This window comes from Atractosteus spatula, chromosome 1 (genome assembly GCF_055471065.1).
Source record: "Atractosteus spatula isolate fAtrSpa1 chromosome 1, fAtrSpa1.hap1, whole genome shotgun sequence".
NCBI lineage: Eukaryota > Metazoa > Chordata > Actinopteri > Semionotiformes > Lepisosteidae > Atractosteus > Atractosteus spatula.
The window spans coordinates 23771807-23843895 of record NC_142706.1 but is presented as its reverse complement, the minus strand read 5'-3'; positions in this window follow the sequence as shown (position 1 = coordinate 23843895).

Below are 72089 nucleotides of genomic sequence, written 5' to 3'. Positions count from 1 at the left end.
TAGTGAACATACATGCCTTAACCTGACTGATTTATCTTGCTTTTTGAAAGGGGGAATTAATTGTATTATGAGAGCAAAAAGAGAGGTCTAAGAAGTAGGGATGTAGGTAGGGGAGAAAGGTATAACTAGCAAGAGTAAATTCAAAACATGCCAGGAAGCCAAAGACTGCAAGTAGAGATAATACTTTAGGAGTAAATTCAATGAGGGGGAGCTTCATGGAACTTGGCAACAAGAATCCACTCCGAAGTTGAGTGGGTGACTCCCCAAGAGTCTTGTATTCTGGTCAACAGGCTGAGTGTCCAGGCTTTTGAACTCCAGAGCTTGTAGCCAACTACCCTTCTCCTGTGAAGGAGCCTGCACCTTTCAAGAAGCCTGCACCTTTAAACCAAGTTTTCTTTCTGCCCTGTACTGTAGGTCCAGTTCCAAGTCTTCACTCCTCTCCACACTCCAGTCTGCATGGTGGCCTTTGCCCTAGCCTCTACTACGCTGGCCTCCTCTTCTCCATTGATTATCCAACTCACTTCAGGGGCAGTATTCATTGTCCAAGAACCCAGGGCTCTCTCCATGCAGACATCTATCCTCAGACTAGCAACCCTGTTCCTGTCCCATAAAGGGTGCTATTCACTGGCCTTTCTCCAGTTCGGCAGGTTACGACGATTATGCAGCGACGACATCGACTTCGAGAACCAAGCCCTCGAAATGTACTCATTTTTCATCAACAGAGGATACCCCAGCAGTGTGATTGACAGGGCCCTTGCCCGAGCCAAAACACCCCCCGGACCATCAACCCGATCAGGAACTCCCACCGTAACAACCGCATTCCTCTGGTGCTTCCTTACCACCCTAACACACTTCCTATCCCCAGGACCATTAACCACAACTTTTCCATCCTACAGGATGATCCCTCCATTGGGGCCCTCTTTTCTGATCGCCCTATCATCTCATATCGCCGACCACCTAATCTGCGTAACCTCCTTGTTCACAGCTCCCTTGACCGCCCTCAACAACCATCCACACCAGGCACTTTCCCTTGCAACAGAGCTCGCTGTATCACCTGCAAATACACAGCCACCACCACACTCATTCAAGGCCCCTCAGGACAATTCCGGATCACCCAGACAGCATCTTGTACCTCCAGCAACCTTATTTACTGTATCTCTTGCAGTAAATGCCCAGCCATCTACATTGGAGAAACAGGAAGGAGACTCGGAGACCGTTTCAGAGAACACGTCAGGGCTGTTAAGATTAAAGATCTCTCCAAGCCCATTGTTTCTCATTTCACCTCTGACGGCCACGATCACTCTAATCTCTCCGTCTGTGTTCTCAAAGACGGTTTTCCAAACTCATACATCAGAAAGACCACCGAAACTAAAATTATTCTGCAGCTAGGATCACACCTTCTCCCTTCCCTTAACGACAGACTACTGTTCTTTTAAATTTTCTCCATTCATTGGAAGTTTCATTTCACACCTCTCTGCACCCATTCTGACTTCACACCTCTTGATTGGCCTCTCTTTCTGTCCCCTGCTCCCGCCTCTCACTCCTCCTCCCTCCCAACCTTTGTTCTCCCGCTACTTTACCTTTGCCTACTGCCCTGTCTCTCTCACACCTGAAGAAGGCTCCACGGCCGAAACGTTGTGTTCTCTTTCTTCTTTTTTTCAGCATGGAATAAACCTATTACTTGTTCCTTTGCAGCCTACGCATGCTGACGCAGCTACCCACCTATTCTATGGTTTATATCGCTGACCAATCACCATCAACGTAACTTTATTCAGCTGTGATGTAAAAATGTTAATGTGAGAAAATTAATGTGAGAAAAGGGACAATACTTGAAGGTCACATATGGGAAAGATGATACTAAATTCCTAAACCTTTCAACATTTTTATTTTTTCTATGCAGATCAATATTAGTTGAGAATGTGGAGGTAGTGTAATGCCCTAGAATATTGCATCCTGTGAGATAATGAAGAAAGGGTCATCTACGGGAATGTAATTTCCAAATAATGAGTAATCTGTACTCCTGATTGGTCTGTGTCTGGAGCCTGAATGAGAGAGAGAATCAGCTATTAGAATACCCAGGAATATGAGCAACACTACTAGTTAGTAGTCAAACTACTAACAAAGAATACAGTACAACAGTGTGTCAGGAGATTCTAGAGTTATTTTACAATATTTGTCACACACTGAAAAACATTCTGTACCAGACAACCCAGAAATTATCTGGAGTAAGGCCTTTTCTCATTGAATCCTGGGACGGAGATAATGACTGAATCTCCAAGTTGTTACTTATGAGTCTACCCTGCCTGGGATCCTCCCAACCAATCACATGAGGTGATGATGAAGGATGCTGCTTCGAGAAGCATGAGGGGGCAGGTCACCCACTCCCAAGGGATTTTCCATGAGCTTATTCACCCTTCTAGTGGCTGGAGAAGAAAGTTGACAAACAGCATCTTAGTTTTTTTGCTTACTTATAAGTTTAGTTTTTTCCCCATTCTCTGTTTCATGATTCTCTATTATAACTTGTATACCTACAAAGTTCTGCCAATTTGGTTTTGGCATGGCTTAACAGATGTTGGGATTTCTACCAGCCTTAGGAATGGATCCATTCATGCAGTTTGTAAACCTTGCATCACCATGCTTTTTGTGCAATGTTTCTGATATTGGACATTATCATTATTTTTGCTTCACTTTGCAGTATAATCAAGTCAAACATTCATTTTCTTCTTCATGAATAATTCTACCCAGTGCAGTAAGTTTACCTGAGTCTTTCATAAAATCCATGAAGAGAATCATTTTTTATTAGCTGATTTGTTGAAACAGTGTAAACAGATATAGAATATTAATGTAACATTGTCCTGCAAAATTCACTTGAAGCTATTCCAAAGAGTTGGCCTCTACCTTTCCATACATTCATAGACTGAAGATATTGATGTCTTTTGAAACAAACAGTTTCTTCTGTTCAGTAGCTTCATACAGTAACTGTAAAATATATATTATTACAGGCTGAGATAGATAACAATAGAGATCTCTCTAATAATCTAGACACAGTGGGTAATACCAAACTAGTTTTGATATTTCCAGTTCCTTGAGTTTCAAACCAAGAGATGTTTACTTAGTTGTCCTGGGTGTAAGGGACACTGATCAAAATAATTTTCTTATGTACCTTAGTTAGTTCTAAGTTCTGGGTAAATGATTAAGTTTAAATCAACAGACAAGAAAGGCACCATATACAGATGCAGCCATTCAAAACGAGATGGTGATACCGCATTATTTTGCGGTGCGCTTTACGCAGTCTACCGCGAGTTACCATAAATTCTCCTATAATACCGCAAGTAAAATAATAGTATCCGGAATTTCCGCAAGGTGGAGCTAATAAAGCTCAACCTCTCATGTTTGAGCTGTCGCCATCAAAGTCTTTAATGAAGATATTACTAATAGTATTAATAATGAATGACTTTGGACAAGCTGTAAACTCAAAGTATTGCCCTGGTCCACATTCTTTTTTTTAATTGACCGTCTTTGTAAAAGTAACACCACAGCATTTCGCAATCACGCATTTGTTTCCAATCATGCAAAGTACAGTAATTTTTGAGAATCGATTCACCATGCCTTTCACATGCTCATAAAAGAGATTGATTTAGGAACATAAACATATTACCGTATGCAAACTGTACTGTATACAGTATGTATATGTATATTTAATGTCTTAACTGTGCCCGTTTAAGTATTGAAAATTTATATGGAATTTTACAACTGAAGGGAAATCTTAGTACCTGAGCATAAAAAGAATAGGAGCATACTGTAACGCGTGTGAAGGCCATAAACGATATTAATTTTGGAACATAAACATACAGTATATGGCTGGTCTCGGTACTTTAAAGAAAACATACACACCAGTATTCCATTTCTCCCTAAACATTTTAAGCATCGAAGTCTTTAAGTAACGTGATACCGGAGTCAACAAGCATACTTTTAGAATTTGATTAAAAGGGAATATAATATGGAATCGCGTATCTAAAGAAATTAATAATGATATATTTATATTCATGTACCGCAACACAAGAATAGTACACGCTATACATTGTCTGTTGATAATGTTTCTGTAGTGCTTTTTCAGTACTCTGCATGTGACCTTGCTGGTGGCGCTGGTAACTCCCACGGCACACGGTCTGTGATCAAATCCCACTGGAGCCATGAATTTTTTTTAACAAACATTTCTTTGAAAAAATGAAACGTTTCCTGAGTCAGAGATTAAATAAAACCTCACTCGCACCAAACAAATTTATATTTCTAAATATCACAACATGATCGAATTTAAGTCATTTTAATAACAATGAATAGTCACCTAGGCGTTACAATATAAACATTTATATTGATTTAAATCGCGTTTTGATTTAAATCGCAAACGCAGGTTTAAATATATGTGTTTTTTGATTCACAAGCAGACAAATGCAACATAAATTGATATCTTTGTCTTCTAAGTATTTTAATAAACTTTCAGCATAGCTTTCTCCCCGTTTAGATTTATTTTTCTTGGGATCAAACATGGAAAGATTAGATTGTAATCGTTTTTATTTTTTAAATACATTTTAGAAAAATGTAATCTATACTAAAAAGCTGTACACCACCTGCTATAAAGATACATATTGTGATACTTTCAGGTTCGGATAGGACAGACACAAGAACTCAGACTTGCGTAGTTAAAGCAAGTTAAAGCCTTGATTTTATATATTACCTTTAAAAGTGGCATCTCAAAGCAAAGTAAATACCCAACACTGATTGTACCCATCTGTCATGCTAATAAAGCACCTTGAATTGAAATGAGAGAGAGGTGGGAGGGCGAGCGAGAGAGCCAGGACAGACAGGCAAATAAGATACACTCCACAGACATTCACAACAGCGACATATCATAAAACGTTTGCACATATAGTTAAGTTATTTCTTGGTTTTCAAAGTGCAATGAAATACAATATTGTTGTTGTTGCTGTTATTGTTGTTTTTATCCTGTAAAGCGTTTTGAGAAGCCACCTTTAAAGGCGATATATACAAGCGCTGATTCTTATGGAATGTGTTCCGCCGGGGAACAAGTATAACCTTGTTCATGCACAAACAGTGGCATGTTACATTATTAATTTGGGTGTCTCCTCTTGCCAGAAAGCCCTAAATTGCACTTTGATAGTCTTTTAACCTTTTCTGTGAATTTGCTTGTTATCTAACAAATGCATACTTTTAGAATTTGTTTAACAGGGAATATAATATGGAATTGCGTATCTAAACAAATTAATAACGATATAATTATATTCATGTACTGTCTGGCGGAATAAACTGAAAAAGGTTAGTTAATGCGACACGGAATTACTTTCCACCCCCTCTACATTCTTAGAGTAGAACAGACTAACCTTCTAATGAAAGACGGTCCACCCCCCATGGACAGGAAAAGTGCCCACAGGCACTTAAACTTCATATGGTCAGTAACAGTAAACAGTAACATGGTCAGAAGGAGCACGTACAAATGTTTCCGAAATAACCACATGTAAGACTCTGATGCTTAAAATGTTTAGGGAGAAAGTGAAATACTGGTGTGTATTTTTTCTTTAAACTACCAATACCAGCCATATACAGCCTGTAACGTAGGGATTTCTATATGTCTTTATTTAGTGGTTACATTAGTGACAAAGGCTAAACTTTAAGCTTCAGTAACGCGTACATATCTCCCCTTTTTATAAAACGACATGGTTGAAAACTGTTCCAGAGCCACTGTTGTTTCATCAGTGAAAAGTACATCATGAAATGCGTCTCCCTTTTCAATCCACTGGAAAAAAGAAAAGGAGCATAAAGCGTCTGATGGTCATAAACGATATTCATTTAGGAACAGCATCAGAGATATGTTTTTAACTGCACTGCATCGGAGAGAATACCATAGTGTGTTATTTTTTTACTCCCTGGCGGAAACTGGCTTCCATAAGAATCAGTATGGCTCAGAGATTAAATAAAACTTCACTCGCACCAAACAAATGTATATTTCTAAATATCACAACATGATCGAATTTAAGTCATTTTAATAACAATGAATAGTCACCTAGGTGTTACAATATAAACATTTATATTGATTTAAATCACGTTTTGATTTAAATCGCAAACGCAAGTTTAAATATATGTGTTTTTTGATTCACAATCAGACAAATGCAACATAAATTGATATCTTTGTCTTCTAAGTATCTTAATAAACTTTCAGCATAGCTTTCTCCCCGTTTAGATTTATTTTTCTTAACTAGTATACTTTAGATCTTTTCTTCTGAACCGGGGAAAATCTGATCATGTTTCTCTATAACAATAATAAAAAACATTATATTACATATCACCTTTATGTGATATCACCTTAAGGACAGCACATACAAGGGTTAATTGCACAATGGACCACGCAAAGAAATTTAAAATAGTCTTCTTTAGGTGTGAGGGCAGGAGTGGATCGCAGAAGGCATAATCAGCAAATTAGGAAAACAAAGAACAGGACAGGTGAGACATTTATCCAGAGAGCGAGTGATCAGAAAAAGGAACAGCTGCTACACCCAGGTTTTACGCTCTCTCTCTGCTGAATGAATAAAAGCATTTTATTAAAAACGCGTTTCCGTTTGTCTGGGTATTTACTTTGTAATCTGTGGTTTACATCTTTTTTTATTATTGTTATAGAGAAACATGATCAGATTTTCCCTGGTTCAGAAAAAAGATGATTAAAATCTGTAATCTTTCCACTTGTATGTCATCAGAAAATACAAGAAGTTTCTGCTTTGTGTAAGGATGGTATCAAAAAGTAATCTAAGTGGTGAGAAAGCTGTGCTCCTCAAAGCGCTTTACAGGATAAAAACAATAACAACAATAGTGGCTGGGCAAACAATTTTTTTATAGAAATACAAAATGAGATATAATGATGTGTTCTGGCTAAGACATTAACGAGTACAACCTCCCTCTCTGCGGGAGTGCTGGCTGTGACGAATTAAACCGGTTTCACAGGTATTTTCAAAGTAGAAGGGGGCGAGATTTCCAGCGAAAGACACCTCCCCCCTCCAAAACCAAGGTAGTACAGTACTTACTAGTTAAGAAAACTAGGCTCCTCAATGAAATCGCTTTAACATGCTAATGCGTTGGTGTAAAAGTCCGGGCGTGGCAAGCTTCTAATGTCAACTCGACTCGATTGGAAGACAATGAACATATTCTAGCCCTAAATGAATTAATAGCAAACATGGTTTACATCAAAGACATTTTTCCAAGAAAGTTTATAACAATATGATCTATAGTTGAAATCTGAGCCTAAATAAAAAGAAAAAGCATTTTCAGAGAGCAATTACGCTGTGTGTATGTAGAAGAAGTGATTAGGTTTATGAGCAATCTAATTACTTATTCGTTTAAAACGCTACATAAAATAAAGTTTATTATTAATTTGCTGGACAGAGTGGTGAACATTATTATGCATAAGACAAAGATAACGATCCTGATCAGTTTAGAAATCTGTGTACACTGTAAGGTTTTTACTTCTTAAACTTTTAAAATACATGTTTCGAATAGAAAGAAATCCTGTTCCTGGTACAATATGTATAGCAAACCAGCACGTCTTTTTTCTCCAATCAGAGGGGTGTCAGATGGTGTCAGCCAATCACCATTCTGAAGCCCTACCATAATCTCTGGTATGGGGAGACCCCATAGTCCCATAGTTTAGACAGATGATAGATACTTTTATTGATCCCGTGAGGGAAATAAAGTAAATCATTTTCATTTTAGGAAATTATTAAACGCTCGGTTAAAAGCAAAGGAGATTGTCTGTTATAGTGGACATAAAAACAAGAGTTCGCTGGCATTATATCCTAGAAGACACAGACCGGCGCCAGACCGGGAGAATGCCCGCAGCGTAAAAGAAAATGCCTGATGAACTAGGGATTGGACAGTTTCCAAGTGCTTGTACAATCGATGGAAATGTTCAAATAAATGTGCAAAAGAAATAAACAAAATAATCATTTATTTCTTTATCATATTGGCTAGCTAATGTCCTCTCTTTGCTAGTTAGTGGCTGTGTTTCTGCGTTGGGTAGCAACGGGTGACTGTTCTCAGGCGGAAGATGTAAACTGCTTAATTTTCGTGTTAAATAATTGTTTAAAATTAAAATTCATTCTATACAGCAATCGCATATTTGGGTACCGTTTCATAAAACTTTCATGCTTAAAATGTTTAGGGAGAAATGGAAGACTGGTGTGTATTTTTTCTTTAAACTATCAAGACCAGCCATACACAGTACAGTTTACGTACATACAGTAATGTTTATGTTCCTAATTTAATATCGTTTATGACCTTCAGATGCGTTATGCTCCTCTTCTTTTTATGCTCAGCTACTAAAATTTCCCTTTAGTGGTAAAATTCCATATAAATATTCAAAACTAAGCGGATTAAAATGTGCACAGTAAAGACATGATTAAATCTTTTCACTACCAACCAATGCACCACGAGTGCCCCTGTCGGTCATTTTGGCCAGCCAATCACTTACCTGCGGTAACTTAATCACGGTGCCCTGCGGTGGCTTGTGGCTAGTTTACCATACCACGGGTTTGTACCGTGCATTTTGAATGGCTGCATCTGTATATGTTTTTTTAAACAGGTGAATGTAATGATTGGTTTGATCTTAGACTCTGGACCCTCTACATCTCAGCAAACATCCCCTCTGCTTTGAAGATGGAAATGTTTACACTACCAGGTGTTACACACTTTATATAGAGACACCTCCATTGTCACCTACGTCAACCTGAAACAACACTTAAAAATAAACCTCATTCATTACATGTGCTACATTTGTTGAACTTCATCTAAGAGTATTTTCTAATTTATGTCTGTGGATCTTGGCCATTCTGCAGTTATTGCAGTTTTGATAATTTGATGACTTTACAGCAATTAAGCTACTGGAGATTTGGCTGCAAAGAATCTTTCTTTTATGTACTGTAGGGATGCAAGGAGTCATAACGCTGTCCAGTAAAGTTTTCAAATGAGTTTGTGACAAAAACGGACATTTCCAGAGAACACTGAAAAAGATACACACAAGATGAATTTTCCATAGTATCCTGGATGACAATAGTGTTACAGAATGATTTATAGTCTTATAATCATCCTATGGTGTTATCACAAATGGGGGTCTAAATCTAACCATTCCACCTATAGCCAGTGGCTATTCTTGATGATATTATCCAAACTTTTCAGCTATTTCTGAGATGTCATTTACAATAGCAGTGTCTGTCTAAAATTTTCTCAAGCCAGGTCAGGAGTAATGATCCCATCAGAGTCACATTTCTACAATACTCTTGCATTTAACTATATAAAATAACATATTGTACCCAATGTATATTTTTTATCAATATTCCCTCTGCCCTCTAAGAAAATATCTGTCTGCAGTCCCCTTAGAATAAGTAGTGGACTCAAGTGACATTCAGATGTGAGTGAATGCACTTATTAAGAACCACATCAGGTTTATTTATATACATTTACCTAGATTTCAGATCACTTCTCTCTGCAGAATATTTATCTCAATATAGATCTCAGAACTCTCTATCACAAACTACAGGCTCTACATGCATCAGTGGGTGTAATACTGATGAGTGTGGGAGTGTGGCTTAGACAGATGAGCTGTTCTACACAGTCTGGTTTCAAGTTAGTTTGGCACAGATTGATGATCATGTCTGGTTTTGAAAAAAAAAAGTTTCACCTGGAACTATGGTTGCTGGTATTGGCAAGTAGATTTGTGCCAATCTGAGCAATACAGGGAAGTTGTGAATGTGGGTGTCAACGGGAGGGCAGGAGGGGTGCCCAAGTGAGTCCTTTTAAAACAAAATGATGGCTCAGCCGCAATTGCACTTAGGTGCAAAGATGATGGTATATTATGACAATGCTCCCCACAGACAATTATATATAGCAAAACAAAAAAAACAACAAAATTAAACTAGTAAACACACAGAAAAAAACAAACCCTTTCTCTAAGAAAGAGATCAGGAATTCTACCACACTTAGGTCCTATCAGCTCCACACTGTAGCGATAGCAAGACCAAGCCCCGTTCTTTCCACTCCTTAATGAGATTAATGTGGTACATCTGCTTTTCCTTCCCCTTGTCTGGGTGGTGCACTTCATATGTAATCGGCCCTACCTTACGGAGGATGGTGTAAGGCCCTTGCCACTTGGCCAGCAGCTTACTGTTTGCAGAGGGAAGCAGGAGCAATACCTTCTGTCCTGGCTGGTACTCACGGTGGCGTGCATTCTGATCATACCAACGCTTCTGGGCCTGTTGGGCTTCTTTTAGGTTCTCTTGAGCCTCTTCCCGTGGTGTCATAATATACCATCATCTTTGCACCTAAGTGCAATTGCGGCTGAGCCATCATTTTGTTTTAAAATGACTCACTTGGGCACCCCTCCTGCCCTCCCGGTGACATTTGGTGGCAGTGGTGGGATCTCCTTCCACATCACCAACATCCCCTTCAGCAGCAGTGGGGTCCCCCTCCACGGATGATGGGCTATCTTTCTGGGTTGCATCACTCATTGCTTTGTGAAGAACATTGATGTGCAGAGTATCTGGAAAAGCAGCTGAACTGGCCTGAGCTTTTACCTCGTCTATCCTTTCCTAAATAGGTACCATATAGCCCTGCCCCCTTGGACTGTACCACTGTTACAAAATTATGGAGCTGCATTTCACCCCAGATAAACTAATTTCCCTAACATGGGAATTCCTTCTTTCTTTTAAAGAATAGTGTAAACAGAATGTACAAAAAAAACACCAACCCTGAATACATTTAATTTTGTTTTAACCTTCTGTAAAAATGGTACTTCCTTTACCGGAATATGTGCGCATGCACCACTCCACGTTGACATTATAAAGCCAAGCTGAAACGGGTATCGGGTTTGGACCCATAAGGCCACCATACCCGGAAGTCGGACAGCAACACGGAAGAGACAAACAAACAGACAGAGCGCTCTCTCACACAGCTAAGTACAAATAAACAGAAACATAACGATAGACCTACAGCGATAAGTACAAATAAAGAGAAACAGAGTTTGTGTTTGTGTCTCTTCAGGTAACAGAAACTGATTTTGAAATAAGAGTTGATAATGTATTGCGTGTATGAAAATAGGAAACTGCTAGCCAAGCCCAGAGTGTGCACCCTCATGAGCTAGCTAGCCACCAGGAAAGTGTATGCGAGATCGTGTGTAACTTTAGATGGATAATGAGTGTCTTGTAATGTACTGTCTGCGGACGGTGACAGAGGTCCCTCTGTCACAGTGGGCTTTATCTGCTCACCAGTCAAAAGGCAATGATGATGGTTCTAGTGGGGGTTCTTGAGAGTAGAGCTGGAGCTCATTTTCCATCATGGCACAAGTCTGCCTGTGAGTTCCTTTACAGTGTTGTTATCATTTTTGTATATATATATTTTAAAGTTTGCCTTCTACTTCATGGCAACCCTCACCATCTGAGCTTTCAATGCTAGAAACATTGTTTTTGCACTGTGAAATCATTGTGGTCAACAGCCTCTCAGTTTCAAAAGCTTTTCCATCTCCTGTTCCAAAAGTAAAGTATTTGAATTGAGGATCACAGTTCAGATGTATCCACTCAGAATGCTTGAAGCATAATGTACGATACAGCAAAGTACACGGTGTGTTACAGCGCAAGTTAACGCCCAATACAAATAACCTGTTTTGTAAAACTAATTAGTAGTGAAATCTAGTACTAATGACTGAACCGAATAGTAAGCAGGACTGCACTGCATGTAAAACTGCAGTTTACACTGGTGGTGCAGTGAATGCTTAATGGGGTGTGTCTAAAATAATATACAGTAAATCTTATTTTAAAAGTAAAAATTTAATGTATATTAACTCATTATGGCTTTTCTGAGTTAGTCATAGTGTACAGTAACATTGACAGAATTTTGACAAAGGTGAAATGACTGGGATGAAATCCTGGCCAGTGCACAGCCCTGTGGGGATAATCCTTGTCCAATATTAAAATTTTAAAAAATAAAATTTAATTTGTGTACTAAATTGACATTTTTAATTAATTTATATATCACAGTATGTTAAATCTTTAAATTTATATTAAAATATATGTAGGGATGTTTCACAAAGAAAGATCACTCAGTCAGTTATATTGTGATGGCAATGTTTTTTTATATTTTATGTTAATTTATATATATATATGTTTTTATATTTATCTTAATGCTATTTTAAGTAAAGAAATAATCAGGGAAAAGATTATTTTTCATTTTGATTATACAAATATTTTACACATACACATACATATGGCTTTAAAACCATACAGTACCATATTAATCTTAATCTCTTACTGTTTATACCAATATTTATATACAAATTATATCATATTGCAGCTGATTACTGCACAGTGTGATAAACAGTATTGCACACAACTGCACAATTACAAGTTAAGTGTTTCTGGAAAAATTGGAGCCATGTGAGTGTGTACTGTATATCTGGAGTAGTTATTTAAATCACTCATAATTGCCACGGTTTATAGACCACCCAAGCCCAATGAAGACTTTTTAGGTGAGTTTGCAAACTTTCTTTCATTTTTATTCCTCTGATTTAAGAGGATCCTTATTCTTGGGGACTTTAATATACATATTGACTCAGAGTCTTCCAGTTTAGTTAAGGATTTTCTAGTTTTGTTGTGATGCTTTGATCTTACCCAGTTTGTTCTTAGCCCAACATATAACAAAGGACACACCCTTGATTTAATTATTGCAAATTACTCTTTTGTTTCTCACTTCTCTTCCCTTGAACTAGGCCTCTCTGACCACTTAACTATTCTCTTCAATCTGGAATTACCTGTTTCTAAGACTTACCCCTCACGGTCCATACATTTTCCCAACTGGCGATCTATTGATCAGCCTAGGTTCACATATTCTGTTATATTGTTCTTATCTTGTTTCTCCACCTCTGATCCTCTAGAGGACATAATGTATTTCCTTAATAGTGCTCTTTTATCTACTCTCAACACCTTTGGCTAAATGTACATTATCAGGCTTGGAAAGATTACTTGTCTGAATATAAGGATATGATAGAGTCTGCTAGATCCACTTACTTTTCTCACATCATTGAAAATAACCAAAACAACCCTAGACACCTTTTCTCCACCATTAACAGAGTGCCAAAGCCCAATTGCCCTACCACATTACCTGCCTCATTTGAACTTTGCAACAAATTTTTAGATTTGTTTAGCTCCAAGAACGACAATATCTGGCATCACATTCTCTCCACAGGGCATGTCACTTCCACACCTCCTCCCTCTGCTTACCTTTCTTTACTGGTTCCCTTCTTTCTAACTTCTGTAGCAGCAAGGCTTATTAAAATACAGGAATTAAGTTTGTTGCTCCCTTGCCAGTCTCTCTCTCCCTCATCTCAAGTGGTGCCTGATACAGAGAGGCCATTCCATTTGGTTCACATTTAAGGTGTTTTTCTAGCTGATAGTGTGTCCCGATAAGGAACAACTCCCAAAGCTGAGATTCTCCAGCTCTGGTGCCTTACTGTCTGGGAGATTCCAAGGGAGAGTCTCATTCAAAGTTGTTTACAACTCTAAGGTCAGAGTGCATTGTTACTCATCATCAGCCAATCAGGAACTGGTAGGGCAGGTTAACCCCACATGGGTCTCGGATGCCCACGGAACTTTCAACCAATGAACGACCGTAGTTCCTCCAGGTAAAACAGGCAGAACAGAGTCCCTCGGTGCTCCTCCTAGACATTTCTCAGACAGCTCGGACAATCACGTAATGGCCAGTGTGTCCGAGTGCAGGACTTTACTTTGTCCTATGAGTCGAGAACGGAGGTTGCCAGTGCGTAACCAAAGGATCTACCCGAGGTTAGCTCAGCAGCAAGCCTCGTGAACCCACTGCGAACACTCACCTGATCAACAAGTGAACTACGGTCGGAACTGTGGACAGCTGAATCTAAGGATTCAGGACTAGCACTACATCAGGAATGAACCGGTCTTCTTCCTGTCTAAAGAGTGTGACCTGCTTGGACCTGCAGTCACTTTTCTTCAGTGCACAAACTCGCTAATAAGCCAGAACTAACTAGCCGGTCTTCAGAGAGCATCAGCAGCGCATCACAGCAGAAATCTCTCCCTCCTTCTCCCACACCACCAGCCGCACCGGCCACTGCTTGGCACCGGGCCAGAGAACGCCGATTGGCACAGCAACAAGCTTGCGGCTGTTTCATTGTGCCCACGGGAGATCTGAATCCACACAGATTGGATGAGTATTCAACATTCTACATTACAGCTTGACAATTCAATTGTTACCTCAACCTGAGTTGATATCACTTTAATTCCTATGAGTGATGTACTTGCTTTTGAGTATCTAGTGTTGAAGTTGTAATCCAAGTTCATTTACGAAATGGTCTAAATGAATGGTATACTGAATGTATGTCCCTCTTCATGATTGAATATATACTTTTTGTATTCTTCTAACCCTCACGATAAGATCTGTTATGTTTATATGCATATTTTATGTATTAATACATGTATTGTCGTGTATTAGTATCCGCGTGTGCGTTGCTGAGTATCCTGCTGGTTCGGTCTTCTAATAGCCATCAAAGAATCATTTTGTGACTTACTGCTACAGTTAATAATTGTCCCAGTAAATGCACAAAACCCCTACATTTACTGGTGCCTCGTGAGAGGATGCCTACATTTATTGGTTCCCCAATAAATGTGAGGATGTTTCAGAGTGAAATGAGTCGACCAAGCGAAATAATTCAATAAAAAAATGCTTTTGTGATCTACCGGGTTTATTGCATATTTGATCTTGTGGTTTTCTGTGGTTGAACTGTGATTTCGTACTTAAAAGTAATACTCTTAAGTATAACGATGGTTGTTAAAAAGTCTGAATTAGAGTCGCTAATAAGCACTCTCTAGCAGTGACAATCGGAACTGACTACCGGCACAGTATTGAGAAAGCTGTAGCTGAGAGGGCTCAGAGAAGGCTAGAAGCTAGCCTGCATGAAAAAGAAAGGGAATTGGAGAGTTTATACGAACGTAACCATAAAATGCGCAAGGACTTGTTGCGTCAGTGAGGATAAAAACGAACGAACATAGAGAGATTTGACCCCGCAGTGTCAGAGAATAATGTTGGGAGTTATATTCATGACCTAAAGTACACACTGCAGTACCTGCCAGACGCCACAGAACAAGAGAAAGTGTTTCTGGTCAGAAAAACTACCAGCAGAGCCGTACATGAGTGGATGGCTAGGCAGATGAAAGAAGTCTGTAATGACTTTGAGGAGCTGTGCCAAGCACTGATCCAAGAATACAGTGCGTTTATTGACCCGACTGCTGTCGTAGCCACCGCCCTTCACGTTAAGCACGAGAGAGTCGAGTCACCTCGCGAATATTACGAGAGACTTAGACGAACTTATTTTGCAGGGCGAAATGATGAGGGTTGCGAAGAAAACGCACATTTCAAGGGTTTATTCATTGCCAATCTCCACCCATCAGTCAGAAAGACAATCTTAATGCATACATATGCACAGACCATGAAAATGACTGATATTAGGAGATTAGCGCAGAAAGCCTGGGAGTATGATGTCCAAAGTCGCTCTGAGCAAAAAGCTGTTAAAGCGACTGTGTTCGCCGTCAGAGCCAGCAGGGTTAATTCCCTCCTGCTCAAAGGAGTGGAAGCTCCTGAGCTGGCTAAGCCCCGGTCCAAAGCAGGCACACAGGACCACACCCAATGCCGTGAGAACACCAGGGAAGGGAAAGGGCTAGAGAAAGTTAGCGAAAAGGCTAAGCAAAAGGATTCAGTAGCCGCCCACCTGGCCAGGCTTGAACAGACTTTATTTGGACAGGGACAAACGCTCCCCAAGGCTGCCGGAAACGTGAATGAGTTAAAACTCTCCACCTCAGAAGAGCAGGCCACGCCCCTCTCCATGGGAGGAGGCGGAGACCCGCCCCCTCCCCCTCCCTCAGTCTATCTCATTGAGCGGAAGGAATCCTGCCTGGATGAGGTCAGCCAATGCCAAGCGAGTGCTGACTCCACCCCTGCAGTCAGAGAGCAGGCAGGCTCCAGGCATCTGAATAAGTTAAAACAAAGAGGAAAAGCAAGAAGCTTTTACCTCAAGGTTGCCATGGGAGATGTCTTACACAGTGAGACACTGATTGACACTGAGGTTGAAAGGTGTTTGATGTCATCAGGTTTATACGGCAAGCTCAAATGGGTAGAAAAATAAAAGGGCATGCGACTCAGAGTGGAACCTTTGGTGGATCACCAGCAAGGTAAATTGTGGGATCAGTTCAAGGCCCCTAAGCCTTTTGTACAGAAGGAAAGGGGGGCCAAGAGGCATACTGTACTCACACAGTGCCCACCGAACACAGAAGCCCATGCGGAGATTCCTCTGTTCCCTCTGGACAAGAAATAAAAATATTCTCTTGTTTCCCGGATATACAGGGAAGTCCTGCCCCGGCCAAGGTCCCAACAGCCTCCCTGCCACAGGAGCGGTGCTCCAAGCAGCTGCCTGATCCACCAGGTAAAGCATACCCCTTTTACATCCCTAAAGAGGAGCAGATCTCCCCACCTGGTGATGAAAAGGAGCTTTCCCTGTGCACCTTGGCACCCAAGAGGGGACAGGACCACCACCCCGCAGTGGTGGAAGGGATCCAGATGGCAGGAGAGTAGGTTAGTGATGTAGCCCTCACCTTTTGCCCTGAGAGGTCCTCTATTAGTGAGGATCTGCTTGAGCAGCTGTCACAGGGCCACCGCCAGGTGCCCCTCGTGCAACATTCACAGGTTAGACAGGAGGCCCAGCTGGACGCTGGGACTACTGTGCTGTGGACACAACTGATCCAGATGCCGATTCCCTCCGCTGTGACCCAGGGAACCTGCAGTCAGGTAACATTGGTTCTCAGAACTACCAGGTAGTGAGTGAGATTGACCTGATTGTTCCTGCCTCGACAGCAGGGTTTCCAACACACCCAGTCCCCATGAAGGGAGAGGGAATGAAAGCCGCGCAGGTTTTCTTACAACCACCAGCTCAGTTTGTCAGTCTGAGTCTGACCAACAGTGGTTCACTCAGACTGGAGCTGGATGGTTAAGCCACCCACCTGTTAGTGCAGAACATGGCAAAGGGGGGTGTCAGAATCCCCGCCCGCACTGACATGGGCCTGGTGAGTGATAGCAAGTTCAAAGTCTGTGAACCAGCTATCCCAGTGCTGGGGCAGCTCCCTGAACCTCTAGCGAGGGGAGGGGGGAGCGAGCAGGTGCACTACACCTACCCTCAGCAAATGATTATAAACATGCCAATAGAGAGATTGTGCAGGGTGGACCTGGACAGTGAGAATGGGGTAACAATCCCAGATCACTCAGGTGCTCCAGATGACCACTCAGCCAAGGGTCAGGCATGCTCCACCGCTGCACCATCCCCAGCGGGGTTCCTAGAGCACAGGCATGAACAGATTGGAAAAGCAGATACCCTGGAAACGGAGGAGCAGCTGCGTCAGATCTCCCCAGATTTCCAGGATATTGTTGCCCAGGATGCCACATGGCATACTGAAAAAGACACCATGTACACGCTGCGCCAGCTTAGAAAGGCGACAGTCACTCAGAAGGAGATGACTGGGATCAGCCACCCTAAAAGACTTTTGGGAGGACTGATTGCTGCTGCCACTGTTTGCTAGCGTTTGCTAATAGTGTTTGCTATTTTTGGTAGGTTTGTTTGCTACTGGCAATCTCACCCTGACTGCCCCAAGAAGGCAGGTGTCAGAGGATAGTGACAGGCTGTATCACCTGCAGCAAAAGTTGGAAAGCCTAGGGAAAACCCTACAGGCAACTTTCTATGCAACATGGTTAAATCTTATCCCCCACCCAGTGGACATGATTGTCGGTGTTATACAGTAGGTTTACGCTTGTGTGCAACAGGCCAGAATGTTGACGCAAGACCTGTTAAGGGAGCTTAGTGCCACTGTAGCCAGTCTAGCCATGGCACAATTCCCAACCCACTCTTCTCAGTAGAGGAGCATGTGTCGTTAACCACCCCATCGCTCATAGGTCACCCAGAAGGCGATCCAAGATTGAATTCGGTTCCAAATCTTGAGATGGGTATGGCTACCAAAGCTATCCATTGGCTGAGTCTAAATGATCCACCAATGAAGGGGGTAAAGCTACTAATGAGCAGAGGGAGGTTAATGAACCCCATGGAGAGCAGGTGGGAAGTAAATGGCTGGTTAGCACTCCACATTTAACTGTCACTATGACTTATGACAGGTATGATACAGCTACCACAATGCAGCTGACCAATCAAACAGTTTTCCTGCAAGTTCCCGAGGAGGCCATAGTGCAGCTTGGTGACTTAACACTGTACGGTCTAGAACCAGACAATATAAGACCAAACTTGAGGTCGTGGATGCCTTCAGGGGCCACACTGTTGAATTTGGTAGTAAAATCCAAGAAACAGTAAGCCTTGAAGGGGTACAGGTAGTTGAGTTTGCTTTTAATGGAACAAACCTCCAAACCACCATGGTCGGTGCCCAACACAGTGTTGTGGTTCATCAGGGGCCTGGGAACAGGAACCGGTGTTATTGTAACACTGCTGCTGGGTAGCTGGATCATGACTGGGTATACTCTGAATGCTGTACTCTCACATTAAGATGTACTCTGGGTAGCATGAATGAGTCAAAGGTAGCATGTCAAAAGAAAGGAAGTGACTTCTTCCCAAATATCTGCCTACTACACAGGTTTTAGATACTGACAGTGAACTTCCTGATGTTCTCTAGACTGAGATGATGTCTCCTACCTTGTTTATACATAATCCAGATGTTATTCATCAAGTTTGTTTCCAATGCTGGTTCCTGTATGAATTCCCGAGGAGTAATGTGGACATTTAAGGTTAATGTTTTAATGATACAAGGGACATCACAACGTCTCAGGACCTCGTGACCTTCAAAAAGGGGGGATATGTAGTGGCAAGGCTTATTAAAATACAGGAATTAAGTTTGTTACTCCCTTGCCAGTCCCTCTCTCCTTCATCTCAAGTGGTGCCTGATACAGAGAGGCCATTCCATTTGGTTCACATTTAAGGTGTTTTTCTAGCTGATAGTGTGTCCCGATAAGGAACAACTCCCAAAGCTGAGATTCTCCAGCAATCCTAAAAATTGGTCATCTCTGGCGCCTTACTGTCTGGGAGATTCCAAGGGAGAGTCTCATTCAAAGTTGTTTACAACTCTAAGGTCAGAGTGCGTTGTTACTCATCATCAGCCAATCAGGAACTGGTAGGGCAGGTTAACCCCACGTGGGTCTCGGATGCCCACGGAACTTTCAACCAATGAACGATCCAGCGATTCCACCAGGTAAAACAGGCAGCGCAGAGTCCCTTGGTGCTCCTCCTGGACATTTCTCAGACTCAGCTCGGACAATCACGTAACGGCCAGTGTGTCCGAGTACAGGACTTTACTTTGTTCTAAGTGTCGAGAATGGAGGTTGCCAGCGTGTAACCAAAGGATCTACCCGAGGTTAGCCCAGCAGCTAGCCTCGTGAACCCACCGCGAACACTCACCTGAACAACAAGTGAACTACGGTCGGATTCCTATGAGTGATGTACTTGCTTTTGAGTAACTAGTGTAGAAGTTGTAATCCAAGTTCATTTACGAAATGGTCTAAATGAATGGTATACTGAATGTATGTCCCTCTTCGTGATTGAATATATACTTTTTGTATTCTGCTAACCCTCACGATAAGATCTGTTATGTTTATATGCACATTTTATGTATTAATACATGTATTGTCGTGTATTAGTATCCGCGTGTGCGTTGCTGAGTATCCCGCTGGGTCAGTCTTCTAATAGCCATCAAAGAATCATTTTGTGACTTACTGCTACAATTAATAATTGTCCCAGTAAATGCACAAAACCCCTACATTTACTGGTGCCTCGTGAGAGGATGTCTGCACTTCTCACTTCTTGACTTCTAACCCTCAGTAAACTGGTTTCACAAATGAAATCCACCACTTGTATATTAGACTCCATTCCTACCACTTTATTTCAGTCCTGTTTCACTTCTCTCTGTCCCACTGTCCTCAGTATAATACATGAATCTTTGAGCACTGGTGTTGTACCAATGGCCCTCAAAACTGCAGCCATTACCCATGTGTCAAAAAAGCAAAACATGGCTCAGGACAATCTAAACAATTTTCTCCTCACCTCCAACTAACCCTTTCTTGCAAAAATTCTATAACACGCTGTTGCAATTCAGTTAAATAACCACCTCATTGCAAACAACCTTTTCAAAACCCTCCAAACTGGTTTCCATCAACTTCACAGCAGAGAAACTGCCATGGTCAAAGTCACTAATGATCTTCTAATAGCTTCTGATTCTGGTTCTTTTTCTATCTTCATTCTTCTTGATACTCATTCTTCTTCAGTGCTCACCTTGAGAGTGTGTTTGGAATTTCTGGCACTGCTTTCAAATGTTCAAGTCTTACCTCACTGATCGCTGCACTTTGTCTCTCTTGGCAGATGTAGGTCTGAATTTGGACTAGTTAAGTCTGATGTGTCCCTCAGGGCTCGATACTAAGCGCTCTACTTTTCAGCATTTACATGTTTCCCCTTGGTCAGCTTTTAAAATCACATGGCCTCAACGATCATTTCTATATACTCGCATCATTTCCGATGATACTCAAATCTACATCCATTTTGTATCTACATCCATACCAAACCTGACACTGATGTGGCTGTCTCTGTTTTATCTAATTACATCTCCGACATCAAAACATGGATGACTCAAAATTTCTTTCATCTAAACTGTGACAGCCCTGAAGTTATACTTTTTGGTACTCCCCTCCAACTTTGTAAAGCCAAGGCTATAACTCTATCTGTGGATGGTACTGTACTTAAACTTCAGTCTAAATTGAAAAACATATTTGATTCAGGCTTCACATTCAACCCACATGTGCAACATATTGTCAAAACACCTTTCTTTCACCTAAAAAATATCACTAGACTACATCCTGTAGATGCAGCCATTCAAAACTAGCTGGGTATGCTGCAGTACAACGCGGTGGGCGTGTCGCAATATACCGCAATAAACCGTATGCAAATTAGATTATGGTAATAGTATCCGGAATCACCTTGTAAAACCGGCAGGTGGAGCTAATAAAGCTTAACCTCTCCTGTACAGCTTTTGAGCTGTCACCAGAAAACATCCAGTTTTGAATCCCGATCACTGCTGAGGGACAATCTTTATTCAATTAAGAGTTTAAGTTGTATACTCTTTAGACTTTTAAATTTAAACTGTGTATTACAGCATGTTAATCATTATACATTAAAAAGTTGGTGTTCAAATCCAGCAATCACTATGAGTTTTCTTTTAACAAATAAACATTTCTTTGAAAAACTAAAATAGCAAATATTATGGACACTACAGTATATTGACATTTTTTATATTGCTAAATATCACAACATGTTCGTACTGTATATATAGAACAGTACTGCAGGGTGTAGGGAGCAAACCCGCAAGCCCTACATTAATGCTGCACATTCGCCTGGCGCTGCGGCCGAAGAACGCCCAGCTGGGGTACACGGCGAGGGGCAGGACAGGAGTGGTAGTGATCAGTGCGATGATTAGGAAAGCCACTGACCAGTGCAGCTGACCCACTTTGAAATGGGCGTACAGTCTGGGGAGGTAGGCTGGTTTTCGCATCCCTGTGTCTGGTCTGCTCTGCTCTGCTCTCTCTCTCTCGGGAGTGCTGGCTGTGCCAAATTTCACTCCACAAAGTCTGACTCTCTGTGTCTACATTGTTTGTAAACAAACCTGTTTCACAAGTGTTTCCTCAGCTTCTTCATTTTCAAAGTAGAATAGGGCAAGTCTTCCAATGAAAGACAGTCCACCTTCCCCCCACGGGCAGACTGACACATGTTTTCTTAGAAAAACAGATTCACAACGCAAACCTGTGTCAGTCTTCTGTGTAAAAAAAATGGCTTGTTAATAAGCTGCTGAGTAAAGAATAGGAATTTTCCTGCTGTAAGCAGTATTGTGTATATAGTTTTATGTACAGGCTGTGAAAAGTTTCACAAGTAAAGGTCTTTAAAATTAGGCTGGGCAAACAATTTTTTTAATTCTTAAAAAATAATTTAAAAAATGAGATATAATGATATGTTCCTGCTTAGACATTGCACGACTTTAAAAGCTATAAAAACAGGCTTCGATAGTTAATAACCACAACAGCATCCAAATCATATCAGCTACTGTATATAAAATAAAGTAATATATTTACAGCAATTTAAAGTATATATTTAAAGTAATAATTTAACAATATATGTAAATGTTTTACTATATGTCTTTTTTGTAAATGTCTGTAATTTGTCTGTAGATTGCATCTTATTTTTAGTTTTCGTTTTGTTTCCTGTTAATTTTATAAGGGAGAGTGTCATAGAGAGACCCCCTTATCCCCATCTTGATTAAAATCGCAAACATGTGTTTTATAAAATACTTTTATTTTTCACAATCTGACAATGCAAGACAGAATTCACATTCACTGAGCCCAATGGCCTTACAGATCAGCAAATCAAGGAAGAAAACAGTTATTATGCCCGGCTTTTCAAAGGAATTGCTTTAACTTGCTAATGCTTTCTGTAACAGTCCAGGTGTGGCAAGTCTCTAATGTCTCCTGACTGTCTTTGGCGAAAGGAACCTGTCTTTCATTGGAAAGCGGGGGGTGGGGGGGTGCTGTTCCTGTTATGATCCCTGCCTCCCGGCAATGGAAGAGGCAGAAGAAGGCGTAGTCTTACTTCATTAGTCTACCTATCAGTGTACATATTCACCACCACACCCCCGTCTCACCTTGTACTTAAACACTAGTCTTTTCCTACCTCCTCGCTCAGTATTGGTTTTCCTTTCAAGCTTCCTAGTTGCGCTTCGCCTTCTTCCTCTTTGTGTCTTTCTTGGTTTTCGGACTACGGTTTTTCCCCTTTGACTACGGTTTTTCGGATCACAGCTTGGCTTCGGTATTCACTCCCTGTTTTGGATCTCTGGCTTCCCCTGGACTCTCAGATTGCTCTATCGTCTTTGGTATCAGATTACGGACTGGCTTCGGTAACTCTCTCCCTGTTTTGATCTCTGGCTTCCCCTGGACTCTCAGCTCCTTTCTTCGACTACTGTTTTCTTTGGATCACGGCTAGGCTTTATCAGCTCCTGCAAGTGGGTTCATTAATTGGTTTTGGTTTCTCTTACCGAATCCTTAACAGTTCCAGCAGGAGCGTATTGTACTTCTTCTTGGGATCGAAAGTAGAAAGATTAGATTGTAATTGTTTTTATTTTTTAAAAACATTTTAGAAAACTGTAATCTATACTAAAAAAACTGTATTTATTTAAGGAACAAGTAATAGGTTTATTCCATGCTGAAAAAAGAAGAAAGAGAACACAACATTTCGGCCGTGGAGCCTTCTTCAGGTGTGAGAGAGACAAGGCAGTAGGCAAAGGTAAAGTAGCGGGAGAACAAAGGTTGGGAGGGAGGAGGAGTGAGAGGCGGGAGCAGGGGACAGAAAGAGAGGCCAATCAAGAGGTGTGAAGTCAGAATGGGTGCAGAGAGGTGTGAAATGAAACTTCCAATGAATTGAGAAAATTTAAAAGAACAGTAGTCTGTCGTTAAGAGAAGGGAGAATGTGTGATCCTAGCTGCAGAATAATTTTGGTTTCGGTGGTCTTTCTGATGTATGAGTTCGAAAAACCGTCTTTGAGAACATAGACGGAGAGATTAGAGTGGTCGTGGCCGTCAGAGGTGAAATGAGAAACAATGGGCTTGGAGAGATCTTTAATCTTCACAGCCCTGACGTGTTCTCTGAAGCGGTCTCCGAGTCTCCTTCCTGTTTCTCCAATGTAGATGGCTGGGCATTTACTGCAAGAGATACAGTAAATAAGGTTGCTGGAGGTACAAGATGCTGTCTGGGTGATCCGGAATTGTCCTGAGGGGCCTTGAATGAGTGTGGTGGTTGATGTGTACTTGCAGGTGATACAGCGAGCTCTGTTGCAAGGGAAAGTGCCAGGTGTGGATGGTTGTTGAGGGCGGTCAAGGGAGCTGTGAACAAGGATGCTACGCAGATTAGGTGGTCGGCGATATGAGATGATAGGGTGATCAGAAAAGAGGGCCCCAATGGAGGGATCATCCTGTAGGATGGAAAAGTTGTGGGTAATGGTCCTGGGGATAGGAAGTGTGTTGGGGTGGTAAGGAAGCACCAAAGGAATGCGGTTGTTACGGCGGGAGTTCCCGATCGGGTTGATGGTCCGGGGGGTGTTTTTGGCTAGTGTAAGGGCCCTGTCAATCACACTGCTGGGGTATCCTTTGCACTGTGCGTTTGTCCAGTGTGTGCTTGAGGGCTGTAAGGCCGTCATTATGGGGAATGACAGTGTACAGAGATGTGATGTCCATGGTAAAAATGTAGCATTCGGTACCCTGAAATTGGAAATCAATGAATGCTACATTTTTACCATGGACATCACATCTCTATACACTGTCATTCCCCATAATGACGGCCTTACAGCCCTCAAGCACACGCTGGACAAACGCACAGTGCTTGATCCACCCACCCACACCCTGGTACGCCTTGCAGAATTGGTCCTCACACTGAACGCATTTTCTTTCATTAATCTTTTTTTACCAACAGGTCAGTGGAGTTGCCATGGGCACCAGAATGGGACCCAGCTATGCCAATATTTTTGTCGGCTGGGTAGAAGAACGCTTCTTCACTTCCTACACTGGCTATGTCCCTGACCTCTACAAACGATATATTGATGACTGTGTCGGTGCCACCACATGCTCCAACGATCAGCTTGAGTTATTCCTGCACCATTTCACCAACTTTCACCCGTCCCTCAAATATACGGTTAACATATCTTCCACTACTCTTCCGTTTCTAGACATCAACTTCTCCATCAACTACCCCCGAATGTCCACTTCAGTTTATTACAAACCCATGGATTCACACAGCAACCTCCTGTACAGGTCATTTCACCCCAACCACACTAAAAAATCTCTTCCTTTTTCACAGTTCCTTAGGCTATGAAGATTATGCAGCGACGACATCGACTTCGAGAACCAAGCCCTCGAAATGTACTCATTTTTCATCAACAGAGGATACCCCAGCAGTGTGATTGACAGGGCCCTTGCCCAAGCCAAAAACACCCCCCGGACCATCAACCCGATCAGGAACTCCCGCCGTAACAACTGCATTCCTTTGGTGCTTCCTTACCACCCTAACACACTTCCTATCCCCAGGACCATTAACCACAACTTTTCCATCCTACAGGATGATCCCTCCATTAGGGCCCTCTTTTCTGATCGCCCTATCATCTCATATCGCCGACCACCTAATCTGCGTAACCTCCTTGTTCACAGCTCTCTTGACCGCCCTCAACAACCATCCACACCTGGCACTTTCCCTTGCAACAGAGCTCGCTGTATCACCTGCAAGTACACATCCACCACCACACTCATTCAAGGCCCCTCAGGACAATTCCGGATCACCCAGACAGCATCTTGTACCTCCAGCAACCTTATTTACTGTATCTCTTGCAGTAAATGCCCAGCCATCTACATTGGAGAAACAGGAAGGAGACTCGGAGACCGCTTCAGAGAACACGTCAGGGCTGTGAAGATTAAAGATCTCTCCAAGCCCATTGTTTCTCATTTCACCTCTGACGGCCACGACCACTCTAATCTCTCCGTCTATGTTCTCAAAGACGGTTTTTCGAACTCATACATCAGAAAGACCACCGAAACCAAAATTATTCTGCAGCTAGGATCACACATTCTCCCTTCTCTTAACGACAGACTACTGTTCTTTTAAATTTTCTCAATTCATTGGAAGTTTCATTTCACACCTCTCTGCACCCATTCTGACTTCACACCTCTTGATTGGCCTCTCTTTCTGTCCCCTGCTCCCACCTCTCACTCCTCCTCCCTCCCAACCTTTGTTCTCCCGCTACTTTACCTTTGCCTACTGCCTTGTCTCTCTCACACCTGAAGAAGGCTCCACGGCCAAAATGTTGTGTTCTCTTTCTTCTTTTTTCAGCATGGAATAAACCTATTACTTGTTCCTTAAATAAATACAGTTTTTTTAGTATAGATTACAGTTTTCTAAAATGTATTTAAAAAATAAAAACAATTACAATCTAATCTTTCTACTTTCGATCCCAAGAAAAAGTACAATATGCTCCTGCTGGAACTGTTAAGGATTCGGTAAGAGAAACCAAAACCAATTAATGAACCCACTTGCAGGAGCTGATAAAGCCTAGCCGTGATCCAAAGAAAACAGTAGTTGAAGAAAGGAGCCGAGAGTCCAGGGGAAGCCAGAGATCAAAACAGGGAGAGAGTTACCGAAGCCAGTCCGTAATCTGATACCAAAGACGATAGAGCAATCTGAGAGTCCAGGGGAAGCCAGAGATCCAAAACAGGGAGTGAATACCGAAGCCAAGCTGTGATCCGAAAAACCGTAGTCAAAGGGGAAAAACCGTAGTCCGAAAACCAAGAAAGACACAAAGAGGAAGAAGGCGAAGCGCAACTAGGAAGCTTGAAAGGAAAACCAATACTGAGAGAGGAGGTAGGAAAAGACTAGTGTTTAAGTACAAGATGAGACGGGGGTGTGGTGGTGAATATGTACACTGATAGGTAGACTAATGAAGTAAGACTACGTCTTCTTCTGCCTCTTCCATTGCCGGGAGGCAGGGATCGTAACAGGAACAGCACCCCCCCACCCCCCGCTTTCCAATGAAAGACAGGTTCCTTTCGCCAAAGACAGTCAGGAGACATTAGAGACTTGCCACACCTGGACTGTTACAGAAAGCATTAGCAAGTTAAAGCAATTCCTTTGAAAAGCCGGGCATAATAACTGTTTTCTTCCTTGATTTGCTGATCTGTAAGGCCATAGGGCTCAGTGAATGTGAATTCTGTCTTGCATTGTCAGATTGTGAAAAATAAAAGTATTTTATAAAACACATGTTTGCGATTTTAATCAAGATGGGGGTAAGGGGGTCTACTGCCCTGTCTCTCTCACACCTGAAGAAGGCTCAACGGCCGAAACGTTGTGTTCTCTTTCTTTTTTTTTTTCAGCAAGGAATAAACCTATTTCTTGTTCCTTTGCAGCCTACGCATGCTGACGCAGCTACCCACCTGTATTTATTTAATACCACTTGATGGTTATATTAATAGAGATAAGAATTCAAGTTGATACTGTTTAGACTTTTAATTATTTTAAACTGTATTACAGCATTGTACACATTAAACATGAAAAATTGGGTATATTTTATAAAAGCAAGATTGCTCAGTTGGACAGTATAAGGCAGGTATGATTTTAATGTTTGTAATCGCTATTATTGCAAGTACAAACATAAACTGGAATGCTAACCCCTAAACAGGGAACCCTAAACAGACAATACACACTTTTAGTTTAGCAGGATTTGTGTGATAAGCACATTGTTTAATGGGGATGACATTACCCATGTCTATTATCACTGTACACGACTACGTAGTGTGCAAAGGAACAAGTAATAGGTTTATTCCATGCTGAACAGAGAAGAGAGAAAACGCAATGTTTCGGCTGTGAAGCCTTCTTCAGGTGTGAGGGTCTTCAGCTCAAAATGAAATGCTAAAATGTAATGTAGGCTCTGAATGGGTTAAAATTTTGATTTGGGCTTGCTTGACGTCAGTGCCTTTCATCTGAAATCCTGCTTGAATCCTGCTAAACTAAAAATTATACACAAGAAGAGAAGAGGCTCTGGTGAAATTTCTCTGTGAACTGAAGAGTTAAAGTGTAAAGTGTCTCCTCCTTTTAAACGTGTTAATGTGACATGGAAGATATTACTGTATTAATGATGTAGTGTTTTCGGCTCACGTGGATTTTGCGCCCTACACCCATCAGTACCACTGTGTACATACAGTACGAACATGTTGTGATATTTAGAAATATAAAAAAAATGTCAATATACTGTAGTGTCCATAATATTTACTATTTTAGTTTTTCAAAGAAATGTTTATTTGTTAAAAGAAAACTCATAGCGATTGCTGGATTCAAACACCCAGCCTCACGCTTATAAATCAGTCACTTAAGCTATCACACCACTGATCCAGTCATGTAACATACACTGAAACAGCAATACACATATCAATGGAAAGTTTTATACTACTGTTTGTGCTACAGTACTAGAATATAATTATATCGTTATTAATTTCTTTAGATACACGATTCCATATTATTTTCCCTATTAATCAAATTCTAAAAGTATGCTTTTGTTTACTCCGATAACGAGCGTATTCGCAGAAAAGGTTAAAAAGATCAATTTTCACAAAGTATATAAATGTACAGTAATATGGTCAGAAGGAGCAGGTAAAAACGTTTCCCAAATAACCACGTGTAAGACTTTGATGCTTAAAATGTTTAGGGAGAAATGAATGTATATTTTTTCTTTAAACTACCAATACCAGCAACATACAGTTTACATAATATAATTATGTTCCTACATTAATATCGTTTATGACCTTCAGATGCATTATGCTCCTATTCTTTTTATGCTCAGCTACTAAAAATTCCCTTTCATTGTAAAATTCCATATAAATATGCAATACTAAACAGATCTTAAGTAACAGTTTCTCTTAGGTCGGTGGTTGCTGTACATGATGTCGGAATTTCTCTGACTCCCTTCTTGCTTTGTTCTGTTACTTTCTATTTTGTTTTTTCATTAGGTCAGTTGAAAAATAAAATAATACTCTTTGGACTTGTCCCAGGCATCAAAATATAAGAGATGTTTTTAACATATGCAATGCTGATTTTGTCTTGCTTTAATTTACCAGTGAGTTCTAGTGTGTTCTTTCATAAAGTGCCCTAAAAAGTGGCTTCTCAAAGCACTTTACAGTAAGAAATATAAAGCACACAATGAGAGACATGATGAAGATGCCAGAAATTTGCCCAGTGGGTTTTGCGGGAACTGGAGGTCCTAAGCTAATGCAGTGCTTGTGAGCGATTTGTTTGTTTCCAATTGATGTTTACTCATGCAAGCTGGGGTGTAAAGGTCAGTAGGGAAGTGGATTAGTAGCTACTGCCTACTAAGGGGAAACATTGATATTAAGTGTGAATAATTACATCAAGATGGAGACAGTCTGTTAGAATGTCTGTAATTGTTGACGTATGGTTATGTGAATATTCACAGAATTCACAGAAGAAGGGGGAGGAAGGAGATCAGAACTGTTTCATAACAATACAAATCTTATATATTTTTGGTATTTAGTCTGTCGCATATCTCCATGAAGCCACCCCAACCTCCACCACCCCAATGTGCTATTTCAGGGTGAGACATCACCATTTTATTATTGCATAAATCTTATGACAAAATCTTAGTGGTGGTTTTCATTGTTTGCTTACAAATAACTCTCTTTTTGCACTTAGCCAATAGGGGAGTGAGTGCCACCTGTTGAAATACACTTAGGGTTAATTGCAATGAACTGAAAGCAGTGTATTAATGGAGTTCAATGCTTGGTAAACACACAGCTCTGTACTAAACTAGTACGCTATCTTAAGACTAATAGCAATGAACTTGACCGCTGAAATTATCCTGCATCACTGTACAAAACCCGTTCTCAATTGCAACAAACCCAAAGTAACATCTGCTTCCTCTTGAGGTAACTTAACTTTTTTTACAACAATAATGTAAAATTGTTGGGTTCCTCCAAGTCCCATCCCTCAAGCGCTGTTCCCAGCCCGCCTTGTGTGCGCATTGCTGAAGGGTATGGAGCAGTCATTAAAGTGCTCAACATGGGCGCTACATTATCCTTTATGGCATTCAGAGACATTATGCTTCTCTCATTTTTATTTTCAGAAACCAAAATTTCCTTTAGTTATTAAACTCCGTAATTATACTCAGTAGGGAACAGTAGGGAAACTAAATTTTAAAATAATTTCACTAATATCTAGCGCACCACAAGTGCCACCTATTGATCATCTTTGTCCAGTGAATCACACAGCGGAAGTACACCGCATTGTTCCACAACACCCCTACCACGGCAATGAGTATTACTATGTGTTCTGAGTGGGTGCATCTGTATAAAGCAGTGTTCTCAAACTTTTTGGACCAAGTACCACCCCTGATCAAACCAAAGCATCCAAATACCACCTACAAGTCATCTTCTCATAGGAACCACAGAAACCCTACTCCGTTGGGCCCCTGAGCAAGGCCCTTAACCCCAGCTGCTCCAGGGGTGCCATATAAATGGCTGACCCTGAGCTCTGACATCAAGCTTCTCTCTCCCCGTCTGTGTGCCTTTGTGTCTCATGGAGAGCAAGCTGGGTTATGCAAAATTCCTAATGCAAGAAATTGTACAGATGCAGCCATTCAAAATGCGCGGGCGATACCGCATTATTTTCCGGTGCTCTGTACGCAGTCTACTGCTAGTTACCGGTAAATACCGCGAGTTACCGGTAAATACCGCTAGCAAAATAATAGTATCCGGAATTTCCGCAAGGTGGAGCTAATAAAGCTCAACCTCTCATGTTTGAGCCGTCGCCATCAAAGTCTTTAACGAAGATATTACTAATAGTATTAATAATGAATGACCTTGGACAAGCTGTAAACTCAAAGTATTGCCCTGGTCCACATTCTTTTTTTCATTGACCGTCTTTGTAAAAGTAACACCACAGCATTTCGCAATCACGCATTTGTTTCCAATCATGCAAAGTACAGTAATTTTTGAGAATCGATTCACCATGCCTTACACATGCTCATAAAAGAGATTGATTTAGGAACATAAACATATTACCGTATGCAAACTGTACTGTATACAGTATGTATATGTATATTTAATGTCTTAACTGTGCCCGTTTAAGTATTGAATATTTATATGGAATTTTACCACTGAAGGGAAATCTTAGTGTCTGAGCATAAAAAGAATAGGAGCATACTGCAACGCGTGTGAAGGCCATAAACGATATTAATTTTGGAACTTAAACATACAGTATATGGCTGGTCTCGGTACTTTAAAGAAAACATACACACCAGTATTCCATTTCTCCCTAAACATTTTAAGCATCGAAGTCTTTAACTAACGTGATACTGGAGTCAACAAGCATACTTTTAGAATTTGATTAAAAGAGAATATAATATGGAATCGCGTATCTAAAGAAATTAATAACGATATAATTATATTCATGTGCCGCAACACAAGAATAGTACACGCTGTACATTGTCTGTTGATAATGTTTCTGTAGTGCTTTTCAGCACTCTGCATGTGACCTTGCTGGTGGCGCTGTGGGTTAGGTTCCTGACTCCCACCTCACACGGTCTGTGATTGAATCCCACTGGAACAATGAATTTTTTTTAGCAAACATTTCTTTGAAAAAATGAAACGTTTCCTGAGTCAGAGATTAATTAAAACCTCACCCGCACCAAACAAATTTATATTTCTAAATATTACAACATGATCAAATTTAAGTCATTTTAATAACAATGAATAGTCACCTAGGCGTTACAATATAAACATTTATATTGATTTAAATCGCGTTTAAATTGCCTTTATTTAAAACCCATAAATAAAGCTGATACTGTTTAGACTTTTAATTATTTAAAACTGTATTACAGCAGCACAATGCACAATGCAACATAAATCACTATCTTTGTCTTCTGTGTAATAATGTTCACCTCTCTGTCCAGCAAATGAACAATAGTAATAATAATGAACTTTATTGTATATGGCGCCTTTAAAGGTGGCTCCTCAAAGCGCTTTACAGGTTAAAAACAATAACAACAATACTGTTAGGCTGGGCAAACGATATTTTTTTTTAAGAAATACAAAATGAGATATAATGATGTGTTCCGGCTTAGACATTAACGAAGAGCATAACACGCGGGCGGCGTAGTGGTTGGCTCTGGCTTTCCCATCTACTGTATACACTGCAAGTACAACCCCCCCCTCTGCGGGAGTGCTGGCTGTGACGAATTAAACCGGTTTCACAGGTATTTTCCAAGTAGGAAGTACAGTACTTACTAGTTAAGAAAGCTAGGCTCCTCAATGAAATCGCTTTAACATGCTAATGCGTTGGTGTAACAGTCCGGGCGTGGCAAGCTTCTAATGTCAACCGGACTACGGCGAAAGGAACCCTTCTTTCATTGGAAGACAATGAACATATTTTAGCCCTGAATGAATTAATAGCAAACATGGTTTACATAAAAGACATTTTTCCAAGAAAGTTTAGCCTTTGTCACTAATGAAACCACTAAATAAAGACATACATATAGAAATCTGAAGATTTTTAAAATACATGACTTTGCTAAAATTTATTTGAAAATAAAAACGATTACAAACGCCAGGGGAGAGAGAGAACAGGGGAGGGATGTTGGTTTTGCATAAGGGGCGGGGCTATGGAAATTAGGTCTGTTTGGGAATGTGGAGTTACATGTTCTGGCTGTTTGTGAATTATCGTTGTTGAGTATGGAGTGTTGAGGTATTGATTTTGTGTAATGCTTTATGTTGAAAATTGAGGTGGATTTTGTTTATGATAAAGAGGATAAACTGGGATGGGAGGAGGGTTTGGTTTTGCATAAGGGGCGGGATTATGATAATTGGAGGAATTTGCGAGAGTATAATGGTTTGATATATTTGATTTTGTATTGTGGTTGTTATCTATGTTTTTGGTTGGTATTATGTTTATATGGTTGTTTTTGTTGGTTGGTTGTTATTATGGTTGTTAATAATACGATCTATAGTTGAAATATGAGCCTAAATAAAAAGAAAAGGCATTTTCAGAGAGCAATTACGCTGTGTTTATGTAGAATAAGTGATTAGGTTTATGAGCAATCTAATAACTTATTCGTTTAAAACGCTATATAAAATAAAGTTTATTATTAATTTGCTGGACAGAGCGGTGAACATTATTATGCATAAGACAAAGATAACGATCCTGATCAGTTTAGAAATCTGTGTACGCTGTAAGGTTTTTACTTCTTAAACTTTTAAAATACACGTTTCGAATAGAAAGAAATCCTCTTCCTGGTACAGTACTGTATGTATAGCAAACCAGCATGTCTTTTTTCTCCAATCAGAGGGGTGTCAGATGGTGTCAGCCAATCACCATTCTGAAGCCCTACCATAATCTCTGGTATGGGGAGACCCCATAGTCCCATAGTTTAGACAGATGATAGATACTTTTATTGATCCCGTGAGGGAAATAAAGTAAATCATTTTCATTTTAGGAAATTATTAAACGCTCGGTTAAAAGCAAAGGAGATTGTCTGTTATAGTGGACATAAAAACAAGAGTTCGCTGGCATTATATCCTGGAAGACACAGACCGGCGTCAGACCGGGAGAATGCCTGCAGCGTAAAAGAAAATGCCTGATGAACTAGGAATTGGACAGTTTCCAAGTGCTTGTACAATCGATGGAAATGTTCAAATAAATGTGCAAAAGAAATAAACAAAATAATCATTTATTTCTTTATCATATTGGCTAGCTAATGTCCTCTCTTTGCTAGTTAGTGGCTGTGTTTCTGCGTTGGGTAGCAACGGGTGACTGTTCTCAGGCGGAAGATGTAAACAGCTTAATTTTCGTGTTAAATAATTGTTTAAAATTAAAATTCATTCTATACAGCAATCGCATATTTGGGTACCGATTCATAAAACTTTCATGCTTAAAATGTTTAGGGAGAAATGGAAGACTGGTGTGTATTTCTTCTTTAAACTATCAAGACCAGCCATACACAGTACAGTTTTTGTACATACAGTAATGTTTTTGTTCCTAAATTAATATCGTTTATGACCATTAGATGCGTTATGCTCCTCTTCTTTTTATGCTCAGCTACTAAAATTTCCCTTTAGTGGTAAAATTCCATATAAATATTCAAAACTAAGCGGATTAAAATGTGCACAGTAAAGACATTAAATGATTAAATCTTTTCACTACCAACCAATGCACCACGAGTGCCCCTGTCGGTCATTTTGGCCAGACAATCACTTACCGCGGTGCCCTCCGGTGCCCTGCGGTGGCTTGTGGGTAGGTTACCGTACCGCGGGTTTTTACCGCGCATTTTGAATGGCTGCATCTGTATATGGACCAACATGAGTGCATGTGCACACACTCACAAACACACATATAATAAAAATAGCACTGTGCACTTAGATAATTTGGATTGTACTGCCTTATATCCATATATATGTATATTGTATATCTTTATATCTCCGGCCGGGGGGAATTTTCAAATATCCAGAAATGTCTGTGATTTCAACCCCATTATTTTCACTATGAAGAATAATTACCATAACTTTTAAAGATAGTAGATAAGGGGGTTAGAAACAAAGAGACATCCTATGTCGTTATTCAGTTTTCATCCTGTACATGTATGATTATGTCATGAGAGAGTGGAACCGGGCACCAATATCAGTGTTTATACTCAGTCTGTGCAGTGCAGAAGCATTCCCTCGAAAGGCTCCCTATTTTGTTTCTCATTTTCCTACCCTCAAACATAATGCCAAAGCGAAAGTGTAAATTTACAAAATAAAAAAAAATTCCATGTTTTCGAAATGGCATAGAAGACTAGGAAGCTGAATGTTTCGTGTGTAAGCCTGGTACTTTTGTTGTACCAAATAAAGGTGTACTTGACTTGCAAGATCATGTTGACTCAAGACAAACACTTAAGCCAAAAAGGAAATTCGAGGAGAGAGTTCATCAATCAAATTAACAGATTATTTTGTAAAATCTGGCAGCAAAACAGAGGATACTGTTACTGCAGCAGAGGGGACTTATGCATTTCACACAGTTAAACATCATCACAGTTACTTTAAAAAATGAACATAAAACATAAAATGTGGGAGATTTTGAAAACCCTCTTCATCCCAAACCCCTTCCCAGATAAGGCAATAGGAAAGTTCCTTAGGGTGTCCTTTTTTTTTCAGATGTTCAACGTAGCTTAGTACGTAGGCTGCCTATTTGACACATAAACTAATTTTATGTTCCGCTCCCCAATTATAGCTGATGTGGTGAGTGTACTGGCTCATCATCCAGATGGGTACTGCACATTTGTGGAGGGGAGTCCTGCTTTTAGTGGAGTATGTAGAAAAGCTCTATATAAGTGTAAGAAATGTATTATTATTATGTAACAAGTAATAGGTTTATTCCATGCTGAAAAAAAAAAGAAAGAGAACACAACGTTTCGGCCGTGGAGCCTTCTTCAGGTGTGAGAGAGACAGGGCAGTAGGCAAAGGTAAAGAGGCCAATCAAGAGGTGTGAAGTCAGAATGGGTGCAGAGAGGTGTGAAATGAAACTTCCAATGAATGGAGAAAATTTAAAAGAACAGTAGTCTGTCGTTAAGGGAAGGGAGAATGTGTGATCCTAGCTGCAGAATAATTTTAGTTTCGGTGGTCTTTCTGATGTATGAGTTCGGAAAACCGTCTTTGAGAACACAGACGGAGAAATTAGAGTGGTCGTGGCCGTCAGAGGTGAAATGAGAAACAATGGGCTTGGAGAGATCTTTAATCTTCACAGCCCTGACGTGTTCTCTGAAGCGGTCTCCGAGTCTCCTTCCTGTTTCTCCAATGTAGATGGCTGGGCATTTACTGCAAGAGATACAGTAAACAAGGTTGCTGGAGGTACAAGATGCTGTCTGGGTGATCCGGAATTGTCCTGAGGGGCCTTGAATGAGTGTGGTGGTGGATGTGTACTTGCAGGTGATACAGCGAGCTCTGTTGCAAGGGAAAGTGCCAGGTGTGGATGGTTGTTGAGGGCGGTCAAGAGAGCTGTGAACAAGGAGGTTACGCAGATTAGGTGGTCGGCGATATGAGATGATAGGGCGATCAGAAAAGAGGGCCCTAATGGAGGGATCATCCTGTAGGATGGAAAAGTTGTGGTTAATGGTCCTGGTGATAGGAAGTGTGTTAGGGTGGTAAGGAAGCACCAAAGGAATGCGGTTGTTACGGCGGGAGTTCCTGATCGGGTTGATGGTCCGGGGGGTGTTTTTGGCTCGGGCAAGGGCCCTGTCAATCACACTGCTGGGGTATCCTCTGTTGATGAAAAATGAGTACATTTCGAGGGCTTGGTTCTCGAAGTCGATGTCGTCGCTGCATAATCGTCGTAACCTAAGGAACTGTGAAAAAGGAAGAGAGTTTTTAGTGTGGTTGGGGTGAAATGAGCTGTACAGAAGGTAGCTGTGTGAATCCGTGGGTTTGTAATAAACTGAAGTGGACAGTCGGGGGTAGTTGATAGAGAAGTTGATGTCTAGAAATGGAAGAGTAGTGGAAGATATGTTAACCGTATATTTGAGGGACGGGTGGAAGTTGGTGAAATGGTGCAGGAAGAACTCAAGCTGATCGTTGGAGCATGTGGCGGCACCGACGCAGTCATCAATATATCGTTTGTAGAGGTCAGGGACATAGCCAGTGTAGGAAGCGAAGAAGCATTCTTCTACCCAGCCGACAAAAATATTGGCATAGCTGGGTCCCATTTTGGTGCCCATGGCAACTCCACTGACCTGTTGGTAAAAAAGATTATTGAAAGAGAATGCGTTCAGTGTGATGACCAATTCTGCAAGGCGTACCAGGGTGTGGGTGGGTGGATCAAGCACTGTGCGTTTGACCAGCGTGTGCTTGAGGGCTGTAAGGCCGTCATTATGGGGAATGATGGTGTACAGAGATGTGATGTCCATGGTAAAAATGTAGCATTCGGTACCCTGAAATTGGAAATCATTAAAAAGTTGGAGCGCGTGGTTGGTGTCTTTGATGTATGAGGGAAGATCTTCAACCAGTGGTCTCATGAGGCTGTCGAGAAAGGCTGAGATGTAAGTAGTTGGACAGTTACATGCTGATACGATGGGGTGTCCAGGGGTGTCCGGTTTGTGGATTTTGGGGAGGAGGTAAAATTGAGATACCTGTGGATGTTCCATGATGAGCCGGTTTGCCTCCTGGGGAGCTCATTACTGCTGATAAGAAGAGAAATGGTGGATACCACTTCCTTTTGGTAGTCTGTGGTAGGGTCCTGTTGGAGAGGGAGGTAGGCAGAAGTGTCAGTTAGTTGTCTAGAGGCTTCAAAGATATATAGATCCTTACGCCACACCACAACAGCACCTCCTTTGTCCGCTGGTTTGATGACGATATCATCCCTGTTGCGGAGAGACTGGAGCGCCTGATTTTCTCCTTGGGTGAGGTTAGACCTATGTTTACTGGGTATAGAGAGTGCCTTGGGAGCTTGATTAGTGCATTGGTTGACGAAATAATCAACTGGTGGAAAACGGCCAGAGGGGGGAGTCCAACAGCTCTGTTTGGGATTAATTTTGTTAATGACATCAATAACCGGGTTGTTATCAGCTGCCTGTGAAGAGGAATTGTCAGCAAAATGTGCTCTGTGACGAATCCTGCGGTAAAAGCGGTTAAGGTCGACATTGGTCTGGGGGATGTCCAGCTTCCTGGGAACTAGTACAAAACTGAGCCCTTTGCTGAGGAGGGATCGCTCATCCTGTGAAAGGGAAAGGTCAGAAGGTATGGTGACAACAAGGTTAGGGTTGGTGAGGGTGTTCGGGGTGTTGATGGTTTTCTTCTGTAGAAGATGACTGAGTTTTTTGTCCTTCTCTGTAGTGAGAAACTGGTAGAGTTTAGAGTTGAGAGATCTAATGAGGTTAGTTATGAAGGGAAGATGATGTGGAGCTGTCAGCCGTAGAAATTCCTTAGCCTCTTTGATGTTGTTGTCAGAAAGGATAATCTGTTTTTTGAGGGAGAAAATGGTAGAGAGCATTAGTTTCCTAGAAAATTGTTTTAGAAGTCTCTGAGTGTTGCTCTGGGTGGTATCAAAGTCAAAAGAAAAGGTATTAAATTTAAGACGAAATCCTTTAGGGATGATATTATGTCGACGACATCTGTAAAGGAATAGAAGGTGGTTAGAAAGCCTGGTCTTGGAACAGATAGCTGTGAAGAGACGGAATGCTGGTTTAGTGAGAGAAGCGGGAAAGTGGCCCAGGGAGGAATAATAATAATAATAATAATAATAATAATAATAATAATAATAATTATTATTATTATTATTATTATTATTATTATTAATGCAGTCCACTGCAAGCTTTGCCATATGCACTATTAAATAAAAATATATGTCTGGTAAACTTTTTCTGTTGTATTACCAGCAACGTACCCCAATCACAAACTACCCATACACATTCATTTGCACCCAATATGTCAAAATAAATATTTTAAACTGAAGTACCCACAATCCCATGTTAAACTGATATTTTTTTTAAAAAATAAGAGATGGGAATGAATAATGGCTCACTGTTAAACTTATTTCATCAGAACGTACCCAAAATGTAAATAAGGAATACATTATTTTGCAGCACTGTCTCAAAAAGAGTCCCATGCATTTTTAAATTCCTTCTTTACATTCCTGTGGAACATACAGTTTATTTTGAGGCTGCAAATGAGAGAGATATCATCATTTTTCAAGAATGCTTTATTACTGCAACAAGAAAGCAACATTTCTGGAGGTGCTTAATTCACATTTTAATATTCACAAGCAATACTCTATATTTATTTTAGCATTTTTGTCTATAATGAATGTTCACAAAAGATATTCATCTCATAAACAATGCTTGTTTTAGAGTCTTGAATGTGTTGCATTTAAAAGGTAGTCATAACATTTAGTTTAAGATTATCTAAATTATTTATTTAGTTGTTGTGAAATTAAGAGATTCTTTTTCATGCTTAGTATTGAAATGGATTGATTGCAGTGAATCTTGTCAGAAAATCTGTATTTTTATGTGGTAAAGTTAGAATATTATATTTTTTAATTAGTGGAAAAGTATTTGGATCACATTGATTTTTACGTACAGCAATCTAGTTCAGACAATGTAAGAACATCATTAAAAGCTTGTAGTTAATATGTGTAATGACTATATCAATGAAATGCTCAACCATTTGAGTCATTGGTAATGAAATTGTCACAGTATGTTGAAGATTCTAATTAAACATCTGGACTGAATTTAAAAATTATTTGAAACCTGTAAAATAAAGCCATAGCCAAGCTAACATATGCAATTATAAAGTTCCTAGCTTGTTGTAAATACTTTCCTGAAATACAATGTAAATTTAAATCCATAGAATAAAAAACACGACAAAAATATTGTGTATGCTCTGCAAAGTGAAGCAATGTGTCAGAATTAAAATACTGTTCCTAAACATGCATTTGTACACCATAGATCCCATATTCTTCCATATTTCTATTTGATAAATTATGTAAAATAAAACACCATATCGAAACAAAATTAAACTTGAAACTCAGGAATGTTAGAAGTAAGGTGGAACTCACTCAACTCTTTAAAGAGTTCATTAATAAAAACTTAAGGAAAAATATTACATACTTCTTGTAAACCCTCTCAAACCGACAGTTGACCACATACAGTAGCTCACCATGGTGGAACAGGTCATTCTTGAAACTCAGGAATAAAGCTTTTACATAATAAGGGCCTTCTTCGGATAGTTAATGCTATACACACATACTCAGTGTTTGATTTCTGACTTCTGATTTCTCCACCATTAATTTATATCAGATTAGAGTTCACATCATCAAAACACTTGCAATAATCACTTGATCAATTCGGAGTCACAGTGGCCTGGAGCCTATCAATGAAAGTACTGTACACAAGACAGGATATACTCTTGTAGCAACAAGGCCTATTATTTCTCTTAGATTTAAGTGTTATTAAAGATTTCTAATAATCTTTATGTGTCTTGACAAAGCTGCTGGTACCTCTCTCTAAATGCAGAAGAAATGTAAGAGAAAATAAGAAATCTTTTATTCAGTAACCAACTGGTATTTTAGCCCCATCAATGAAATAAGACAGTTGGAATCTTTCTTTTGTTGACACCTAGAATATCTGAATATATCCTAAAAAGCTAGAGCCAAAATGAACTGAATTCCCTTGAGTACATTGTGACTGTATCCCAGGAAGACAAACTATGCACAGATTGTTTAAAAGCCCAAAGTCAGCAAGATGCTTCTTTAGCAGACCTGCCTAAGGCCAACACAAGCTGCTAAGCAAAGCAAGGCAAAAGCTCTTTCTATTTCTCCTCTGTCTGCTCTGGGACCTTTCCAGCACAGGGAAGCTGCTACAGACAAACTCAGCCCAGTCTGTCAATTTTCTGTCAGAGCTCATCAAGTACATGTGAAACTGGATTCTTTGAGTAAAACTTCATTATTCACTTTATAATTCTTGAGAGTTGAACTATTATTCCAAATGCATGTTTGTTGTTTAGTTCATGATTATAAATGCATATTTACTTGTATGTGAGTATATAAATGTGATTTAAATATATGAGACTGACAAAACCTATGAGATAGAGTGTAACGTGCTGTAGTCAATGTATATTTTAACTCTAAAGTTATTAACTCTAATTTGTGTAATTGCTGAGTGAATAATCAGCTTTTGTATCGCAGAAGATCTTTTCACAGATATATTTGTTATGTTGTAGTTTGTTATGCATTTTTTGATTATATCAATAAATGGTATATTGTATATTTAGAATCCAAATGTCAGACTAATGTATTATGTTTGATTGGTTCCTAAATTCACTATTATCATTTCTGATTTTTACAGGAAATTAAATGAACTAAAGCAAATTAAAACCCCCATCTACACCCTGGACAGGATGCTAGTCAATCACATAGCACACACAGACATAGACAAACTCACACCAGAGCTAATGTTTTTTCAGATGCCAGTTAACCCAACACCATGTCATTGGACTGTGGGAGAAAACTGGGGTACCCAGAGCAAACCCACGTGAATATTGGGAGAACATACAAACTCCATGCAGACAGCATCCCAGGTCCAGAACTCCGTGTTACAAGGCACCAATGGAAAGCTCTGTTCTACCATGCTGCCCATCATGTACATGCCTTGCTTTAATTAAAGTTTTGGTCTGCAAGAGGATTAAACCTTGGTTAAATTATTACAAGATGCATTCATTTAATTGTAAATTGTACTTGACCAATTGACATTACAACAAAGTGTGCATAAAATGTAATTTACTTTCAGGTCATTTTCTTCCTCATTACTGGGTACATACAGTACCATTAAATTATAGAAAGCTTAGTGAATTTGCAGTTGAACTATGCTGAGAGTGCTTTAGGGTAGACTGTATTCCATCCCAGTAGTGTCTTACTTGCATCCTCGTATAGAATAAAAACAATTCCCTCTTGATGTTGGCATTGGTTTTCTGTACGTCCTGAATATAAAATAGTTTGTTCTCTACATATTGATATTGATATCAATATCTCTCTGTTGCTTCAGCAAGGGTTGATTTTGTGGTTTTCTTTTGAAGGTGTCCATAAACCATAATGGTTTTTACCTGGTGGAACTGTTGGTGACACAACTATACCCCACCTGGAGGACCACTTTGCTGTTGTTTGTCTGGATTCTCATATGAAACTAATCCAGTATGGTTGAACCTACCAGAAGTTGACTGGCATAGCTTTCAGGGTCTTTGAGACACACAAGTTTCTCCACCACTCCAAGGTCACAGCAAAATGAAAAGATGAGCTGAAGACCGTGTTCAGATATTTTATATATTTCTCCCTCATCCATATACCTACTGTGCAGGCTGCTGGTACACTGATAAGGCCACAGGTAAGAACAAAAAAAAAACAGTTAATAAACATCTGTTTAATTTCAAGACGTGTGTGTGGGGTGTGACTGTGTTCAGGGCTCTATCTAGAACTCGTTTCCATATCTGTGCCCCAGTACCACCACTATATACAGTGGTGTGAAAAAGTGTGACAGGTATACATTATATATATATACACACTGAGGCCTGAGGGATAGAGACAGGTATACAGTATATATACACACACTGGGGCCTGAGAGATAGAGACAGGTATACATTATATACAGTGGTGTGAAAAAGTGTTTGCCCCCTTCCTGATTTCTTATTTTTTTGCATGTTTGTCACACTGAAATGTTTCAGATCATCAAACAAATTGAAATTAGACAAAGATAACACAAGTAAACACAAAATGCAGTTTTTAAATGAAGGTTTTTATTATTAAGGGAAAAAAAAATCCAAACCTACATGGCCCTGTGTGAAAAAGTGATTGCCCCCCCTGTTAAAACATAAATCAACTGTGGTTTATCACATCTTTGGAAAGCTGAGTTCAATTTCTCTAGCCACACCCAGGCCTGATTACTGCCACACCTGTTCTCAATCAAGAAATCGCTTAAATAGGTGAAGTAGACCAAAAGATCCTCAAAAGCTAGACATCATGCTGCGATCCAAAGAAATTCAGGAACAAATGAGAAACAGAGTAATTGAGATTTATCAGTCTGGAAAAGGTTATAAAGCCATTTCTAAAGCTTTGGGACTCCAGCGAACCACAGTGAGAGCCATTATCCACAAATGGCGAAAACATGGAACAGTGGTGAACCTTCCCAGGAGTGGCCGGCCAACCAAAATTGCAACTCCAAGTGTCTAGGGGTAAAGGGGTGTAACATTTAGGATGATTTGGATGCAGGTGGGTTTTCTGGTGAGGGACTTTGGTTTGGTGCAAAAGGGATTTATTTTAAAGTGAATAAAGTGACTGGTATGTAAATAGGACACAATAACACACAGGGAAAGGGAACTAGACCAGTGCCAAAGAAAAGAAAATAATAAACAAAATGGAGCTGGCTAATAAAGTGAGGGAAAGCTGACCTAACTACAAAACCCGAAACACTCGGTCTTTGGCATCTTCTAATGCCCTGGCTAACCTTCACTAACTACCCAAGACAATACAAGACATACAAGACAAAAGGCACTCAGCCATCCTAAACCATGTTACTAATACAAAGATCAGCTGCGTGTGTAAAATGTACTAAACAACCTTAACTATCCCTATACACAAAAGTTCACACAAATACACAAGTGAGCTGTGAATACAAATAAGGGAAAATGTGAGTAGACACAAGGAATAGGGTACAAAGGAGCAAAGAGGTTGATATAACACGTTTGGGCAAGGTAATGGCAAAATAAAGGAAAATACAAAAAAACGAAAGTACAAGGAGGCGGAAACAAATCAACAAAGCTGAAGCTATATACACACAAAGCGAAGGGAACTAAAATGGAGAAGCAAAGCCAAAGCAAAACAAAAGCGAAACGAAGGTGAGCCAAGCAGAACCAAAGTCAAGTGAAAAGCCCCTTCATTTCAAAACCTCCAAGTTAAATACTGAATAAGCTGAGTTCTTATTTGTTGAGAGTTAATTGAAGATAATGTCACAATGGCAAAGATGGATTAATTAATGAACCAATGGGGAGGGAGAACAACCAAAGTCAGGAAGTGTGGAACATAACATCAAAACAAACACACACTGACCACACTGGGACGTAACAGTGACTAGCACACTCACCGTAAACTAGGGGGTAATAAACCCCCTGTTGTTGAAGACTCCTGCCACCAGTCTGCTCTGTGCCACCGACCAGCTGCTGAACCCAAGGCCTGAGGGTCATTTTATGCAATATAAAACACATGAATCAACCATAATCCTTCTTTACTGAGAGCTGCCCCAGATAAAATGGTATATTTTCCTGAAAACATTGACATGTAAAATAGATCATAGCATGCAATAATATACCCTAACCAGGTCCCTGCTGCATTGTCAGATGACTGTCTGAATTACTTCTTAATGTTGATATTCTGGGCAGGATAAATTTGCAATAGCACACTGTAATGAACTCCTAAGCAGTTCAAATATTGTAATAGAGAATGTGTAGGTATTTGGGGAGTAATCAGAACTCTATTCAAGAAGAAATTGGGACATATGTTCTTTTACCAGAAGTATGCTTTTATTCACTCCTGAAGTTATATTCAACAAAAATTATAATAACTGATTAGTATGTATATAACTTAGCTAAAGGAGCTCTGATATGTGTGCAGACATAATGGTTGATCCATTACTGGACTGTCACAGTTTATCCATCACTCACTAGATTATACTGTAGTTATATTTACTCCTGGTACAGCTGTCCAGACAATTTAGTTAGTCTGTTTTGGACATTTTTGTTTTAAATATATTTTCATCTAATTTTATTTTCTTATTGTATGGTTTCTCTAAATGGTGTTCAATATTCTTGTCAATTGGATAACTAACTGCTCAATGCACCTAGATTACATCTGAGTGCTTATACAGATGCAGCCATTCAAAGTGCGCGGCAGAGACACGTACCGGAGGTAATTGGCTACGGCGCAAAATACCGCGGTACTTGATTGGTTGACCGACAGGGGCACTCGTGGTCCGTTGGTCGGTCGTAGAAAGATTTAAATGTCTTTACTGTGCCTGTTTTAGTATTGAATATTTATATGGAATTCTACCACTGAAGGGAAATCGTAGTAGCTGAGCATAAAAAGAATAGGAGCATACTGTAACGCGTGTGAAGGCCATAAACGATATTAATTTTGGAACATAAACATACAGTATATGGCTGGTCTCGGTACTTTAAAGAAAAAATACACACCAGTATTCCATTTCTCCCTAAACATTTTAAGAATCGAAGTCTTTAACTAACGTGATGCCGGAGTCAACAAGCATACTTTTAGAATTTGATTAAAAGGGAAGATAATATGGAATCGCGTATCTAAAGAAATTAATAACAATATAATTATATTCATGTACCACAACACAAGAATAGTACATGCTGTACATTGTCTGTTGATAATGTTTCTATAGGGCTTTTTCAACACTCCTCATGTGACCTTGCCAGTGGCGCTGTGGGTTAGGTTCCCGACTCACACCTTTCACGTTGGGTGTTCGAATCCAGCCGGAGCCATGCCTTTTTTTTTAACAAACATTTCTTTGAAAAAATAAAACTTTTTCCTGGGTCAGAGATTAAATAAAACTTCACTCGCACCAAACAAATTTATATTTCTAAATATCACTTCATGAACGAATTTAAGTCATTTTAATAACAATGAATAGTCACCTATGCGTTACAATATAAGCATTTATATTGATTTAAATCACGTTTTGATTTAAATCGCAAACGCGTGTTTAAATATATGTGTTTTTTGATTCACAATCAGACAAATGCAACATAAATTGATATCTTTGTTTTCTAAGTATCTTAATAAACTTTCAGCATAGCTTTCTCCCCATTTAGATTTATTTTTCTTGGGATCTTGGGATCAAACATGGAAAGATTAGATTGTAATCATTTTTATTTTTTAAGTACATTTTAGAAAAGTGTAATCTATACTAAAAAGCTGTACACCACCTGCTATAAAGATACATATTGTAATACTTTCGGGTTCGGATAGGACAGACACAAGAATTCAGACTTGTGGAGTTAAAGCAAGTTAAAGCCTTCATTTTATATATCGCCTTTAAAAGTGGCATCTCAAAGCAATACAGTAGATGTAAAAACAGTTAAAAGGACCACAGATTACAAAGTAAATACCCAACACTGATTGTACCCATCTGTCATGCTAATAAAGCACCTTGAATTGAATTGAATTGAGGGGAGGGCGAGCAAGAGAGCACAGCCAGGACAGGCAAATAAGATACACTCCACAAACATTCACAACAGCGACATATCATAAAACTTTTGCACATATTGTTAAATTATTACTTGTTTTTCAGGAAGTTAAAAAAACACTTGAATTACTTATCCAGTCTCTCGAAATAAAATTATTTTTCAAGCAATGCAACTAACGTCGGGCAACGTGTTATTTTTAATCCAACATTGACAGCCACATCTTAAATCTTAGCTCTTTTTTCTCTATTTGAATTGTGGCGATTCAAACAACTTGGGATAACAAGTGGTCTCAAAGTCACCGAGCTCACAGAGCTTCAACAACAGATGACAATTTCCTTAGTCCTTCCTTAGTCTTCCTGAAATTGTCGGATTATGAGTGAATAAAAGCATTTTATTAAAAACACGTTTGCGTTTGTTTGGGAGCTATATTATGTATTTTTCATATGTAAGATATAATGATGTGTTCCTGCTTACACATCGCACGACTTTAAAAGCTAGAAAAACAGGTTTCGATTCACATTATCTGGCGAGCCTTGTTTTGTCAAAGGACAGCACATACAAGGGTTAATTGCACAATGGACCACACAAAGAAATTTAAAATAGTAAAATAGTGAGGGCAGGAGTGAATCGCAGCAGGCAGAATCAGCAAATTAAGAAAACAAAGAACAGGACAGGTGAGTATCCAGAGAGCGAGTGATCAGAAAAAGGAGACAACTGTTACGCTCAGGTTTTCGACGCAATTTTTTTCACTTGCTAATGCATCAGACACATTTCCTGGCGTATTGTGTTTTAAATAAAATAGGAGTGTCTTTCCCTGGTATTAGCTCATCGGTATGGTGTAAGTTTTATCTGTACCATACTATATATAGGTACAGACTTCAAGCTGCACCACTGTATCACTTTGGTAAGGAGACGGACTATGGCCAAAATCACGAAGACTCTCTCACACCAAATAATGAAGATGAAAAGAAACGGGAAGTCAACACGGGGCATTGTACAGCATTTGGCTTCGATGGACATCTTCGTTTGTGAAAGCACAGTGAGACGACATTATAAAGGGGAGAGGAGGCAAAGAGAATCTAAACCGAGGACGATTCAAACGTAAATAACTTTCTAAAAATACTTTTCTTGCATGTAAATACAACTACGCACATTATTTTTAAAACTAACTGTTGATCTCTTTTTTTTCAAGTCCTATTGTGCGAGCTATCAACAGACTGACTGATGAAAATGATGAGCTACCGGCGATGCAAGTCCAAACACGGCTATGGGCTGACCTCGGTGCGAGCGTTAGTCCGACATCGATAAGAAGAGTGCGCAGGAGGCTTGGATGGAGATACAGAAAAACCAACACATGCCCCATGATAAGGCTAAAAAACAAAGAGGAAAGACTCAAACAAGCGCTCCAATGGATTGAACAGGGGGAGGCATTTCATGATGTACTTTTCACCGACGAAACAACAGTGGCTCTGGAACAGTTTTCAACCATGTCATTTTGTAAAAAGGGGAGATATGTGGACAAGCCAAAGCCCAAACATCCACTGAAGGTTCACGTCTGGGGGGGTATATCTAGAAGAGGCCTGGGACCACTTCTTATTTTCGAAGGAATTATGGATCGTGAATTCTTCGAGGAAGCCGTGGTGAAACAGCATGCCGCCCCATATATCAGGGAGCACTTTGGATCAAGGCACCGTCTCTTTCAAGACAAGGATCTGAAACACACAGCAGCAAGGGCGAGGCTTGTAGCAGAAGGAGTGAACTGGGTGAAAACTCCAGCCGAATCCCCACATCTAAATCCGATAGAGATGGTTTGGCATTCACTGAAAGACTATGTTCGGAAAACTGCTAAGCCCGTCACAAAGCAGGAACTGATCGATGCGATCTATAAATTCTGGGAGGAAGAACTGACCGAACAAAATTGCAACAATTTTATTAACAGGCTGTTTCGTGTTTTTCCTAGGATTGTTGAGCGGGACATTCGGGAATGTGAGTCTGAGAAAGACAGTCTCACGTTTGTGGACAGTCTGTCCACAAACAAAACATTCCTGTTAGACAAGAGGAATGTAAAAAAAACAATTACTTTTTGTCAATGAAAACCAGTGTGTGTGTCTCTCTCTGCTGGATGTCTCTCTCTCTCTTTCTCTGTTGAATGAATAAAAGCATTTTATTAAAAACGTGTTTGCGTTTGTCTGGGTATTGACTTTGTAGTCTGTGGTCCTTTTAACTGTTTTTACATCTACTGTATTGCTTTGAGATGCCACTTTTAAAGGTGATATGTAAAATAAAGTTTTTTATTATTGTTATAGAGAAACATGATCAGATTTTCCCTGGTTCAGAAAAAAAGATCTAAAGTATACTAGTTTGTCACTCTTCTCATTCCCTCTTTGCTAAATGGCTTTTCATACCAATCTGATCAATCTAACTGCCTGTTTCCTGTGCTTTCTCTATCCTTTAAAATAAACTATTATTCCACAATGCAGGGTATTACATAGCCAGTATCACAGGCCAGTTCACAGGTTTGCATGCATAATTTAATTTTGAAAGCCACTGAGACATCAGGTACTAATGTTGTATTTATGAAAAAGAAACAAAACAAAAAGCATACTAATAACTGTGCCATCCTACTCCTTAGTTAATACAATTGATTATTTATAAACAGTTAACATTGTTAGCAAAATATTTTGAATTATATTTATTCTGTTTTTTCTTTGGTTTTGTATTTTACTTATTATATGATAGTCAGATTTAATGTATATTTGAACAATTAAAATATATTTTTACAAGATGCGGGGGAAAGTGCAACAACTTATTACAGTGCTAAATTTAATATTATTGATTACTAATAGTTTATGCTTACACCTAACTTTCTTAATTAGATATATTTAAAACAGTGAACTACTGTAAGTGTAACATAACATTCAGAAATACAATCGAGAATAGTTTTGTGGTGTTTGTATAGATGAAACGTTCCTAAAACGTATAACGTAACAAAATTAAAGACGATTGAAATCTGTAATCTTTCAACTTGTATGTCATCGGAAAATACAATAAGTTTCTGCTTTGTCTAAGGATGGTATCAAAAAGTAATCTAAGTGGTGAGAAAGCTGTGCTTAATGATAATTAAGGGACTTAAAAGTAAAAAGAGCTTGACTAATTTTAAAAACTAAGTTATAAATGCAGACGCTATCTCTGTGCCGCGCCAGGTCTAAATATCAAAATATACATTTGCCCCGGGTAGAGGCCGAAGAGCGCCCTGCTGGGGTGCGCGGGGAAGAGCAGGACAGGAGTGAAAGTGGTCAGGGCGGGGTTTAGGAAGGCCGCTACCAGTGCAGCTGTCCCACAGTGAAATCTAAACGGGGAGAAAGCTATGCTGAAAGTTTATTAAGATACTTAGAAGACAAAGATACTGTATCAAGTCATGTTGCATTTGTCTGATTATGATTAAAAAAACACATATAATTAAACACGCTTTTGCGATTTAAATCAAAACGAGATTTAAATCAATATAAATGTTTATATTGTAACGCATGCTGTACAGCCTCCATTTCTCTATAAAAATTTAAAAGATCGTGTGCGCAGCCTAAGAGGGGGGGTCTACTGTCAGTGACAGCTGACAATCCTCCATACACCCATGTGAAAAATTAATAATGCCAATGTAAACGTCGTATTTACAATTTGTTGATAATAGAAATGTTAAGTTCTCTAAAGCTTTGTGATAGTTGACCCAGGCAGCAAAAGATCAGCTGCACTGTTAAGATGCAACACCGAAGATATGATTAATAACCTTTTAAATCTGAAGGGAGATCTAAAGGGATCCCCCCCCCCCCTACACACACAATAGAAGCAGGAAGCAGAAGCAGGGACCGTTGTCACAAGGGAAGAAAGTGACTATTCATTGTTATCAAAAATGACTTTAATTCGATCATGTTGTGATATTTAGAAATATAAAAGTCAATTAATTGTCCATAATATTGCTATTCTATTTTTTCAAAGAAATGTTTGTTAAAAGAAAAGTCACGGCGCCAGCTGGATTTGAACACACAACCTGTAGGTTAGTAATCAGGCACATAGACCAGTGGGCTACTGGGAAAGTCACATGAAGAGAGAGGCGAAACAGCCCTACACAGCCCTGTCACAGAACACGAATATAATCATATCGTTATTAATTTCTTTAGATACGCGATTCCATATTATATTAGCAGAAAAGCTTAAAACTACCACTTTTTTACACGCTATTTCACATGTTAGTTAAAGACTTCGATGCTTAAAATGTTTAGGGAGAAATGGAATACTGGTGTGTATTTTTTCTTTAAAGTACCGATTCCTGGAATCTGACTGGCTGACACCCTTCTGAAGTGGTTCCATAATATCTGGTATACGGAAAAGAAAGCGTTGATAAAAAAGCCTGGATTCTCATGTATCTGATACAAGTATCTTTTAATACAGTCTTTGATGTGCTCTTGAGGATCCTTGTGATATTTTGAGCTCTGGTTGAATGATAAGTGTCGCAGTTTAAATAATTTTTGTAGTTAGAAATTATAAAACACTCTGTTAAAAGCAAGGGAGTTTTTATGTCCGTTGCAGTAAAAGAAAATGCCTGACAAAGTAGGGCTTGGACAGATTCCAAGTGCTTGTACAAATGTGCTAAAGAAATTAGCAAAAAAAGTCATTCCTTTATCGTATTGGCTAGCTAATGTCCTGTCCTCGTTAGTTAGATCAACGAAATGCTGTGGTGTTTGTCAAAGAAAAAACTAAAAGTATTTTCATTTAAAATGACGGTTAGAAAGAATGTGGACTAGCGTAATACTTTGAGTTTACAGCTTGTCCAAGGTCATTCATTATTAATACTATTAGTAATATCTTCGGTAAAGCCTTTGATGCATAAAATATTTTTGCAAAATTAAAATATTTATAATAAAGGTAGGTTGTGTACTTTTGCCCAACTGAGCAATCTTGCTTTCATAAAATATACCAACTTTTTAATGACTGATGATTAACATGCTGTAATACACAGTTTAAATTTAAAAGCTCAAATGCTGTACATGAGAGGTAAAGCTTTATTGGCTCCTCCTGGCGGTTTTACAAGGTGATTCCAGATACATTCCGGCATGACGTCAAATGACGCGATATACCGCGTGATACTGCGTTTTCATGCGACACGCCCACCGCGGTGTACCACGAAATACCCCACATGTTTTGAATGGCTGCATCTGTACGTACCCCTTATGTGTGAAACAGACATCCAAAAGTATGAGAAAATAATGCACAATTTCCCATTAGGATATTGTTATCAGAGACTATGTTTAAAAGATCAAATGCCCTCACCGTTCTGTATTCTTTATTGTAAAACTAGTATGGAAATGATGTAACAAGATTAACTTAAACATACTTTAAGGACAATTTTTGTTTTTATTTACCTATTCTCTCTTCTTCCACAGTGTTTAGTAATTTGGATAAACTATTTATTTCTTGTGGCATATAAGGTAACTACAAAAATAGATTTTTCATCAGACTTGCAGCAGACAGCCCTAGGACCTAAATATTCATTAAGCAACTTACAGATGTTGCAGTGGCAAAAATGGTTTTATTTTATTTGCTTGGATCTCAGAGCCACCGATGCAGTCTGAGACTGAGCTCAGAGGAAGTGCGGAGCTCAGTATTGCACAATGGCTGAAAAGCATAACTTAGTGTTTAAAATTAAACAACGTAAATCATTTTCTTTGACTTCTAAGTCCCTTAATTTTCATTAAGCACAGGTTTCTTTTTTGATACCATCGTTAGAAAAAAGCATTAACTTATTGTACTTTCTAATGACATTACACGTGGAAAGATTACAGAGTACAGATTTTAATCGTATTTAATTTTGTTATACATTTGATAAAAGTTTCATCTATGCATACACGACAAAACTATTCTTGATTGTATTTCTGAATGCTATGTATAAAAAAACTTGCAACTTACTCAACGATTCTAAGATGATCATGAGGAAGTGTATTGCATGTCTAATGGTCTAACCCCATTTTCCCCATTTTGATTAAAATCGCAAACGCGTGTTTAATTGAATGCCTTTATTGATTCACAATCTGACAATGCAATATAAATCGTTATCTTTGCATTCTAAGTCCCTTAATTCACTTTAACCATAGCTTTCTCACTATTTAGATTTATTTTTCATACCATCGTTAAACAACGCAGGAGCGTAAAGTACTTCCTCATGGGATACAACCTGGGAAGATCGTTTTTATTTTTTTAATTAATTTTAGAAAAGTGTCATTTATACAAAAAAGTTGCATTTAATGGCACTCGATAGTTATATTAATAGAGATAAGCTCTCTATTAAAGCTCAGATCAAAGATCAAACAGCAATATCTCATACACTGGGACTGATCTGTGATCTGTGATGTGGTTGAATGTGAATTGTGGCGCTCTACCAGGCTAGCTGCTGTCTGCGTGGTTCGAGCCGGCTGGTTGTGCCGAAAAATAAAAACCGGTTTAACAACTCTTAAGCATACTGTAGTTTTTGTAAGACTATTAGACATGCAATACACTTCCTCATGATCATCTTAGAATCTTTGAGTAAGCTGCAATTTTTTTTTAATTTTTAATTATACATTTTAAACACTTTATTTTTTAAAAATGCAACACACATTCCATACAGATACAGTACAATCACATTCTCCTGTCTTCCCGTGGTGTAAAACGAATTAGCAGGTGATTGAGATAACAATGCGATGCCCACACCAGGGTAAAGTTAGCTTGAAGTTCGAAAATGATTTTGGCACGCCTGTAGCTTTTTCACGAAACCTCCTAGAGTTACAAAAACACTTGCTGTGTGTACAAAGTACTTTGTGACTGTTTTCACAGCCCTCACTATGCTGTTTTTAAGCCATTTTTTTGTGTGTACACACATTCACAACGCGAGAAATACTGCTCAATATGGCTTCATGCGAAAAACCTGTATATCACCATAGGAAGCATAACAGCGCAGCCTCCAATCATCCAGACTGTAAGCACGGGAATTAAGCTTTGTTTGATTTCTGAAACCCTTTCTTTATGTCCTGTTTTCATTCAGGTAAGGGTCAACTATATACACAATACTGCTGACAGCAGGTAAATTCCTATACTATAATTCCTTTCCTATAATGGAAAGTCTTATACTACTGTTTGTGCAACAGTACATGCATATAGTTATACCGTTATTCATTTATTTAGATACACGAATCCATATTATATTCCCTATTAATCCAATTCTAAAAGTATGCTTTTGTTTAATCTGATAACGAGTGTATCCACAGAAAAGTTTAAAACAATCAATTTTCACAAAGTATATAAATGTACAGTAATATGGTCAGAAGGAGCACGTAAAAATGTTTCCAAAATAACCACATGTAAGACACATGTTTAAAATGTTTAGGGAGAAATGGAATACTTGTGTGTATTCTTTTCTTTAAACTACCAAGACCAGCAATATACAGTTTACATAATATGTTTATATTCCTAAATTAATATTTTTTGTGACCTTCAAATGCATTATGCTCAGCTACTAAAATTTCCATTTAGTTGTAAAATTCCATATAAATATTCAATACTAAATGGATTAAAACGTGCACAGTAAAGAGATTAAATGATTAAATCTTTCCACTACGAGTGCCCCTGTCGGTCATTTTGACCAGCCAATCATGTACCAAGGTACGCAGCGGTGGCTCGTGGGTAGATGCGTGCAGTATGGGTCTGTACCGTGAAGTTTGAATGGCTGCATCTGTATTAGATCAGTTGTGTTTCTACCTATTAGATAGCCGGTGAGTTCAAAAATATATGGGATCCTTCAGCAGCCATATTGCAAACATGTGAATGGATTCCACTCTAGATTGCCTTTTTTTAAGGAAGCAGAGAACCGTTTTTATGTATTTTGTCAAAAATGTTTGCTTTTGCAATTGATGAATTATTAATAGACTTTGAAGCTACTCTGAAGCTTGAAATACTCGGAAATGCCATGCAATATAAATATTCCTATGAAAAAATGAAATTTCTAGGTTGTCTTGTGTCTTGTGATATATAATCAGTGGTGTTATCACTTTTAGATTTTTCTGCTAAAAATATATAAACAGTATATAATTCACCCGTTGTGTAGTCTCTGTCTGAAATTCTGTGGTAAACATTATGGTATTTGTTGGTATATTACAAAATAGTTTCACTGCTCTGAACAAACTTAATGGCTGTATTTAGAGGATATTACACATGATGTGCATTTGCAATACTTTGAAAAAAGATTAAAAATATGTTGTTTATAGTAATGAAATTTATACTGTTAACTGTGGATTTATGCTTCAGTCTGGATGAGGACAAAATGGTGACTTAATTTGGGGTACCAGAAGATAATAACTGCATCATAGCTAGAGATTAGTACATTTTTTCCCCTCAATAAATAATTCAGATCAATCAGGTTTTATATCTAACAGGCAATTATCAGATAATGTCCGAAGTACACTTAAGATCATGAATTATGCAAATAAAATGAAAAAGCAAACTGACATAAAGTCATAAAGAAACAGAAAAGGCATTTTGACAGGGTATTATGGCCTTCTGTTTTTAAACTTGTAGTGAATTTGGTTTTCATAATTATTTTATTGTTAGGATGTAGACAATGTATAAAAAACCAAATGCAAGAGTATGGATTAATTTAATGGAACTGTCCGAGATCTTTAATTTGTATAGGGGAGAAAGACAAAGATATCCCTAGTCTCCATTGATTTTTGCTGTCAGTATAGAACAACTGGCACAGTGTATAAAACAACAGAAGGATATTGAGGGAATTGATATAGCCGGAGAAACAGGGAAGCTGGTTCTTTTTGCAGATGATGTTATTATATTCACCACAAATTCATGAAAATATTTACTTGCTCTCATCGATGCAACCTGGGAAATCTGAAGCAATAGCGATCTTAGGAGAAAATAAAATATTTAGGATTTATAATACGCATAAACCTGAAAAACACATCTAAACATAACTATGAGACACTCGCAATCAGCTCAAGCAAGACTTAAAAAGGTGTCAATTGATGCCACTCCCACACTTGGAAAAAATTGAGATGATACAAATAAATACAATTCCAAGATTTTTGTTTTCATTTCAGAACTTGGCTATCCCTATAATGTGAAATAATTTCAAATTGTGGTACAAACACAATAAAACTGTGTCGATTTATTTGGGAGGGAATGAAACAGTGGGTAAAAACACTCAAACTCTCCCTAATCTACAATCTTACTACTACAGTATGGAGCTCAGTTTAAGACTTTAATAATTTGGATGAATGACAACTCCTCATCAAAATGGAAAGGAATAGAAATTGGTAATGTTGTAGACATATCACTTAAAACATTACCTTATACAGTACATCTAATAGAATTCAAGACATTAAAAAAGATAACTGCTGGAGTGTACATACATTTAATATATGGAGAAGAATCTGTATTTGAAAAAAAACTAAGAAGGGTGTGATACATTTGAGGGAAATGGCACGGATCCTAGATTTGAAACCCAGTAAAATAGACAGATGTTTAAAGGAATAATCGGTGAGAAGTTGAAGTTTCTATTGTCAGCTAATTGACAAAGACACTGTAGCACTGTAGCATTCTAGCATCTGAACATGTGGTGAGAAATTTGACCTACCTAACTCTCATTCCCATAGGTATTTGCACATTAGAAATTATATTAAAGACAACATGAGACAGAATACGAGACAATGAAAGATACAGACTCTGTAATAAAATATATGATGCAAAGACAAGGTAACAAAACTCACTTAACTCACTTCATATCAAATGTACAGTACTGTATATAAAATAATAGAAATGATAGAAGGACTAAAAGTGAAAAGAGTAAAATCTAAATGGAAAAAAGAGGTTCGCACTTGCATAGCAATTGAGGAATAGGACGACATATGTTTAAATCTGCATAAAATCACGAATTTACCTTCATGGAGAGAAAATCATTAAAACTTAATATACTGTATGTACATTATTTTACAACCCCCAGGTTACAAGCCTAAGATGACACATCTGTGAATGCAAAGTTTTGAAAGATTTGTGAGGAATGCTTGGCATATTTTTGGTCATGCAAAGTTATGAAAGTGTACTGGAGAAGAATGCTTGAGGAAATATAATGAATTCATTTTGTTAGATTAAAAATGGACCCTAGAATTTTACTTCTGGGTAAAACACCACATGAACTGCTGTCAGAGGCAGAAAAATACTTCAGAATTGACAGAATTGCAGCCATGAAACAAATCACCAGAAACTAGTTAAAACTGGACAGACCTAGTTGGAGAAATGTAGAACCTCTCTATGAATGAAATACATCTCATTACCTCATTATCTAATTACCCGCAAAATTAGAAATCAACAACATTTATTTGTAAAATATGGTTAAAATGGTAAAAGACATGTAGAAACTCTCTCTTGATAATGTTATAGTAACAAAGATGAAGTAGAAAATAAGAATTTGCATAACATTTTTATTATAAAAAGTAATTTAACAAACAGATGCACTGTGTGGCTTAAAGGAATGTCCTACACTGATAGCCTGATGGAATTTAACTTTTTAGTCTTAAACAGAAAAGATTATAAGGGGACCCAATACAAATATTCAAAATCTACACAGGCATTGACAAAGCCAACTGTTATGGTCTTGGCTTCCGGACACAACAAGCGAAGACGTAGAACCAATCAGATCCCTTACTCTCTGCCGCACCTCCACCGTTTAGTATACTTAAACCCAACCTACCTTTACCTCCGTTTTCAGTATTGGTCTAACCTAGTGAGCTACTCTTCTTGTTTGCAATTCCCCTTTGACTTTGGTGTTTTACTGGCTACGGTTTGTATTTACCTACCGACTTTGATCCTTGGATTACGGTTTGAACATCATTTAAACCTTCTTTGGTTAATTTAAGTCTTGGCTTTCATTTCTTGGCTACGATTTTGGACTGCATTTTGGATATACTTTAACCGATTCCTCTTTCGCATAGGATCCCAAAACTCTTCTTTAACACCAACCTGTTGAACTTATTCATTATAAAACACAAACCAGAATAGAAACTACTTGTAAGTGCATTAAAAACTTAGAAAATGAGTCACTTCTTTACCCTAAGTGTTGTGGGAGAATGGAACAAACTATCTAGCTACAGATGCAGCCATTCAAAACAAGCTGGCGATACCGCATTATTTTGTGGTGCGCTTTACGCAGTCTACCGTGAGTTACTGTAAATTCTCATATAGTATCGCAAGTAAAATAATAGTATCCGGAATTTCTGCAAGGTGGAGCTAATAAAGCTCAACCTCTCATGTTTGAGCTGTCGCCATCAAAGTCTTTAACGAAGATATTACTAATAGTATTAATAATGAATGACCTTGGACAAGCTGTAAACTCAAAGTATTGCCCTGGTCCACATTCTTTTTTTCATTGCCCCTCTTTGTAAAAGTAACACCACAGCATTTCGCAATCACGCATTTGTTTCCAATCATGCAAAGTACAGTAATTTTTGAGAATCTCCGATTCACCATGCCTTTCACATGCTCATAAAAGAGATTGATTTAGGAACATAAACATATTAATGTATGCAAACTGTACTGTATACAGTATGTATATGTATATTTAATGTCTTTACTGTGCCCGTTTAAGTATTGAATATTTATATGGAATTTTACCACTGAAGGGAAATCTTAGTAGCTGAGCATAAAAAGAATAGGAGCATACTGTAACGCGTGTGAAGGCCATAAACAATATTAATTTTGGAACATAAACATACAGTATATGGTTGGTCTCGGTACTTTAAAGAAAACATACACACCAGTATTCCATTTCTCCCTTAACATTTTAAGCATTGAAGTCTTTAACAGAGCCACTTATAAGAGTGTAGCGGCAATGCTTGTTAATAAGACAGAATTAAGTGTTGCTGTGCTTTCCTAAATGAGGCCCCATCTCTCTCTTCATCTCTGTGGTGCAGCCACAGAGAAACTATTCATGCAGGCTGATTTAAAGATGTTTTCTTTTGATAAGGGACAGCTCCCAAATGTGGATGCACTTAGCTAAGCCTGGCTATCATGATCAATGGTCATCCATTGGCGCCTATCTGTCTAGGGAGTGCCAGATGGACATCTGGACTGCATTCCTAAGTGTCAGGAGTAAATGACTCATATCTCACTTTGATCAACCAATCAGGGACTGGTAGGGCCGAGTAACCCACGTGGTTCTCTGATGCCCATGAAACTTTCAGCCAATGAACGGGCTGAAGTTCCTCCAGGTAAAAACAGGCAACACAGAGCTCCAAGACTATTCTAAAGGGAATTCTAAGGAGAATTCCAGGGGTGCGAGACAATTCCAGGGCAGGACGGCCCAGGAGCAGAAAGGCTCCCAAGGGCAGGACATTCTTGCAATGTGCCTCCTGACCATCCTGAGACTCAGCCCGGACAACCACGGGACGGCCAGTGTGTCCGAGTGCCAGACCTTTCCTCTGTTCTAAGAGTCTAGAGTGGAGGTTGCCAGAGAGTAACCCGAGGATCCACCCGAGGTTAGCATCAGCAGCAAGCCTCATGAACAGGTCGGAACTGTGGACAGCTGAACCACTATTCAGAACTAGCGCTTCATCAGGAACGAACCGGTCCTCTTCCTGATTTGCTGGGACCCACAGTCATCTTTTCTCCTGTGCACAAATCTTGCTAGTTTCAGCCAACACTAACTAGCCGGTCAGTGAGCATCAGCAGCGCACCGTCGCAAGCCGCACAGCACAGCCTGGCACGGAGCCAGAGAGCCCGCAGGAGATCTGAATCCCCAGAGATTGGATGAGTATTCAACTTCAATGCATTACAGCTCGAGAATTCAATTGTTATCCCAACCAGTTGATATCAATTTTATTCCTAAGAGTTATGTACTTGTTTTGAGTATCCAATGTAGAAGTTATAACCAAGTTCATTTACGAAACGGTCTAAATGAATGATATACTGAACGTATGTCCTCTTGATATATGTAACTCTTCATAACTGATTGAATATATACCGTTTGTATTCTGATAACCCACTCGATAAGATCTGTTAGGTTTACATGCATATTCTATGTATTAATAAATGTATCCTCGTGTATTAGTACCTGTGTGTGTGCGTTGTTTGAATTATATCGCATGGTTTGATTCTAAGGCCATTAAAAGAATCAATTTTGTGATTTACTGCTACAATTAATAATTGTCCCAGTAAATGCCCAAACCCTACAGAACTGGTGTCTCGTGAGAGTGCACTACATAATTTGGCGTCCCTGGGTTGGCTATGGTAAGACTGAAATGAGTCAACCAAGCGGAATAATTCATATAAAACGCCGCAGGTTTCATACACGACAATACAATGTGCTGAAAGCCGAAAGACAAAAAGTTCCCCTTGCTCTTTAAGCAGTGCTTGATTGTTTTGTGATCTTTTGCGATCTACTGGGTTGATTGCATACTTGATCTTGTGGTTTTCTGTGGTAGAACTGTGATTTCGTACTTAACAGTAATACTCTTTAAGTTTAACGATGGTTGCTAAAAGGTCTGAATTCGAGTCGCTATTAAGCACTCTCTCTAGCAGCGACAAGTCTGACCACGATCTCCGTCATATCTCCGTCAGCGGAGAAGATAGAAGGATAAATCTCCATTCTCTGAGAGAGCTAGCGAAGGACATAGAGAGATTTGACCCCGCAGTGTCAGAGAATAATATTGAGAGTTATATTCAGGACCTCAGGTATACCCTGCAGTACCTGCCAAACGCCACAGAACAGGAGAAAGTGTTTCTGGTCAGGAAAACTACCAGCAGAGCTGTACATGAGTGGATGGCTAGGCAGATGAAGAAAGTCTGTAATGACTTTGAAGAGCTGTGTCAAGCACTTATCCAAGAATACAGTGTGTTTATTGACCCGACTGCTGCCGTAGCCGCCGCCCTTAACATTAAGCACGAGAGAGCAGAGTCCCCTCACGAATATTACGAGAGACTTAGACGAACTTATTTTGCAGGGCGAAATGATGAGGGTTGCGAAGAGAACACAAATTTCAAGCGTTTATTCATTGCGACTCTCCACCCGTCAGTCAGAAAGACGATCTTAATGCATACAGATGCACAGACCATGAAAATGACTGATATTAAGAGATTCGCGCAGAAAGCCTGGGAATATGATGTCCAAAGTCGCTCCGAGCAAAAAGCTGTTAAAGCGACTGTGTTCGCCACCAGAGCCAGCAGGGTGAATCCCCTCCTGCTCGAAGGAGCACAGGCTCCTGAGCTGGCTAAGCCCCGTTCCAAAGCAGGCACACAGGACCGCACCCAGCGTCCTAAGTGCCATGAGAACTCCACTGGAGGGAAAGGGCTAGACAAAGCTGAACAAAAAGATTCAGTAGCCGCCCGCCTGGCCAGGCTTGAACAAGTTTTATTAGGACAGAGACAACCGCTCCCCAAGGCTGCCGGAAGCGTGAATGAGCTGATACTCTCCACTGGAGGAGACGGAGACCCGCCCCCTCTCCCTCCCTCAGTCTATCTGATTGAGCGGAAGGATTCCTGCCTGGATGAGGTCAGCCACTCCCAAGCAAGTGCTGACTCCACCCCTGAAGTTACAGAGCAGGCAGTAAAACACAGAGGAAAAGCAGGAAGCTTTTACCTCAAGGCTGCCATGGGAGATGTCTTACACAGTAAGACATTGATTGACACTGAGGTTGAAAGGTGTTTGATGTCATACGGCAAGCTCAAACGGGTAGAAAAAGAAAAGGGCATGCGACTCAGAGTGGAACCTTTGGTGGATCACCAGAAAGGCAAAGTGTGGAAACAGGTCAAGGCTCCTAAGCCTTCTGTACAGAAGGAAAGGGGGGCAAGGTGACTTTCTGCTATCTAAACTATTTAAAGTCACGCAAAGTTTGAGTTAGGCAGGAACACATCATTGCATCTTATTTTTTATTTCATTTTTAAAAATAAATATATGGCAACCAGCAATCAAATGTCCTGTTTTTTATTAACACTCGCTATTCATACTGTAGTTTTAAAACTTGAACAAAGACATGCAAACAGCATGATGTTGTATAGTTTTAAAGCCACTATAGTATAGCTTGTGGGAAATACATTTATTTATACTGCACCAAGGATTAACTCGTTCAGGTTTAGGATGCAATTGAATTGGGGATTTGTATTCCTCACACCTGAAATATGTTTTTTCTGAAAGCGTTTTCATCCCTCTTTAGCTGATCTTTTGCTGCCTACACATGCTTACACAGCTCCCTATGTGAATTCTCATTCTTGATTGAGAAAGCTTTAGAGAATTTCAACAAATTGTAAATATGTAAATATGATGTTTTTATAAATTTTTCACTTGAGCGTATGGAGGAGTTTTTTTTGTCCTGATGGTAAGTGTAACAAATTGTCACATTTCACATCCTTGCGAAACAATCATGACGTTCTCATCCAATCAAAGCTTTGATGTTTTTTTACTTTGAAACCATGATCTTGACATACAGGTGTGAAGTAAAGTTAACAGCTTCAGATTAAAAAGGTTATTAATGATATCTTTCCTGTCACATTAACATTGGAATGTTCTTACAAGTGTAAAAAGAGGCGATACACAACATGTCTCCTCTATAACTCTTCAGTTTACAGAGAAATTCCACCAGAGCCACACAACATTGTACAATAATATTCTTCTTGTGTTTAATTTCTAGTTAAGCAGGATTTGCGTGATAAGTACATTGTTTAATGGGGATGACATTACCCATGTCTATATCATTGTACAACACAGGTTTGAGTCGGAGTCGGAGACGCCTTCCAATACATATAACTAGTGCAAGATTTCTTTATCCGTTTCGGCTAAATGAGGGGAATTAAATCAGTCAGAATCTCGGCGTGCCAATTTAAAAAATAACCCTTCTTCCCTCCTTTGTTTAACTGAAAGAATTTCTCAAAGAAATCCTTAATCACAATACCATCACTTAATTTATCTAGATACACACCAGAACCAACAAGCTATAATAGTGGACTATTGTTATGTCTTCACTATATAAGAAACAAACCAAAAGTAATACTCTGATCGTGCTTTGAACCATTGGGTTCAGTGCTTTGTTCATTACCACTACAAGGACAGTAAAAGTTTTTTAAAAAGAAACGGATGTCAAAATGTTTCCGAATTCCAACTGTTATATTTTAGCTGCTTAGTTACACAATTCCATATTCATATAACTATAAAGTGATGTTAAATCACAACAACATTTATCTTTTTACAATAACAGCAAGTGGTGTTCTTACTACGTATTCTTAGAAAAGGATAAAACGTTATAACTTTTTATGAAGTACAGAATATAACTTTAATAATGTTAGAACAAGCACATTAAATTCAGAACCCACTAAGTTACCAAGTTAAAGACTTTGATGCATAAAATATTTATGCATAAGTAAAATATTTATGATGAAGGCGGAAGGTTGTGTACTTTTGTCCAGCTGAGCAATCTTGCTTTTATAAAATATACTGACTTTGTACTGTTTAATGTTTAACATGCTGTAATATACAGTTTAAAATTATTAAAAGTCTGAACAGTATACAACTTCAATTCTCAATTGGAAAAAGATTATGCAACAGTATACAACCTAAATTCTTATCTCTACTAATATAACTATCAAGTGGTATTAAATGCAACTTTTTTGTATAGATGACACTTTGCTAAAATGTATTAAAATTAAAACAATTACAGTCTAATCTTTCCACATTTGATGCCATTAGGATTTATACTACACTCCTGCTTTGTTTAATGATGGTATGAAAAATAAATCTAAATGTTGAGAAAGCTATGCTTAAAGTTAATTAAGGAACTTAGAAGACAAAGATAATGATTTATGTTTTTTAAATTTATAAACTAAGTGATAAATGCAGATGCGATTGGTGCATTCGCACTGCGAAAGCTCGGGCTGTGCTCCGCCTTTGATGGAGCGCAATATTTTTACAGCCTCTGATTGGGAAAAAAAGACCAGCTGATCTGTCTTACATAACAGGAAGAGAAGAGAATGTGTTTATGAAATTCAAGTATTTTAAACAGTTAAAAAGTAAAAATCTTACAGTCTTCACGAAGATTCTAAGATGATCACGAGGAAGAAACATCATCTTTTTTCATGCATAAAAAGTGTTTTTTAACTTTTTACAGCTTTTAAAGTCATGCAATGTTAGGCAGGGACACGTCATTATATCTTATTTTTTATTTCATTTTTAAAAATAAAAAAAAATTGTTTGCCCATCATGTTGATAGGCTTTTCTCCGATTACTGGCAATTTAAAAAAAAAAACATTCCCTCCTCCCTTGTTTAACTTAAAGATTTCCATTAAGAAATGCTTAAACACAAAACCATCACATATAATAACTTATGCAGATACACACGCCGGAACCAATTTTGCCAGACACAACCTCCCAAAGCAAATCGGGCACCTGGACTGAAGTCTCCTTTAGCCAAGCCAGCTTCAATCCCAGGTGGTGTACTATATAGTACAGTCAACTTTTTTTAAATTCCAGGTTAAATTGTTGGCTGATTACTGGCTCATGACATTTGGATATATATAAGACAAAATATAAATGTTCTCAATTTGGGTGTAAATCTGTAAAAGACACATAATGTTCACAATAATCTGTAATAGTGGACTATTTTTTTGCATTCTGCTCTGATCGCGCTTTGAACTGCCTGAGTGCAGCTCACTAAATTACAGTGCTTATTAATACTACAAGGACAATAGAAGTTTTTTTAAAAAAAAGAAACGGATGTCTAAATATTTCCAAAATGTCCACTTTTGATACTTTAGCTGCTTATTTACACGATTCCATATTAATATAACTATCAAATGATGCTAAATCACTGCAGCATTTATCTTTTTACAACAGCAAGTGGGGTTATTACTACATATTCTTACGAAATTTTTTATGAAGTATATAAGCTTAATAATGTTAGAACAAGCACGTTTAAACCAGAAGCCATGTAAGTTACCAAGTTAAAGACTTTGCTGCATAAAATATTTATGCATAAGTAAAATATTTATGATGAAGGCGGAAGGTTGTGTACTTTTGTCCAGCTGAGCAATCTTGCTTTTATAAAATATACCGACTTTTTATTGTTTAATGATTAACATGCTGTAATATACAGTTTAAAATTATTAAAAGTCCAAAGAGTATACAACTTCAATTCTTAATTGGAAAAAGATTGTCCCTCAGCGGTGACCGGAATTCTAAACTGGGCATTTTCTGGCGACAGCTCAAATGCTGTACATAAGATTCATAGCATTGTGTCTTGCCACTGTTGTCTAATTAATAATAATAATGATAATAATAATAATAATTGCTTACACTTATATAGCGCTTTTCTGGACACTCCACTCAAAGCACTTTACAGGTAATGGGGACTCCCCTCAACCACCACCAATGTACAGCATCCACCTGCACAATGTCTAAAAAGGATTCATTGTAGTCTGAATATCATTGTGCAGATAGATCAGACAGATGTGATAATTCTGAATTGGTGAATTAAACTCCACCTTTCAGAACATGTTCTGTACCTTACAGAGCCAGTTTCAGTTTCTCTGCACTCATCAGCTAATTGTTGAAACGGAACACTTCATCCTGTGGGTAAAGCTTCTTGCTGTCAGATTGTTATCAATTAAGCTGGTAACCAGGCAATCGTAATTACTCATGCAGGACATGGCCACATTTTTCACTCTTTTTGAATTCATTAAATTCATTAAAATTATATATTTTAGTAGATATCTATATTCTTAACTCACATTAATGAGACAGAGATAGACCACAAATATCGAGAGTCCTATTCACTTTAATCATAGAACATTTCAGAATTCTGTTCCTATATCTAAAGACACAACAAAACACACAAAGAGCGAAAACTTGCATCCTAATAAAAATGGATCCTACCCAGGACTAAATCTTCCTAATCTAATTAAAAGAAAACAAACACTTATTTGAAAATAAAAGAATACAACTCTGGACTAAATCTGCCTTCCTACAACAAGAGTGACTCTATTCTAAAGAGATACTCTATTCTAAACATGCATCACAAAATTGGGAGAGACCATTTTTTATTGTGAGGATTCTACAATATCGGAAACTACATATAAGTAACCACACTCATTCAAGGCCCCTCAGGACAATTCCGGATCACCCAGATGGCATCTTGTACCTCCAGCAACCTTATTTACTGTATCTCTTGCAGTAAATACTCAGCCATCTACATTGGAGAAACAGGAAGGAGACTCAGAGATGGGTTCAGAGAACATGTTAGGCTGTGAAGGTTAAAGATCTCTCCAAGCCCATTGTTTCTCATTTCACCTCTGATGGCCATGACCACTCTAATCTCTCCGTCTGTGTTCTCAAAGACGGTTTTCCGAACTCATACATCAGAAAGACTACAGAAACTAAAATTACCCTGCAGCTAGGATCACACCTTCCCCTTTCTCTTAACGACAGACTACTTTTCTTCTAAATTTTCTCCATTCATTGAAGGTTTCATTTCATACCTCTCTAGATGTATTCTGACTTCACACCTCTTGATGGCCTCTCTTTCTGTCCCTCGCTCCCACCTGTCGCTCCTCCCGCCTTGTCTTTCTCACACCTGAAGAAGGCTCCACGGCCGAAATGTTGTGTTTTCTTTCTTCTTTTTTTCAGCATAGAATAAACCTATTACTTGTTCCTTTACATATAAGTAAGACAAGGCAAGCTATAGTGTTCAGATTACCTGAACAGGCCATGGCTCCCAGAATGGTTAAAAAAAATCTCTTCCACTGCAGACCTTTGGAGATGATGATTGATTGATGAAATATGTTTTTGCTTACTTCCTTCCATGTCTGCTCCTGTATTTGTGCTGTGGTTCATTCCTATTAAGGCTGACTTTATGATTTATCTATGAATGGCCCTGTCATTCTTGAATGTTTGATCATATGGTGGTTTTAAAGAATTACAGTATGTTAGGAACATCCTTTGATAATCTATATCTTACTTTATTTTTACTTTCCTCATGACACAAAGACAGCTATGTAAATAATGCCTAAAAAATAAATTATTCAAAATCCAAGTGAAGAAATGCTGACAACTGTAAATTTTGCTACCCTACCTGAAACTCTGCCAGTTACAACAATATACTGTATACAGATTTTGTAGAGTTGAGAAGGCCTTCAACTAATTTGTACATTCATAAACATTATAACCCAGATATTGGCTATAAGACATTTCATTCCTGTATTTGCTATAACAGATTATTGCAGCCTTTAATTCTATGTAAGCTGATGAAACAAAAAGATCATCATTATTTTTATTCAGCCATAACTGTACAGATATTACAATGATACGTAAAAGGTAAGACTATAGATTATGGTAAGACCATAGGAAGGTATCTTTAGTCTTAAAAAGAGTATTACCATATTGCTGAAAACTATTACATTTCTTAGAAACATCTCGCTAGAATCACACTTAAGGATCAGCCCCATCTAAATCATTTTAATTATCCCTTTTAAAATAGAATTTCCATGTATTTATTTTTTCTTACTGACCTCTCTAAATGTCTTAGACTTTACTTCTGTTGGTAACTGGTGTAGGCATCCTCACACAGGGTGCCAATAAATGTAGGCATCCTCTCACGAGACACCAATAAATGTGGGGGTTTTGTGCATTTACTAGTGTTATTAATTGTATTCTTCTTTGATGGCTATTAGAAAACCGACCTTGCGGGATAACAGCAGTGCACACACATGGATACTAATACACGGCAATACATTTATTAATACATAAAATGTGCATAAACATAACAGATCTTATCAGTGAGGGTTAGCAGAATACAAAAGGTATATATTCAATCACAAAGAGTTACAAACCAAGAAGGACATACATTCAGTATACCATTCATTTAGACCATTTCATTAATGAACTTGGATTACAACTTCTACACTAGCTACTCAAAAGCAAATACATCACTCATAGGAATTAAATTGATATCAACTGGTGTTGAGGTATCAATTGAATTCTCAAGCTGTAATGCAGAATCTTGAATACTCATCCAATCTGTGTGGATTCAGAGCCCCCGCGGACACAAAGGAACAGTGCAGGCTGTTGCTGTGTACAATCGGCGCTCTCTGGCCCGGTGCCAGGCAGTGCTGGTTCGACGTGAGAGAAGGAGAGAGACAAACTGGCTGTTACATGATTGTCCGAGACTGAGTCTGGGAATGTCCTGGAGGAGCACGGAGGAGCCCTGTGCTGCCTGTTTTACCTGGAGGAACTACGGTCGTTTGTTGGTTGAAAGTTCCGTGGGCATCCGAGACCCACGTGGGGTTAATCTGCCCTACCAGTTCCTGATTGGCTGAGGATGAGTAACAATGCACTCTGACCTTAGGGTTGTAAACAACTTGGGATGAGACTCTCCCTTGGAATCTCCCAGACAGTAAGGCGCCAGAGATGACCATTTATTAGGGTTGCTGGAGAATCTCAGCTTAGGGAGTTGTTCCTTATCAGGACACTCTATCAGCTAGAAAAACACCTTAAATGTGAACCAAATGGAATGGCCTCTTTGTTTCCAGCACCACTCAGATGAGAGACAGAGAGACTGGCAAGGGAGCAGCAAACTTAATTCCTGTATTTAATAAGCCTTGCCGCTACACTGGTTTATTTTCAGCATCTACAAAACAATTACATTAAGAAGCTTTAATAACCCATGAAATTTCCCTCATTCAGAGATGAACTAAATATAAGCTTCACAAATATGTAAATACTACATACTGTTGGGAGCTCCATGACTCAGTCTCCTTACCCGTGTCTAGTCTTTGAAAGAAGATGTTGATAATCTTTTTCTGTTCGATAGATTTTTGACAACTATTCCTACTTTGTAAGTATCTATTCATTTATATCAGTCTTGCATAGATGAAAATGACCTCAAAAGCTTCTAGAAAATCATTTTAAATGCCACAGTAGAACAATGTTCCTAAATTGATCCACTGCCATCACACTCTTCATAATATAGCGTACTCCTGCATTTTAACAAATATTACTTAATTGATTATCTTTTTAAATGCCAAAAAGCATAATGGCATGGTTGTACAGTATGAACTGATACATAAGGTGGGCAGCACACTGGCTCAATATTGCAGGCCCTGGGTTTAATTCAGAACCTGGGGTGCTATCTGCGTGGACTTTGTATGTTCAGCCTGTGTTTGCATGGTTTTCACTGGGTGCTCTTGTTTCTTCCCGCAGTGCAAAGACATATTGGTACTGTAGTTAATTTTTCTTCTGGGAAAATTGGCTCTGGCGTGTGTATGTATCTGTGTGTGCCCAACGATGCACTTGCGCCTCATCCAGTGTGTTTTACCCATTTCGACCATTCCTAGTCTGGATAGGTTCTGGCTCTCTCATGACTTTGAATTAGATTAACAGAAAGTAGATGGATGATGGATAATAAATAAGGAAATGTGGAGATAGTGGAAAGGGTTCTAGGAAACACTTTCGTTATTGAATAGCTATGGTGTTAGAGTGATGGGAGCATTCTCTGAAAAAACTTGAACTTTAAGTACCACCACCCACAGCTGTAGCTGTAGATCATTAAACCTCCATATCCCCACAGCTGTAGCTTTTTAAAGGCACACTGTCTGATAGCCTGTCAGAAAGTGATCAAACAATGTTATTTTATAATGTTTGTCTGCCCTGGAGTTTTTGTTGCCATAGCTACTGTATGTATTGTTCTGTAGTCACAATGGAAGTGCAACAGTTGCAGTGTTTCCATAATAATACATGATTTGGTGGGTGTGTAATTTTTTGAACACTTCAATAATGGGTTTGCAAGCCGATGGTTACAATATAATATGTGAAGCAAAAAGTAAAACCAAATGCATAAAGTATTTTTAAATTGCCTGTCTAACTCGTCTGTAGAGGCTGTGTGTCTCTCTCTTGCACAAAGAGACAAAGGAGGACCACTTCTCTTTAGTAATATCTGCTGAAAGAGAATTCTACTAACATACTGTAAATGGGTTATTGTTGTTTGTACGTATGTGTGTTTTAACCATGAACTTAGCAGAAGTAGGACAGGTGGTATAGCTAGCTATCAAGGTGCAAGGAAGGGGGTTTAGTATGTGGCTGCAGTGCCTGTGATTCTGACAACCAGAGGTAGAAACTGCATAGATAGAAGGTGCCCAAGCCTTCCACTAGGGCTCTGAGAGAAAGGCTGTTGACCACAGGCTTAGCATACAATGCCTGCACTGATTTGGCAGAGGTGAACAGCTTTGGATTGTTAGTTGCACCAACCTGGCTGGGCGGAGCAGTGGCTCTGTGTCTAAGGATCTGTGCCTGTGGCTGGAAGGTTCCCGATACAAATCATGCAGCTGGCAGAGGAATCCTACTTCGTTGGGGTCCTGAGCAAAGCCCTTAACCCCAGCTGCTCCAGGGGCCATGTACAATGGCTGACCCTGCGCTCTGACCACAGGCTTCTCTCTCCATATCTGTGTGTCTCTTTCAGAGCAAGCTGGAGTATGCGAAAAGAAAATTCCTAATGCAAGAAATTGTATAGGGCTAATAAAGTAATCTTATCTTAATGTGTGTTTGAGTGCTGGAGGCGTCTCAGAGGAGAGGTGAGTGATTTAAATGGCTAAGTGGCAACTGGCCATGTATGCTCTAGGAGCATGGCTTTGGTAACTGGAGAGGTCCAAGTCTTCACAATCTAGGAGCTCAAAGGGGTCCCATGTGTGAGAATGTTATAGCAGCCAGGATGTACTGAAGGTGCTCTAATGGAACAAAGCTGTAGAACTGCAAAAGTCTTCTCCCCTGTGTGGTCGTGCCCAACTGAAAAAGAGACCAGAGAGCAAGAGTGTGCATGGAAGGACCTGAAAGGTGAACAGTGGTGGAGGGTGTATGTTTGGCTTCTGGCTCTCTGGTAACAAGTGGTCTCGAGTGTGGTTCCACTGGAGGGACAGAGAAGAGACCTAACAATAGTTAGCCAGACTATGAGACTGTGTGTAATGTTATCATTGTGGTGGTTTTTAAAAAGAAATAAATGACTGTGACTTTGTGATGGTCACTGGGCTAGACATGTCACCCACTGAGAAAGAGGAATCAGCAGATAAAGGCTGAGAAAGAAGGAAATGGGACTGAAAGGAACCCCATCTCTTTACTTTTAGGGGAATAGGGGTTTTCTGTCCAAACCTGGATCTCTGTCACTGGAGCATGTCTGAAATGCAGGCTGATTGGATGCAAGACTAAAGCATCAGCAGCTGAGGTGTGTTTGAAATGCAGGAAGATCAGGTGCATGGTAGAAGCGCATGCGGTTGCAAGTTGAATGTTGACTGCAAATCCTATTTCCATTTACTGTAAGTGCAAAATTCAATCCTATTACAAACATGAAGTCACATGATCGCTCTGTTAAAAGCAGGTATAAAAATTATTCTGTACTTCTAACCCAAAGGTTAGTGTTAAAGGTAATGTTCAGAGTTATTTGGTCACTATATTACAACATTGTTAATAAGACATTAATAGATTTTTTATAGGTAATTATAACAAAGACATTCTTTAGAAAAAGATTTTAGAATATGTAGTAAAAACCTACAAAAGTTTGCAAAAAATATAAATTCAGTGCAGAATTACACAGCACTGGAAAGCTTGAGAAAGCTATGAAATATAAATTATAAAGTGTCATGCTTCCACTTTCATTTCATGACAAATTGCATACAAGGATGTAATTTGTGAGGGGAGAAGATAATGTTGTAAAATAGTTGTGATTTTGGTTTGTACCCTGTAGCGGCAAGGCTTATTAAAAATACAGGAATTAAGTTTGCTGCTCCCTTGCCATTCTCCCTCTCTCATCTCAGTGGTGCTGGATAAAGAGAGGCCATTCTATTTTTGTCACATTTAAGGTGGTTTTCTAGCTGATAGAGTTTCCTGATAAGGAACACCTCCCAAAGCTGAGATTCACCAGCCACCCTAATAAATGGTCATCTCTGGCACCTTACTGTCTGGGAGATTCCTTGGGAGAGTCTCATCCCTACAACCCTAGGGTCAGAGTGCATTGTTACTCATCCTCCACTTCAATCAACCAATCAGGAACTGGTAGGGCAGGACAACCCCACGTAGGTCTCGAATGCCCGCGGAACATTCAACCAATGAACGACCGTAGTTCCTCCAAATAAAACAGGCAGCACAAGGCCCAGGAGAGACTCCTCCAAGGCTCCTTCGAGTGGCTCCCCCAGGACATTCTCAGACTCATCTTGAACAATCATGTAACGGTCAGTGTGTCCGAGTGCCAGGACTACTTTGTTCTAAGAGTCGAGAATGGAGGTCGCCACGCATAACCAAAGGATCCGCCCGAGGTTAGCCCAGCAGCAAGTCTCTTGAACCCACCGCGAACGCTCACCTGATCAACGAGTGAACTACGTTCGGAACTGTGGACAGCTGAATCTCAGGATTCAGGACTAGCACTACATCGGGAACGAACTGGTCTTCTTCTCGTCTAAAGAGTGTGACCTGCTTGGACCCGCAGTCCCTTTCCGTGTGCACAAACTCTGTTAATAAAGCCAGAACTAACTAGCCGGTCTTCAGAGAGTCACTGCTAGAGTGCCACAGCAGAAATCTCTCCCTCCTTCTCCCACGCCTCCAGCCAAACCAGCACTGCCTGGCACCGGGCCAGAGGATGCCGATTGGACATAGCAACAGCCTGCCACGGTTTCTTTGTGTCTGCGGGAGATCTGAATCCACACTGACTGGATGAGTATTTGGCATTCTGCATTGCTCGAGAATTCAATTGTTACCTCAACCCCAGTTGATATCAATTTAATTCCAATGAGTGATGTACTTGCTTTTGAGTATCTAGTGTAGAAGTTGTAATCTAAGTTCATTTACGAAACGGTATAAATTAATGATATACTGAATGTTTGTCCCTCTTGGTTGGTAACTCTTCGTTATTGAATATATACCTTTTGTATTCTACTAACCCTCACTATAAGATCTGTTATGTTTAGATGCACATTTTATGTATTAATAAATGTATTGTCGTGTATTAGTATCCATGTGTGTGCGTTGCTGAGTTATCCCGCAAGGTTGGTTTTCTAATAGCCATCAAAGAATAATTTTGTGACTTACTGCTACAATTAATAATCGTCCCAGTAAATGCACAAAACCCCTACAACCCACTATATACATACTGTATGTAGATATGATACAAATTTAGTAATTATTAAATGCATTGTAATCTTATACTTTATATGTATAACATGAATGCGTATACATTACATCTTGAATCTACAGTAAAATGTACTATTAAAACCTTATTGATTTCTGGGGATGGATGAACCACAGCCTTGGAAATCTGCATATTCTGTTGCATTTTATGGTCCATTTCAACATATTTTTTATAATTTCACAAAGTATCACACTTAAGGTGATGCAGGTGCAGGTGCGTGCAGGTGATCTCCAATATTCTCTAAATACAACCATTACTTTTGTTTCACAGCGGTGAATCTGTCTTCTAATAAACAACAAATAAAGATAGTACTGACTGCAAAACTGAAAAATTT